A 72,089-nucleotide genomic window follows, 5' to 3' on the forward strand; every position below is an offset into this window, starting at 1 on the left:
GGCTAAAAGATACAGCACCGGGTTCTCTCCTGATAACAGGTAAGTAAATCGGAATTCGTAGTTCTACTAATTTTAGAGGAATATTTGTACATTTCAAAAATGGACACTTAGAATATTTTCTGCTGAAAACCACACAATGGATTCCTATGGAAGGAAATACAAGTTACTGGTAAGTACGCTTAGAATTACTTTTCAGGGTCAGTGCTGGGCTAAAAGATGCAACACTGGGTTCTCTCCTGATAACAGGTGAGTAAATCGGAATTCGTAGTTCGGCTGATTTTAGAGGAATATATGTACGTTTCAAAAATGGACAATTAGAAACTTTTCAGCTGAAAACCACACAGTGGATTCCTATGGAAGGAAATACAAGTAACTGGTAAGTATGCTTAGCATTAGTTTTCAGGGTCAGTGCTGGGCTAAAAGATGCAGCACAGGGTTCTCTCCCGATAACAGGTGAGAAAATCGGAATTCGTAGTTCGGCTGATGTTAGAGGAATATTTGTACCTTTCAAAAACGGACACTTAGAATATTTTCTGCTTGAAACCACACAATTGTTTCCTATGGAAGGAAATGCAAGTTATTGGTAAATACGCTTAGAATTACTTTCCAGGGTCAGTGCAGGGCTAAAAGATACAGCACTGGGTTCTCTCCTGATAACAGGTAAGTAAATTGGAATTCGTAGTTCGACTAATTTTAGAGGAATATTTGTACATTTCAAAAATGGACACTTAGAATATTTTCTGCTGAAAACCACACAATGGTTTCCTATGGAAGGAAACACAAGTTTCTGGTAAGTACGCTTAGATTTACTTTTCAGGGTCAGTGCTGGGCTAAAAGATGCAGCACTGGGTTCTCTCCTGATAACAGGTGAGTAAATCGGAATTCGTAGTTCGACTAATTTTAGAGGAATATTTGTACATTTCAAAAATGGACAATTAGAAACTTTTCAGCTAAAAACCACACAATGGATTCCTATGGAAGGAAATACAAGTAAAGGTAAGTATGCTTAGAATAACTTTTCAGGGTCAATGCTTGGCTAAAAGATGCAGCACTGAGATCTCTCCTGATAATAAGTGACTAAATCGGAATTCATAGTTCGGCTGATTTTAGAGGAATATTTGAACATTTCAAAAATGGAAACTTAGAAACTTTTCAGCTGAAAACCACACAATGGATTCCAATGGAATGAAGTACAAGTTACTGGTAAGTACGCTTAGAATTACTTTTCAGAGTCAGAGCTGGGCTAAAAGATGCAGCTCTGGGTTCTCTCCTGATAACAGGTGAGTTAATAGGAATTCGTAGGTCGGCTGATTTTAGAGGAATATTTGTACGTTTCAAAAATGGACACTCACAAACGTTTCTGGTGAAAACCACACAATGGATGCCTATAGAAGGAAATACAAGTTACTGGTAAGTACACTTAGAATTACTATCCAGGGTCAATGCTGGGCTAAAAGATGCAACACTGGGTTCTCTCCTGATAACAGGTGAGTAAATAGGAATTCGTAGTTCGACTAATTTTAGAGGAATATTTGTACATTTCAAAAATGGACACTTGGAAACTTTTCTGGTGAAAACCACACAATGGATTCTTATGGAAGGAAAGACAAGTTACAGGTAAGTACGCTTAGAATTACTTTCCAGGGTCAGTGCTGGGCTAAAAGATACAGCACTGGGTTCTCTCCTGATAACAGGTAAGTAAATCGGAATTCGTAGTTCGACTAATTTTAGAGTAATATTTGTACATTTAAAAAATGGACACTTAGAATATTTTCTGCTGAAAATCACACAAGGGTTTCCTATGGAAGGGTACACAAGTTACTGGTAAGTACGCTTAGAATTACTATTCAGGGTCAGTTCTGGGCTAAAAGATGCAGCACTGGGTTCTCTCCTGATAACAGGTGAGTAAATCGGAATTCGTAGTTCGACTAATTTTAGAGGAATATTTGTACATTTCAAGAACGGACACTTAAAATATTTTCTGCTGAAAACCACACAATGGTTTCCTATGGAAGGAAATACAAGTTACTGGTAAGTACGCTTAGAATTACTTTTCAGGGTCAGTGCTGTGCTAAAAGATGCAGCACTGGGTTCTCTCCTGATAACAGGTGAGTAAATCGGAATTCGTAGTTCGGCTTATTTAAGAGGAATAATTGTATGTTTCAAAAATGGACAATTAGAAACTTTTCAGCTGAAAACCACACAATGGATTCCTATGGAAGGAAATACAAGTAAAGGTAAGTATGCTTAGAATAACTTTTCAGCGTCAATGCTTGGCTAAAAGATGCAGCACTGGGATCTCTCCTGATAATAGGTGAGTAAATCGAAATTCGTAATTCGGCTGATTTTAGAGGAATATTTGTACGTTTCAAAAATGGACACTTAGAAACTTTTCAGCTGAAAACCACACAATGGATTCCAATTGAATGAAGTACAAGTTACTGGTAAGTACGCTTACAATTACTTTTTAGTGTCAGTGCTGGGCTAAAAGATGCAGCTCTGGGTTCTCTCCTGATAACAGGTGAGTTAATCGGAATTCGCAGTTCGGCTGATTTTAGAGGAATATTTGTATGTTTCAAAAATGGACACTCACAAACGTTTCTGGTGAAAACGACACAATGGCTGCTTATGGAAGGAAATACAAGTTACTGGTAAGTACACTTAGAATTACTTTCCAGGGTCAGTGCTGGGCTAAAAGATGCAACACTGGGTTCTCTCCTAATAACAGGTGAGTAAATCGGAATTTGTAGTTCGGCTTATTTTAGAGGAATATTTGTACATTTCAAAAATGGACAATTAGAAACTTTTCAGCTGAAAACCACACAATGGATTCCTATGGAAGGAAATACAAGTTACTGGTAAGTACGCTTAGATTTACTTTCCAGGGTCAGTGCTGGGCTAAAAGATGCAACACTGTGTTCTCTCCTGATAACAGGTGAGTAAATCGGAAATCATAGATCGGCTTATTTTAGAGGAATATTTGTACATTTCAAAAATGAACAATTAGAAACTTTTCAGCAGAAAACCACACAATGGATTCCTATGGAAGGAAATACAAGTAAAGGTAAGTATGCTTAGAATAACTTTTCAGGGTCAATGCTTGGCTAAAAGATGCAGCACTGGGATCTCTCCTGATAATAGGTGAGTAAATCGGAATTCGTAGTTCGGCTAATTTTAGAGGAATATTTGTACGTTTCAAAAATGGAAACTTAGAAACTTTTCAGCTGAAAACCACACAATGGATTCCAATGGAATGAAGTACAAGTTACTGGTAAGTACGCTTAGAATTACTTTTCAGGGTCAGTGCTGGGCTAAAAGATGCAGCTCTGGGTTCTCTCCTGATAACAGGTGAGTAAATCGTAATTCGTAGTTCGACTAATTTTAGAGGAATATTTGTACATTTCAAAAATGGACACTTAAAATATTTTCTGCTGAAAACCACAGAATGGTTTCCTATGGAAGGAAATACAAGTTACTGGTAAGTACGCTTAGAATTACTTTTCAGGGTCAGTGCTGTGCTAAAAGATGCAGCACTGGGTTCTCTCCTGATAACAGGTGAGTAAATCGGAATTCGTAATTCGGCTTATTTTAGAGGAATATTTGTATGTTTCAAAAATGGACAATTAGAACCTTTTCAGCTAAAAACCACACAATGGATTCCTATGGAAGATAATGCAAGTAAAAGTAAGTATGCTTAGAATAACTTTTGAGGGTCAATGCTTGGCTAAAAGATGCAGCACTGGGATCTCTCCTGATAATAGGTGAGTAAATCGGAATTAGTAGTTCAGCTGATTTTAGAGGAATATTTGTACGTTTCAAAAATGGACACTCACAAACGTTTCTGGCGAAAACCACACAATGGATGCCTATGGAAGAAAAAACAAGTTACTGGTAAGTACACTTAGAATTACTTTCCAGGGTCAGTGCTGGGCTAAAAGATGCAACACTGGGTTCTCTCCTGATAACAGGTGAGTAAATCGGAATTCGTAGTTCGGCTGATTTTAGAGGAATATTTGTACGTTTCAAAAATGGACACTTAGAAACTTTTTTGCTGAAAACCACACAATGGATTCCTATGGAAGGAAATACAAGTTACTGGTAAGTACACTTAGAATTACTTTCCAGGGTCAGTGCTGGGCTAAAAGATGCAACACTGGGTTCTCTCCTTATAACAGGTGAGTAAATCGGAATTCGTAGTTCGGCTGATTTTAGAGGAATATTTGTACGTTTCAAAAATGGACACTCACAAACGTTTCTGGTGAAAACCACACAATGGATGCCTATAGAAGGAAATACAAGTTACTGGTAAGTATACTTAGAATTACTTTCTAGGGTCAGTGCTGGGCTAAAAGATGCAACACTGGGTTCTCTCCCGATAACAGGTGAGTATATCAGAATTCGTAATTTGGCTGATTTAAGAGGAATATTTTTACGTTTCAAAAATGGACACTTGGAAACTTTTCTGGTGAAAACCACACAATGGATTCTTATGGAAGGAAAGACAAGTTACTGGTAAGTATGCTTAGAATTACTTTTCAGGGTCAGTGCTGTGCTAAAAGAATCAGCACTGGGTTCTCTCCTGATAACAGGTGAGTAAATCAGAATTCGTAGTTCGACTAATTTTAGAGGAATATTTGTACATTTCAAAAATGGACACTTGGAAACTTTTCTGGTGAGAACCACACAATGGATTCTTATGGAAGGATAGACAAGTTACTGGTAAGTATGCTTAGAATTACTTTCCAGGGTCAGTGCTGGGCTAAAAGATACAGCACTGGGTTCTCTCCTGATAACAGGTGAGTAAATCGGAATTCGTGGTTCGACTAATTTTAGAGGAATATTTGTACATTTCAAAAATGGACACTTAGAATTTTTTCTGCTGAAAACCACACAATGGTTTCCTGTGGAAGGAAATACAAGTTACTGGTAAGTACACTTAGAATTACTTTTCAGGGTCAGTGCTGTGCTAAAAGATGCAGCACTGGGTTATCTCCTGATAACAGGTGAGTAAATCGGAATTCGTAGTTCCGCTTATTTTAGAGGAATATTTGTATGTTTCAAAAATGGACAATTAGAAACTTTTCAGCTGAAAACCACACAATGGATTCCTATGGGAGATAATACAAGTAAAGGTAAGTATGCTTAGAATAACTTTTCAGGGTCAATGCTTGGCTAAAAGATGCAGCACTGGGATCTCTCCTGATGGTAGGTGAGTAAATCGGAATTCGTAGTTCGGCTGATTTTAGAGGAATATTTGTACGTTTCAAAAATGGAAACTTAGAAACTTTTCAGCTGAAAACCACACAATGGATTCCAATGGAATGAAGTACAAGTTACTGGTAAGTACGCTTACAATTACTTTTTAGGGTCAGTGCTGGGCTAAAAGATGCTGCTCTGGGTTCTCTCCTGATAACAGGTGAGTTAATTGGAATTAGTAGTTCGGCTGATTTTAGAGGAATATTTGTACGTTTCAAAAATGGACACTCACAAACGTTTCTGGTGAAAACCACACAATGGATGCCTATGGAAGGAAATACAAGTTACTGGTAAGTACACTTAGAATTACTTTCCAGGGTCAGTGCTGGGCTAAAAGATGCAACACTGAGTTCTCCCCTGATAACAGGTGAGTAAATCGGAATTCGTAGTTCGGCTGATTTTAGAGGAATATTTGTACGTTTCAAAAATGGACACTTAGAAACTTTTTTCTGAAAACCACACAATGGATTCCTATGGAAGGAAATACAAGTTACTGGTAAGTACGCTTAGAATTACTTTCCAGGGTCAGTGCTGGGCTAAAAGATGCAACACTGGGTTCTCTCCAGATAACAGGTGAGTAAATCGGAATTCGCAGTTCGGCTTATTTTAGAGGAATATTTGTACATTTAAAAAATGGACAATTAGAAACTTCTCAGCTGAAAACCACACAATGGATTAATATGGAAGGAAATACAAGTTACTTGTAAGTATGCTTAGAATAACTTTTCAGGGTCAGTGCTTGGCTAAAAGATGCAGCACTGGGATCTCTCCTGATAACAGGTGAGTAAATCGGAATTCGTAGTTCGGCTTATTTCAGAGGAATATTTGTATGTTTCAAAAATGGACAATTAGAAACTTTTCAGCTGAAAACCACACAATGCATTCCTATGGAAGGAAATACAAGTTACTGGTAAGTACGCTTAGAATTACTTTTCAGGGTCAGTGCTGTGCTAAAAGATGCAGCACTGGGTTCTCTCCTGATAACAGGTGAGTAAATCGGAATTCGTAGTTCGGCTGATTTTAGAGGAATATTTGTACATTTCAAAAATGGACACTCACAAGCGTTTCTGGTGAAAACCACACAATGGATGCCTATGGAAGGAAATACAAGTTACTGGTAAGTATACTTAGAACTACTTTCCAGGGTCAGTGCTGGGCTAAAAGATGCAGCACTGGGTTCTCTCCTGATAACAGGTGAGTAAATCGGAATTCGCAGTTCGGCTGATTTTAGAGGAATATTTGTACCTTTCAAAAACGGACACTTAGCATATTTTCTGCTGAAAACCACACAATTGTTTCCTATGGAAGGAAATACAAGTATAGGTAAGCATGATTAGAATTACTTTTCAGGGTGAGTGCTGGGTTAAAAGATGCAGCACTGGGTTCCCTCCTGATAACAGGTGAGTAAATCGGAATTCGTAGTTCGGCTGATTTTAGAGGAATATTTGTACGTTTCAAAAATGGACACTTAGAATCTTTTCTGGTGAGAAACACACAATGTATTCCTATGGAAGGAAATACAAGTTACTGGTAAGTACGCTTAGAATTACTTTTCAGGGTAAGTGCTGGGCTAAAAGATGCAGCACTGGGTTCTCTCCTGATAATAGGTGAGTAAATCAGAATTCGTAGTTCGGCTGATTTAAGAGGAATATTTGTACGTTTACAAAATGGACAATCAGAAACTTTTAAGCTGAAACCCACACAATGGATTCCAATGGAATGAAGTACAAGTTACTGGTAAGTACGCTTAGAATTACTTTTCAGGGTCAGTGCTGGGATAAAAGATGCAGCTCTGGGTTCTCTCCTGATAACAGGTGAGTTAATCGGAATTCGTAGTTCGGCTGATTTTAGAGGAATATTTGTACGTTTCAAAAATGGACACTCACAAACGTTTCTGGTGAAAACCACACAATGGATGCCTATGGAAGGAAATACAAGTTACTGGTAAGTACACTTAGAATTACTTTCCAGGGTCAGTGCTGGGCTAAAAGATGCAACACTGGGTTCTCTCCTGATAACAGGTGAGTAAATGGGAATTCGTAGTTCGGCTTATTTTAGAGGAATATTTGTATGTTTCTAAAATGGACAATTAGAAACTTTTCAGCTGAAAACCACACAATGGATTCCTATGGAAGGAAATACAAGTAAAGGTAAGTATGCTTAGAATAACTTTTCAGGGTCAGTGCTGGGCTAAAAGATGCAGCACTGGGATCTCTCCTGATAATAGGTGAGTAATTCGGAATTCGTAGTTTGGCTGATTTTAGATGAATATTTGTACGTTTCAAAAATGGACACTTAGAAACTTTTCAGCTGAAAACCACACAATGGATTCCAATGGAATGAAGTACAAGTTACTGGTAAGTACGATTAGAATTACTTTTCAGGGTCAGTGCTGGGCTAAAAGATGCAGCTCTGGGTTCACTCCTGATAACAGGTGAGTTAATCGGAATTCGTAGTTCGGCTGATTTTAGAGGAATATTTGTACGTTTCAAAAATGGACACTCACAAACGTTTCTGGTGAAAACCACACAATGGATGCCTATGGAAGGAAAAACAAGTTACTAGTAAGTACACTTAGAATTACTATCCAGGGTCAGTGCTGGGCTAAAAGATGCAACACTGGGTTCTCTCCTGATAACAGGTGAGTAAATCGGAATTCGTAGTTCGACTAATTTTAGAGGAATATTTGTACATTTCAAAAATGGACACTTAGAATATTTTCTGCTGAAAACCACACAATGGTTTCCTATGGAAGGAAACACAAGTTACTATTAAGTACGCTTAGAATTACTTTTCAGGGTCAGTGCTGGGCTAAAAGATGCAGCACTGGGTTCTCTCCTGATAACAGGTGAGTAAATCAGAATTTGTAGTTCGACTAATTTTAGAGGAATATTTGTACATTTCAAAAATGGATACTTAGAATATTTTCTGCTGAAAACCACACAATGGTTTCCTATGGAAGGAAATACAAGTTACTGGTAAGTACGCTTAGAATTACTTTTCAGGGTCAGTGCTGTGCTAAAAGATGCAGCTCTGGGTTCTCTCCTGATAATAGGTGAGTAAATCGGAATTCGTAGTTCGGCTTATTTTAGAGGAATATTTGTATGTTTCAAAAATTGACAATTAGAAACTTTTGAGCTGAAAACCACACAATGGATTCCTATGGAAGGAAATACAAGTAAAGGTAAGTATGCTTCGAATTACTTTTCAGGGTCAGTGCTGGGTAAGATGCAGCACTGGGTTCTCTCCTGATAACAGGTGAGTAAATCGGAATTCGTAGTTCGGCTAATTTTAGAGGAATATTTGTACGTTTCAAAAATGGACAATTAGAAACTTTTCAGCTGAAAACCACACAATGGATTAATATGGAAGGAAATACAAGTTACTGGTATGTATGCTTAGAATAACTTTTCAGGGTCAGTGCTTGGCTAAAAGACGCAGCACTGGGATCTCTCCTGAAAACAGGTGAGTAAATCGGAATTCGTAGTTCGGCTGATTTTAGAGGAATATTTGTACGTTTCAAAAATGGAAACTTAGAAACTTTTCAGCTGAAAACCACACAATGTATTCCTATGGAATGAAATATAAGTTACTGGTAAGTACGCTTAGAATTACTTTTAAGGGTCAGTGCTGGGCTAAAAGATGCAGCTCTGGGTTCTCTTCTGATAACAGGTGAGTAAATCAGAATTCGTAGTTCGGCTGATTTTAGAGGAATATTTGTATGTTTCAAAAATGGACACTTCCAAACGTTTCTGGTGAAAACCACACAATAAATGCCTATGGAAGTAAATACAAGTTACTGGTAACTACGCTTAGAATTACTTTTCAGGGTCAGTGCTGTGCTAAAAGATGCAGCACTGGGTTCTCTCCTGATAACAGATGAGTAAATCGGAATTCGTAGTTCGGCTTATTTTAGAGGAATATTTGTACATTTCAAAAATGGACAATTAGAAACTTTTCAGCTGAAAACCACACAATGGATTCCTATGGAAGGAAATACAAGTTACTGGTAAGTACGCTTAGATTTACTTTCCAGGGTCAGTGCTGGGCTAAAAGATGCAACACTGTGTTCTCTCCTGATAACAGGTGAGTAAATCGGAAATCATAGATCGGCTTATTTTAGAGGAATATTTGTACGTTTCAAAAATGGACACTCACAAACGTTTCTGGTGAAAACCACACAATGGATGCCTATAGAAGGAAATACAAGTTACTGGTAAGTACGCTTAGAATTACTTTTCAGGGTCAGTGCTGTGCTAAAAGATGCAGCACTGGGTTCTCTCCTGATAATAGGTGAGTAAATCGGAATTCGTAATTCGGCCGATTTTAGAGGAATATTTGTACGTTTCAAAAATGGACACTTAGAAACTTTTCAGCTGAAAACCACACAATGGATTCCAATTGAATGAAGTACAAGTTACTGGTAAGTACGCTTACAATTACTTTTTAGTGTCAGTGCTGGGCTAAAAGATGCAGCTCTGGGTTCTCTCCTGATAACAGGTGAGTTAATCGGAATTCGCAGTTCGGCTGATTTTTGGGGAATATTTGTATGTTTCAAAAATGGACACTCACAAACGTTTCTGGTGAAAACGACACAATGGCTGCTTATGGAAGGAAATACAAGTTACTGGTAAGTACACTTAGAATTACTTTCCAGGGTCAGTGCTGGGCTAAAAGATGCAACACTGGGTTCTCTCCTAATAACAGGTGAGTAAATCGGAATTTGTAGTTCGGCTTATTTTAGAGGAATATTTGTACATTTCAAAAATGGACAATTAGAAACTTTTCATCTGAAAACCACACAATGGATTCCTATGGAAGGAAATACAAGTTACTGGTAAGTACGCTTAGATTTACTTTCCAGGGTCAGTGCTGGGCTAAAAGATGCAACACTGTGTTCTCTCCTGATAACAGGTGAGTAAATCGGAAATCATAGATCGGCTTATTTTAGAGGAATATTTGTACGTTTCAAAAATGGACACTCACAAACGTTTCTGGTGAAAACCACACAATGGATGCCTATGGAAGGAAATACAAGTTACTGGTAAGTACACTTAGAATTACTATCCAGGGTCAGTGCTGGGCTAAAATATGCAACACTGGGTTCTCTCCTGATAACAGGTGAGTAAATCGGAATTCGTAGTTCGACTAATTTTAGAGGAATATTTGTACATTTCAAAAATGGGCACTTGGAAACTTGTCTGGTGAAAACCACACAATGGATTCTTATGGAAGGAAAGACAAGTTACTGGTAAGTATGATTAGAATTACTTTCCAGGGTCAGTGCTGGGCTAAAAGATACAGCACTGGGTTCTCTCCTGATAACAGGTAAGTAAATCGGAATTCTTAGTTCGACTAATTTTAGGGGAATATTTGTACATTTCAAAAATGAACAATTAGAAACTTTTCAGCAGAAAACCACAGAATGGATTCCTATGGAAGGAAATACAAGTAAAGGTAAGTATGCTTAGAATAACTTTTCAGGGTCAATGCTTGGCTAACAGATGCAGCACTGGGATCTCTCCTGATAATAGGTGAGTAAATCGGAATTCGTAGTTCGGCTGATTTTAGAGGAATATTTGTATGTTTCAAAAATGGAAACTTAGAAACTTTTCAGCTGAAAACCACACAATGGATTCCAATGGAATGAAGTACAAGTTACTGGTAAGTACGCTTAGAATTACTTTTCAGGGTCAGTGCTGGGCTAAAAGATGCAGCACTGGGTTCTCTCCTGATAACAGGTGAGTAAATCGGAATTCGTAGTTCGACTAATTTTAGAGGAATATTTGTACATTTCAAAAATGGACACTTAAAATATTTTCTGCTGAAAACCACAGAATGGTTTCCTATGGAAGGAAATACAAGTTACTGGTAAGTACGCTTAGAATTACTTTTCAGGGTCAGTGCTGTGCTAAAAGATGCAGCACTGGGTTCTCTCCTGATAACAGGTGAGTAAATCGGAATTCGTAATTCGGCCTATTTTAGAGGAATATTTGTATGTTTCAAAAATGGACAATTAGAACCTTTTCAGCTAAAAACCACACAATGGATTCCTATGGAAGATAATGCAAGTAAAAGTAAGTATGCTTAGAATAACTTTTGAGGGTCAATGCTTGGCTAAAAGATGCAGCACTGGGATCTCTCCTGATAATAGGTGAGTAAATCGGAATTAGTAGTTCAGCTGATTTTAGAGGAATATTTGTACGTTTCAAAAATGGACACTCACAAATGTTTCTGGCGAAAACCACACAATGGATGCCTATGGAAGAAAAAACAAGTTACTGGTAAGTACACTTAGAATTACTTTCCAGGGTCAGTGCTGGGCTAAAAGATGCAACACTGGGTTCTCTCCTGATAACAGGTGAGTAAATCGGAATTCGTAGTTCGGCTGATTTTAGAGGAATATTTGTACGTTTCAAAAATGGACACTTAGAAACTTTTTTGCTGAAAACCACACAATGGATTCCTATGGAAGGAAATACAAGTTACTGGTAAGTACACTTAGAATTACTTTCCAGGGTCAGTGCTGGGCTAAAAGATGCAACACTGGGTTCTCTCCTTATAACAGGTGAGTAAATCGGAATTCGTAGTTCGGCTGATTTTAGAGGAATATTTGTACGTTTCAAAAATGGACACTCACAAACGTTTCTGGTGAAAACCACACAATGGATGCCTATAGAAGGAAATACAAGTTACTGGTAAGTACACTTAGAATTACTATCCAGGGTCAGTGCTGGGCTAAAATATGCAACACTGGGTTCTCTCCTGATAACAGGTGAGTAAATCGGAATTCGTAGTTCGACTAATTTTAGAGGAATATTTGTACATTTCAAAAATGGGCACTTGGAAACTTGTCTGGTGAAAACCACACAATGGATTCTTATGGAAGGAAAGACAAGTTACTGGTAAGTATGATTAGAATTACTTTCCAGGGTCAGTGCTGGGCTAAAAGATACAGCACTGGGTTCTCTCCTGATAACAGGTAAGTAAATCGGAATTCTTAGTTCGACTAATTTTAGGGGAATATTTGTACATTTCAAAAATGAACAATTAGAAACTTTTCAGCAGAAAACCACAGAATGGATTCCTATGGAAGGAAATACAAGTAAAGGTAAGTATGCTTAGAATAACTTTTCAGGGTCAATGCTTGGCTAAAAGATGCAGCACTGGGATCTCTCCTGATAATAGGTGAGTAAATCGGAATTCGTAGTTCGGCTGATTTTAGAGGAATATTTGTATGTTTCAAAAATGGAAACTTAGAAACTTTTCAGCTGAAAACCACACAATGGATTCCAATGGAATGAAGTACAAGTTACTGGTAAGTACGCTTAGAATTACTTTTCAGGGTCAGTGCTGGGCTAAAAGATGCAGCACTGGGTTCTCTCCTGATAACAGGTGAGTAAATCGGAATTCGTAGTTCGACTAATTTTAGAGGAATATTTGTACATTTCAAAAATGGACACTTAAAATATTTTCTGCTGAAAACCACAGAATGGTTTCCTATGGAAGGAAATACAAGTTACTGGTAAGTACGCTTAGAATTACTTTTCAGGGTCAGTGCTGTGCTAAAAGATGCAGCACTGGGTTCTCTCCTGATAACAGGTGAGTAAATCGGAATTCGTAATTCGGCCTATTTTAGAGGAATATTTGTATGTTTCAAAAATGGACAATTAGAACCTTTTCAGCTAAAAACCACACAATGGATTCCTATGGAAGATAATGCAAGTAAAAGTAAGTATGCTTAGAATAACTTTTGAGGGTCAATGCTTGGCTAAAAGATGCAGCACTGGGATCTCTCCTGATAATAGGTGAGTAAATCGGAATTAGTAGTTCAGCTGATTTTAGAGGAATATTTGTACGTTTCAAAAATGGACACTCACAAATGTTTCTGGCGAAAACCACACAATGGATGCCTATGGAAGAAAAAACAAGTTACTGGTAAGTACACTTAGAATTACTTTCCAGGGTCAGTGCTGGGCTAAAAGATGCAACACTGGGTTCTCTCCTGATAACAGGTGAGTAAATCGGAATTCGTAGTTCGGCTGATTTTAGAGGAATATTTGTACGTTTCAAAAATGGACACTTAGAAACTTTTTTGCTGAAAACCACACAATGGATTCCTATGGAAGGAAATACAAGTTACTGGTAAGTACACTTAGAATTACTTTCCAGGGTCAGTGCTGGGCTAAAAGATGCAACACTGGGTTCTCTCCTTATAACAGGTGAGTAAATCGGAATTCGTAGTTCGGCTGATTTTAGAGGAATATTTGTACGTTTCAAAAATGGACACTCACAAACGTTTCTGGTGAAAACCACACAATGGATGCCTATAGAAGGAAATACAAGTTACTGGTAAGTATACTTAGAATTACTTTCTAGGGTCAGTGCTGGGCTAAAAGATGCAACACTGGGTTCTCTCCCGATAACAGGTGAGTATATCAGAATTCGTAATTTGGCTGATTTAAGAGGAATATTTTTACGTTTCAAAAATGGACACTTGGAAACTTTTCTGGTGAAAACCACACAATGGATTCTTATGGAAGGAAAGACAAGTTACTGGTAAGTACGCTTAGAATTACTTTTCAGGGTCAGTGCTGTGCTAAAAGAATCAGCACTGGGTTCTCTCCTGATAACAGGTGAGTAAATCAGAATTCGTAGTTCGACTAATTTTAGAGGAATATTTTTACATTTCAAAAATGGACACTTGGAAACTTTTCTGGTGAGAACCACACAATGGATTCTTATGGAAGGATAGACAAGTTACTGGTAAGTATGCTTAGAATTACTTTCCAGGGTCAGTGCTGGGCTAAAAGATACAGCACTGGGTTCTCTCCTGATAACAGGTGAGTAAATCGGAATTCGTGGTTCGACTAATTTTAGAGGAATATTTGTACATTTCAAAAATGGACACTTAGAATTTTTTCTGCTGAAAACCACACAATGGTTTCCTGTGGAAGGAAATACAAGTTACTGGTAAGTACGCTTAGAATTACTTTTCAGGGTCAGTGCTGTGCTAAAAGATGTAGCACTGGGTTATCTCCTGATAACAGGTGATTAAATCGGAATTCGTAGTTCAGCTTATTTTAGAGGAATATTTGTATGTTTCAAAAATGGAAACTTAGAAACTTTTCAGCTGAAAACCACACAATGGATTCCAATGGAATGAAGTACAAGTTACTGGTAAGTACGCTTAGAATTACTTTTCAGGGTCAGTGCTGTGCTAAAAGATGCAGCACAGGGTTCTCTCCCGATAACAGGTGAGTAAATCGGAATTCGTAGTTCGGCTGATTTTAGAGGAATATTTGTACCTTTCAAAAACGGACACTTAGCATATTTTCTGCTGAAAACCACACAATTGTTTCCTATGGAAGGAAATACAAGTATAGGTAAGCATGATTAGAATTACTTTTCAGGGTGAGTGCTGGGTTAAAAGATGCAGCACTGGGTTCCCTCCTGATAACAGGTGAGTAAATCGGAATTCGTAGTTCGGCTGATTTTAGAGGAATATTTGTACGTTTCAAAAATGGACACTTAGAATCTTTTCTGGTGAAAAACACACAATGTATTCCTATGGAAGGAAATACAAGTTACTGGTAAGTACGCTTAGAATTACTTTTCAGGGTAAGTGCTGGGCTAAAAGATGCAGCACTGGGTTCTCTCCTGATAATAGGTGAGTAAATCAGAATTCGTAGTTCGGCTGATTTAAGAGGAATATTTGTACGTTTACAAAATGGACAATCAGAAACTTTTAAGCTGAAACCCACACAATGGATTCCAATGGAATGAAGTACAAGTTACTGGTAAGTACGCTTAGAATTACTTTTCAGGGTCAGTGCTGGGATAAAAGATGCAGCTCTGGGTTCTCTCCTGATAACAGGTGAGTTAATCGGAATTCGTAGTTCGGCTGATTTTAGAGGAATATTTGTACGTTTCAAAAATGGACACTCACAAACGTTTCTGGTGAAAACCACACAATGGATGCCTATGGAAGGAAATACAAGTTACTGGTAAGTACACTTAGAATTACTTTCCAGGGTAAGTGCTGGGCTAAAAGATGCAACACTGGGTTCTCTCCTGATAACAGGTGAGTAAATGGGAATTCGTAGTTCGGCTTATTTTAGAGGAATATTTGTATGTTTCAAAAATGGACAATTAGAAACTTTTCAGCTGAAAACCACACAATGGATTCCTATGGAAGGAAATACAAGTAAAGGTAAGTATGCTTAGAATAACTTTTCAGGGTCAGTGCTGGGTAAGATGCAGCACTGGGTTCTCTCCTGATAACAGGTGAGTAAATCGGAATTCGTAGTTCGGCTAATTTTAGAGGAATATTTGTACGTTTCAAAAATGGACAATTAGAAACTTTTCAGCTGAAAACCACACAATGGATTAATATGGAAGGAAATACAAGTTACTGGTATGTATGCTTAGAATAACTTTTCAGGGTCAGTGCTTGGCTAAAAGACGCAGCACTGGGATCTCTCCTGAAAACAGGTGAGTAAATCGGAATTCGTAGTTCGGCTGATTTTAGAGGAATATTTGTATGTTTCAAAAATGGAAACTTAGAAACTTTTCAGCTGAAAACCACACAATGTATTCCTATGGAATGAAATATAAGTTACTGGTAAGTACGCTTAGAATTACTTTTCAGGGTCAGTGCTGAGCTAAAAGATGCAGCACTGGTTTCTCTCCTGATAACAGGTGAGTAAATCGGAATTCATAGTTCGGCTGATTTTAGAGGAATATTTGTTTGTTTAAAAAATTGACAATTATAAACTTTTCTGGTGAGAAACACACAATGCATTCCTATGGAAGGAAATACAAGTTACTGGCAAGTACGCTTAGAATTACTTTTCAGGGTAAGTGCTGGGATACAAGATGCAGCACTGGGTTATTTAATGATAACAGGTGAATAAATTGGGATTCGTAGTTCAGCTGATTTTAGAGGAAGATTTTTACGTTTTAAAAATGGACACTTGGAAACTTTTCTGGTGAAAACCACACAATGGATTCCTAAGGATGTAAATACAAGTTAATGGTAAGTACGCTTAGAATTACATTTTAGGGTTAGTGCTGGGCTAAAAGATGCAGCACTGGGTTCTCTCCTGATAAAAGGTGAGTAAATCAGAATTCGTAGTTCAGCTGATTTTAGAGGAATATTTGTATGTTTCAAAAATGGACACTTAGAAACGTTTCTGGTGAAAACCACACAATGGATTAATATGGAAGGAAATACAAGTTACTGGTAAGTATGCTTAGAATATCTTTTCAGGGTCAGTGCTTGGCTAAAAGATGCAGCACTGGGAACTCTCCTGATAACAGGTGAGTAAATCGGAATTTGTAGTTTGGCTGATTTTAGAGGAATATTTGTACGTTTCAAAAATGGAAACTTAGAAACTTTTCAGCTGAAACCCACACAATGTATTCCTATAGAATGAAATACAAGTTACTGGTAAGTATGCTTAGAATTACTTTTCAGGGTCAGTGCTGGCCTAAAAGATGCAACACTGGGTTCTCTCCTGATAACAGGTGAGTAAATCGAAATTCGTAGTTCGGCTGATGTTAGAGGAATATTTGTACGTTTCAAAAATGGACACTTAGAAACTTTTTTGCTGAAAACCACACAATGGATTCCTATGGAAGGAAATCCAAGTTACTGGTAAGTACGCTTAGAATTACTTTCCAGGGTCAGTGCTGTGCTAAAAGATGCAACACTGAGTTCTCTCCTGATAACAGGTGAGTAAATCGGAATTCGTAGTTCGGCTTATTTTAAAGGAATATTTATATGTTTCAAAAATGGACAATTAGAAACTTTTCAGCTGAAAACCACACAATGGATTAATATGGAAGGAAATACAAGTTACTGGTATGTATGCTTAGAATAACTTTTCAGCGTCAGTGCTTGGCTAAAAGATGCAGCACTGGGATCTCTCCTGAAAACAGGTGAGTAAATCGGAATTCGTAGTTCGGCTGATTTTAGTGGAATATTTGTACGTTTCAAAAATGGACACTTAACTTTTTTGCTGAAAACCACACAATGGATTCCTATGGAAGGAAATACAAGTTACTGGTAAGTATGCTTAGAATTACTTTCCAGGGTCAGTGCTCTGCTAAAAGATGCAACACTGGGTTCTCTCCTGATAACAGGTGAGTAAATCGGAATTCGTAGTTCGTCTTATTTTAGAGGAATATTTGTACGTTTCAAAAATAGACAATTAGAAACTTTTCAGCTGAAAACCACACAATGGATTAATATGGAAGGAAAAACAAGTTACTGGTAAGTATGCTTAGAATAACTTTTCAGGGTCAGTGCTTGGCTAAAAGATGCAGCACTGGCATCTCTCCCAAAAACAGGTGAGTAAATTGGAATTCGTAGTTCGGCTGATTTTAGAGGAATATTTGTACGTTTCAAAAATGGACACAGAAACTTTTCTGCTGAGCACCACAAAATGGATTCCTATGGAAGGAAATACAAGTTTCTGGTAAGTACGCTTAGAATTACTTTCCAGGGTCAGTGCTGGGCTAAAAGATGCAGCACTGGGTTCTCTCCTGATAACAGGTGAGTAAATCGGAATTCATAGTTTGACTAATTTTAGAGGAATATTTGTACATATCAAAAATGGACACTTTAGAATATTTTCTGCTGAAAACCACACAATTGTTTCCTATGGAATGAAGTACAAGTTACTGGTAGTACGCTCAGAATTACTTTTCAGGGTCAGTGCTGGGCTAAAGGATGCTGCACTGGGTTCTCTCCTGATAACAGGTGAGTAAATCGGAATTCGTAGTTCGGCTGAATTTAGAGGAATATTTGTACGTTTCAAAACTGAAAACTTAGAAACTTTTTTACTGAAAACCACACAATGGATTCCTATGGAAGGAAATACAAGTTACTGGTAAGTATGGTTAGAATTAGTTTTCAGGGTCAGTGCTGGGCTAAAAGATGCAGCACAGGGTTCTCTCCCGATAACAGGTGAGTAAATCGGAATTCGTAGTTCGGCTGATTTTAGAGGAATATTTGTACCTTTCAAAAACTGACACTTAGAATATTTTCTGCTGAAAACCACACAATGGTTTCCTATGGAAGGAAATACAAGTTACTGGTAAGTATGCGTAGAAATACTTTTCAGGGTTATTGCTGTGCTAAAAGATGCAGCACTGGGTTCTCTCCTGATACCAGGTGAGTAAATCGGAATTCGTAGTTCGGCTTATTGTAGAGGAATAATTGTATGTTTCAAAAATGGACAATTAGAAACTTTTCAGCTGAAAACCACACAATGGATTCCTATGGAAGGAAATACAAGTTACTGGTAAGTATGCTTAGAATTACTTTTCAGGGTCAGTGCTGGCCTAAAAGATGCAACACTGGGTTCTCTCCTGATAACAGGTGAGTAAATCGGAATTCGTAGTTCGGCTGATGTTAGAGGAATATTTGTACGTTTCAAAAATGGACACTTAGAAACTTTTTTGCTGAAAACCACAAAATGGATTCCTATGGAAGGAAATCCAAGTTACTGGTAAGTACGCTTAGAATTACTTTCCAGGGTCAGTGCTGTGCTAAAAGATGCAACACTGAGTTCTCTCCTGATAACAGGTGAGTAAATCGGAATTCGTAGTTCGGCTTATTTTAAAGGAATATTTATATGTTTCAAAAATAGACAATTAGAAACTTTTCAGCTGAAAACCACACAATGAATTAATATGGAAGGAAAAACAAGTTACTGGTAAGTATGCTTAGAATAACTTTTCAGGGTCAGTGCTTGGCTAAAAGATGCAGCACTGGCATCTCTCCCAAAAACAGGTGAGTAAATTGGAATTCGTAGTTCGGCTGATTTTAGAGGAATATTTGTACGTTTCAAAAATGGACACATAGAAACTTTTCTGCTGAAAACCACAAAATGGATTCCTATGGAAGGAAATACAAGTTTCTGGTAAGTACGCTTAGAATTACTTTCCAGGGTCAGTGCTGGGCTAAAAGATACAGCACTGGGTTCTCTCCTGATAACAGGTGAGTAAATCGGAATTCATAGTTTGACTAATTTTAGAGGAATATTTGTACATATCAAAAATGGACACTTTAGAATATTTTCTGCTGAAAACCACACAATTGTTTCCTATGGAATGAAGTACAAGTTACTGGTAGTACGCTCAGAATTACTTTTCAGGGTCAGTGCTGGGCTAAAAGATGCTGCACTGGGTTCTCTCCTGATAACAGGTGAGTAAATCGGAATTCGTAGTTTGGCTGAATTTAGAGGAATATTTGTACTTTTCAAAAATGGACACTTGGAAACTTTTTTGCTGAAAACCACACAATGGATTCCTATGGAATGAAATACAAGTTACTGGTAAGTACGCTTAGAATCACTTTTCAGGGTCAGTGCTGGGCTAAAAGATGCAGCTCTGGGTTCTCTCCTGATAACAGGTGAGTAAATCGGAATTCGTAGTTCGGCTGATTTTAGAGGAATATTTGTACGTTTCAAAAATGGACACTTAGAAACTTTTTTGCTGAAAACCACACAATGGAATCCTATGTAATGAAATACAAGTTACTGGTAAGTACGCTTAGAATTACTTTCCAGGGGGGGCGTGGTCTGGCCACGCAAGAAGATGGCCGCTTAGAACCGGAGCTCCGGCTGTGGGGAGCCCCGGACCGGCAGCTGCAGCTCTTCGGTGTCACAGAGATGATTTATAAACTGCTTCTGTGACAGCGGAGAGAGAGCGGATAAGACAGTGTTATTATTTTTTTTCAAATGAAGGCACCTGCAGCTTGTCACAGCCCTTGTAAATAATTTCTCCAATGCTGACAGGAAATTCACCTCATGGACTACGGAGCAGCTAACGTGTGGAAAGACTGGAAGGTGAGGCAGTGGCTTCTCTTCCCTTAGGAAGAGCTCTTTCAGCTGAACTTAAATTAAAGCTACTATAATTCACGCGCTGTGTGTGGGGCTTCCTCGTGAAGCCCGGGAACTGTGCTAATGAGGTGATTTACTCAGCTCAAGGGTTCACGTCAGCTGAGGAAAATCTGGAGAGCTTCTGCTTAAATTGCAACATTGTATGCCAGTGACTTGTATTTGACCCTTTTGTGCAGTGAAGGGTTTCAATTGAAGACAGGAATTCTCTGGCAGCTTTTACCATAATTTATTAACAGTGGAGACTTTCAGAGTAAAAAGATAGTTTCTTCCATTCTATATAATGGTGGAAGTCTACAGTTTAAAAATAAATAGACTGTTTATTGATGATTTAACACCTCATAAAACACAGAGGCTATGTTGATGAGGTAATTTATGTGAACCACTTATAACAACATTTGACTTTCTGCTCTACAACACTGGCCCTTCAGTCATTTGCAACAGCAATATTGTAAAGAAAGGTTATTGACCGCTGACTTCCTCAGACAGAAATTACCTCTTTGAAAACACCTGCCTGCTACCCTGAACACCTGGTATGTCCCATCTCTGAAATTAAAGGTGATCCTTTTACACTTGTTGGAAACAGCTGAGCTTGCACCTCTTCTAAATGTATTACATAGCATTGCCATTTTCGCTACTAACTGCAACACTTCGTTTCTTGACAGAAGGCAGCTGTCTGGATTTGTGCCTCTTGGAATACAGGTACAGTGTTGCACTAAAAAGTTATAATTATTCTGCCCAAGCCCAGCTTCATTTGAACGATTGGCAGAACGTGGTCCTGTCTGATGTATTTATGGACAGGCAACCTGTTATGGTGTTCTGGCAGTTAATGGAAGCAAACTACATTGGGAGTGCCTTTGAAATGCATGGAACTCAATAGAACTGTTTAATAAAGCGCGTCTTTTTCCTGTCGGACAGCATGTTTCATGATTCGGACCATGAGGTGAGCTGGAACCTCATTATTTCCCGGTTCTGAGGTGTTTCCTGCATGCCGCTCGGCGGTACCAGCTCTGGCTCCTGCGCAATTACCCGCCATTTTCTCCGCCGGCTGCGTCTCCTCACGGCGGCCGGCTGAAGAGCCTCGCATTTGCTTTTATGGAGTCTGCTGCCCTGAAGTTGGACATTTACAATGGAGGTCGCTAACAGGACTTGCTAACTCTGGAGATGTCTTACAGTGCCACAACTGTGTTTCCTCCCACACATTTGTTATTTCATTCTACTTCTGCATGACCTTGCTTGCTTTCGCTTCGACTCAGCATTGCTTCGCCTTGTGGTGACCTCAGCCTGTCTTTCGTGTTTGCCTGTCTTCCTTGGTCTCAGGTTTCCTGTATTTTCATCATTAACCTATTGCTTTCGTTCAACTGACTCTTAGACTCTTCATGGGCAAACTCCGGAATTTAAAGCTGGCTACTTCTTCTCAATTACCTGTGGACTCAGATTCGGATTCTCCTCCTCAGGACATGGAAGACTCCATGGCACTAAAATCAGATTTAATACGAGGAGCCATCCCAAAAGCACGCAACAAAGGAAAACTGGCGTCCTCTCTAGCTTCCTCTAAGCGCCTGAAGAAGGATCCACCATCCCCAGGGAGTAACTCCTCATCCTGTTCCATGGATCTCATTTTGGAAGAACTTTGTGCGTTCAAACCCTTTATGGAAGCTACCACAAAGAACATGCAGGCTATGCAGGAAAAATGGTCGTCTCTGGAGTCCCGTGTTCAAACTTTGGAAACGTCCACAGACTCTTTGCAATCCTCTTGTTCCCATATTCCGTCAATGGAGGCGGTGATACTTCTACTTAAACGTCAGACGGAGGATTTGGAAAATAGGAATCGTAGGAAAAATCTACGCCTATATGGTCTTCCAGAACTTACAGAAGGGTCAAACCCCACCGTCTTCTTCCAATCCTTTCTTGCCAAGATCTTAGATGCTCCGGCCTTAACTTCCATTAACATCCTAAGGGCTCATCGCCTTGGACCGAAGGTCGCTAGTAAGCCTAGAAGTGTCATTATGTTATTCCTGCAATTCACTGACCTCCTACAGGTCCTTTCAGCTGCCTAGCTCAAGAAGCAAATTATGTGGGAAGGTCATCGCCTCTATCTTTCAGAAGATGTCTCCAAGGCCACTGCAGATCGAAGGAAGAAGTTCTTGGACATGCGACCTCAACTACGGGCCCTGAATGCTAGATATGGACTACTACATCCTTGTCTCTTCAAGGTCACATATAAAGATAGAACAACCACATATGAAGACCCTGCAGCCTTGCAGGCGTTTCTCCAACGGCAAGGCCCAGATGTTATGGATGTATCCAGACCTGGTTGACAAGACCTGCTACTTCTTCTTGGAACTCGTTGTGTTATGATTCTGTTGTCTCTCCATTATCGCTGATGTTGTGAATCCCCTACTGTCTCTTCTTCCGATAGTCATTTCACTCTCATGTGTCCCCTATGTAGTTCAATTGTTTCCTGTTCCCCTGTGACACGTCTTTCCCTTCAATTGTATATCTCTCTTGTTTCTACAGACATCTCCTTCCTCCCTCCTACCCTGATGTGCTATGCTACTTTCTATATGCTGCATTTTTGGATCCATTGTAGTTGAGGTTTGATATCTGCTCTGGATGTTGTCATCATCGTTGTCTCCCGGTGCCATCACCCCATCCTCGTTCTTGAGTTTTTCGTTCTGTAAGTATGTTTTTCAGTCGTTCGTTTCGAACGTGTACTGTCTTCTTGTTCGTTTTTGTTTATGTCCTTTTTCCTACACTTGATCTCTTACCTTTTGCTCTTTCCTCTTTCTTTTCACTTTCTTTCACCTCCCATCTCCCCTTCTTTGCTCCTTCCTTTCCTTGGATTCAGTATTATATTCATAGTGGTTCCTTCCTTTTTTTCCTTTCCTTTTCTTCTTCTTTGCTTTCTCTCCTTCTGCCCTCTCTCCTTCATCAATTCGTTACAATTCTCTCAGATTTCTCAAGTTATTTTTTCTGCAGTAATAAGCATGTTGCTGTTAGCTGTTTTTCTTTGCTGTTCCATTCCGTGTTACATCGTGGAACGTTAAGGGTTTAAACAATCCCATTAAAAGGCAAAGGGTTTTATCACATTTAGCGAGACTTAAGTCTGATGTTGCCCTCCTCCAGGAGACTCATCTCTCTGAAACGGAGGCTCTAAAACTCAAGCGTTGTTTGGTGGGTCATGTGTTTTGCTCCCCCACAGTTTCCAAGAAAAATGGTGTTGTGATTTCATTACATAAAAAGTTAAATGTTTCCTCAATTTCTCACGAATCGATGTTGATGGTCGATGGGTTATTGCTACACTGCTTATAGATAATATTCCTATCACTCTTTTTAATGTGTATGCCCCAACTGGGATTGACAGATTATTTTGACCCTCTATTTCAACTAAGCTGTCCTCCCTTTCTGGAGATTACATACTTCTAGGGGGAGATTGTAACCAAGTTGTTGATCCCTTCCTCGATCGTCATACCAATGTTAAATTTGTCCCCTCTAGGATGCACTCTCAATTTGTTAACACCTTTCAAAATAATGCCTTGGTGGATATCTGGAGATTGTGTAATCCTGATCTTAGAGAATACAGTTTTTACTCCCCTCCACATCAATCACAATCCCGCATTGATCATATCTTCCTTAGTAAATCCCTATGCCAGCACGCTATACGCTCTGACATTGGTTCCATCCTAATCTCGGACCATGCTCCGGTTCATGTGGACATTGACCTACTTCCTTTTTCCCCTCACTCTGGCAGATGGCGTTTCAACAATGCTTTGCTTTTGGAACCTACTTTTTGTTCTGAATTTACTGCCTTTGCCACTGAATTTTTCCTTTTCAATCATACCCCTGATTCCTCTTTTGTTACTGTTTGGGATTCTTTTAAAGCAGCCTCTAGGGGTTTTATTATTAATTTTGTAGCCCGACGAAAGAAACTTCGAGAAGCCAAATCCGAACGCATTTTAGCTAATATTAAGACTTTAGAGCTTGATTATCATGCATCTAAATCTGAGATTTCTCTTAAAAAGCTTAATGATGCAAAAATGTCCTTCGATAAGTTTACAACTGATGCTGCCTCTAACCTTTTGCTAAAATGTAATTCCAGGTATTATGGGGGTAAGAACAAAATGGGGAAACTTTTGGCCAATTACTTAAAGATAAGAAAGGAGCGTACAAAGATTGAGTCCATTATGACTTCCACTGGGAACTCTTGCTTTAAAGATAAAGACATTCTTTCTGAGTTTGTTACATTTTATGACAATCTTTATACCCCAAACACATCCCGGAGACTATGGATCTTCTTTCATATTTTCATTCGCTTCCTTCCCCCCCGGCTTCTCAAGTTGATTTTATTGCCCTAAAACGGGACATTTCGCTTTCTGAAATCTCCCATGCTGTTTCTAAATTGCGGCACGGTAAGTGTCCAGGCCCTGATGGTTTCACTATTGAATTTTACAGCCACTTCGCCTCTCTACTTCCCCATAAACTATTATTATTATTCCGATCCTTCCTTGCAGCGGGTTCTTCCAGCGGCTCCTTCCAACAGGCTTTAATCTGTTTAATTCCCAAAGAAGATAAGGACCACTCGTTATGCAAAAATTACAGACCAATTTCACTGGTCAATACGGATTATAACATTCTGACTAAAATTTTGGCATTGCGCATGGATCCCCTTTTACCCGATCTCATTGGCCCTGAACAATCAGGCTTTGTCAAGGGCCGTCTCTCATCTGACAATTCCCGTGTTTTTCTTAATATACTTAGCAAGGCTTCCTCTTTGTCACTTCCCTTCGCGGCTATTTCTTTAGACGGGGAGAAAGCCTTTGACAGGATTGGATGGGATTTTATGTTTCAGGCCTTGGGCTGGATCGGCTTTTCTTCCAAATTCATCTCTATTATTTCTTTACTCTATTCTAATCCCCAGGCTTCCATTTTTGTCAACGGGATGACCTCGGATTATTTCTCGTTACACAGGGGAGTGCGACAAGGCTGTCCTCTATCCCCCCTACTTTTTGTTTTAGCCTTGGAACCCTTTCTTACAAAAATTCATCTAGACAACAGTATTTCTGGTTTTAAATTTGGTTCGCGTCAGGTTAAACTCTCGGTCTATGCTGATGATATTCTTTTTTATTGCTCTGATCCTGTTTCCTCTATTCCCTCTTTTCTCCAGCAGGTGTCTTCCTTCTCCGTGGTCTCTGGTTATCGCCTAAATGCTAATAAGTGCGAGATTCTACCTTTAAACCCTATTTGTCAAAAGCATCTTTTTTCCCAAACGAGTTTCTCCTGGCAACCATCTAGGATCAAATATCTGGGTGTTTGGTTCGCTCCTCTCTTGTCTGATACGCTCAAATTTAATTTTGATTATGTCTTCAAGAAAATGGACACGGCTATTCAACGTTGGAACCCGCTCTTTCTGTCTTGGTGGGGTCGGCTCAATTCTATAAAAATGATATTATCCCCTCTTCTTCTTTATACCATTTCCATGCTTCCAGTACACATTCCAGTTTCCTTCTTTAAACAGATTGATTCCTTGTTGCTGAAATTCTTATGGAATGACAAGCGGTCTCGGATAGCTTTGGCTTCATTGCGCAAGGATAAGGCTCAGTCTGGTGTGCGCTTTCCGGATTTCAGAGAATATCATCGAGCTTTCTCTTTGAAACAATCGACCCGCTGGTTCTCTTCTGATCTTCCGCACTATCCACCCATCTGGTTAAGTATGGAATCTTCCTTTCTATCCCCCTTTACCTTTCGCGAGTTCTTATCTTTCACGTCTTCTTTAGTTTGCTTTCGTACGCCTATTATTTCTCATTCCCGCACTCTCCTTCTCCCTTACATAATATCATCTTATCCCTCCCTCCTTTCCATTCACGAACAACCGATATGGCACAACTCTCTTTTCAAAATTCGTAATCGCACCATCTTTTGGAAGACATGGCATTCTCGAGGATTGTTTTGGATCTCTCAATTAATTTCCCAAGATACCCCTCTCTCATTCCAGGAACTTCAATCCTCTTTCTGACTGCCCTCTTCTGCTCGATCGCAATACAATGCCCTTCTGCCAGTCCTGATCTTATATCTTCGCTGTTTGGCGCCATCTACCGATATTCCTTTGGACCGCAAAGCTACTTCTTTATTATTGGAGACGTCTCCCTCAGCCTCTGCTATTTATAACTCTTTCTGGTACTCCACTGACAGACTAAAATCTAAAATCGAGAATGCATGGGAATTGGATCTTTCTCAGGGTTGGCCAATACCTTTTTGGGACAAAATATGGGCTAAGCTTCATAAAGCCTCTAGAGCTGCTAATACTACCCAAACCTTATATTTCATTTATAACAGAACTTTATGTACTCCACATGCTTTATCCCGTTTTTCACCTGACACATCCCCTATTTGTTGGTCCTGTTCCTGTCCCATTGCAGATCTCAAACACATGTTGTTTGAATGCCCTCCTATCTCCAAGTTCTGGAACCTAGTTTGGACGCAAGTACAAAAGATATTCCAACTTCAAATTCCCTTTTCCCCTTCGCAAGTTTTTCTAGGTTCCCTATCACCGACACTCCCGCAATCTCCTTCCCGTTATCTACTACTTGACCTTCTAGTTGCTGTGGCTTTCCATACCATTACTTCTAATTGGAAACAGGCTGCAAATGTCTCCTACCAATCTTGGTGGAATGCAGTTTGCTTCCATCATCGCCTCGATACTAATTACGTATCTCCCGTTTCCCTAGCAATTAAACGCAACCTGATTTGGCTCCCTTTGGTATCCTATCTCTCCTCCTTTGCTCCAGTGCACGCCTCTCCAGATCCTAACACAGTTGAGGTGCGTAAGACACCATGATTTTCTTGTTTCTTTAATGCCTTTTTTGTTATGATATTACGTTCTACTATACTATATGGTATTTTTCATTCCTATACGTAGGCTCTGTTCATGTAAGCTTCATGCTTGTTATATTTGCTTTTAATGAGTTTCTATTGAATTGCTTATTTTTTGTATACGTTTATCATGATGATTATACCCCGTTCCCCTCCCCTCTCCTTCCCTTCTTTATTTCTTCAATAAACTCAAACTTAAAAAAAAAAAAAAAGAATTACTTTCCAGGGTCAGTGCTGGGCTAAAAGATGCAACACTGGGTTCTCTCCTGATAACAGGTGAGTAAATCGGAATTCGTAGTTCTGCTTATTTTAGAGGAATATTTGTACGTTTCAAAAATGGACAATTAGAAACTTTTCAGCTGAAAACCACACAATGGATTAATATGGAAGGAAATACAAGTTACTGGTAAGTATGCTTAGAATAACTTTTCAGGGTCAGTGCTTGGCTAAAAGATGCAGCACTGGGATCTCTCCTGAAAACAGGTGAGTAAATGGGAATTCGTAGTTCGGCTGATTTTAGAGGAATATTTGTACGTTTCAAAAATGGAAACTTAGAAACTTTTCGGCTGAAAACCACACAATGTATTCCTATGGAATGAAATACAAGTTACTGGTAAGTACGCTTAGAATTACTTTTCAGGGTCAGTGCTGGGCTAAAAGATGCAGCTCTGGGTTCTCTCCTGATAACAGGTGATTATATCGGAATTCATAGTTCGGCTGATTTTAGAGTAATATTTGTACGTTTCAAAAATGGACACTTACAAACGTTTCTGGTGAAAACCACACAATGGATGCCTATGGAAGGAAATACAAGTAAAGGTAAGTATGCTTAGAATTACTTTTCAGGGTGAGTGCTGGGCTAAAAGATGCAGCACTGGGTTCTCTCCTGATAACAGGTGAGTAAATCGGGATTCGTAGTTCAGCTGATTTTAGAGGAATATTTTACGTTTCAAAAATGGACACTTAGAATCTTTTCTGGTGAGAAACACACAATGCATTCCTATGGAAGGAAATACAAGTTACTGGTAAGTACTCTTAGAATTACTTTTCAGGGTCAGTGCTAGGCTAAAAGATGCAGCTCTGGGTTCTCTCCTGATAACAGGTGAGTAAATCGGAATTCGTAGTTCGGCTGATTTTAGAGTAATATTTGTACTTTTCAAAAATGGACAATTAGATACTTTTCAGCTGAAAACACACAATGGATTCCTATGGAAGGAAATACAAGTAAAGGTAAGTATGCTTAGAATAACTTTTCAGGGTCAGTGCTTGGCTAAAAGATGCAGCACTGGGATCTCTCCTGATAACAGGTGAGTAAATCGGAATTCGTAGTGCGGATGATTTTAGAGGAATATTTGTACGTTTCAAAAATGGACAATTAGAAACTTTTCAGCTGAAAATCACACAGTGGATTGTTATGGAAGGAAATACAAGTTACTGGTAAGTATGCTTAGAAATAGTTTTCAGGGTCAGTGCCGGGCTAAAAGATACAGCATAGGGTTCTCTCCCGATAACAGGTGAGTAAATCGGAATTCGCAGTTTGGCTGATTTTAGAGGAATATTTGTACCTTTCAAAAACGGACACTTAGAATATTTTCTGCTGAAAACCACACAATTGTTTCCTATGGAAGGAAATACAAGTTACTGGAAAGTACGCTTAGAATTACTTTTCAGGGTCAGTGCTGTGCTAAAAGATGCAGCACTGGGTTCTCTCCTGATACCAGGTGAGTAAATCGGAATTCGTAGTTCGGCTGATTTTAGAGGAATATTTGTACGTTTCAAAAACTGGACACTTAGAATCTTTTCTGGTGAGAAACACACAATGCATTCCTATGGAAGGAAATACAAGTTACTGGTAAGAACACTTAGAATTACTTTCCATGGTCAGTGCTGGGCTAAAAGATGCAACACTGGGTTCTCTCCTGATAACAGGTGAATAAATCGGAATTTGTAGTTCGATTAATTTTAGAGGAATATTTTTACATTTCAAAAATTGACACTTAGAATATTTTCTGCTGAAAACCACACAATGGTTAACTATGGAAGGAAATACAAGTTACTGGTAAGTACGCTTACAATTACTTTTTAGGGTCAGTGCTGGGCTAAAAGATGCAGCTCTGGGTTCTCTCCTGATAACAGGTGAGTAAATCGGAATTCGTAGTTCGACTAATTTTAGAGGAATATTTGTACATTTCAAAAATGGACACTTGGAAACTTTTCTGGTGAAAACCACACAATGGATTCTTATGGAAGTAAAGACAAGTTACTGGTAAGTACGCTTAGAATTACTTTCCAGGGTCAGTGTTGGGCTAAAAGATACAGCACTGGGTTCTCTCCTGATAACAGGTGAGTAAATCGGAATTCGTAGTTTGACTAATTTTAGAGGAATATTTCTACGTTTCAAAAATGGACACTTACAAACGTTTCAGCTGAAAACCACACAATGGATTCCAATGGAATGAAGTACAAGTTACTGGTAAGTACGCTTACAATTACTTTTTAGGGTCAGTGCTGGGCTAAAAGATGCAGCTCTGGGTTCTCTCTTGATAACAGGTAAGTTAATCGGAATTCGTAGTTCGGCTGATTTTAGAGGAATATTTGTACGTTTCAAAAACTGGACACTTAGAATCTTTTCTGGTGAGAAACACACAATGCATTCCTATGGAAGGAAATACAAGTTACTGGTAACTACGCTTAGAATTACTTTTCAGGGTAAGTGCTGGGCTAAAAGATGCAGCACTGGGTTCTCTCCTGATAATAGGTGAGTAAATCAGAATTCGAAGTTCGGCTGATTTAAGAGGAATATTTGTACGTTTACAAAATGGACAATTAGAAACTTTTCAGCTGAAAACCACACAATGGATTCCAATGGAATGAAGTACAAGTTACTGGTAAGTACGCTTAGAATTACTTTTCAGGGTCAGTGCCTGGCTAAAAGATGCAGGTCTGGGTTCTCTCCTGATAACAGGTGAGTTAATCGGAATTCGTTGTTCGGCTGATTTTAGAGGAATATTTGTACGTTTCAAAAATGGACACTCACAAACGTTTCTGGTGAAAACCACACAATGGATGCCTATGGAAGGAAATACAAGTTACTGGTAAGAACACTTAGAATTACTTTCCATGGTCAGTGCTGGGCTAAAAGATGCAACACTGGGTTCTCTCCTGATAACAGGTGAATAAATCGGAATTTGTAGTTCGATTAATTTTAGAGGAATATTTTTACATTTCAAAAATGGACACTTAGAATATTTTCTGCTGAAAACCACACAATGGTTAACTATGGAAGGAAATACAAGTTACTGGTAAGTACGCTTACAATTACTTTTTAGGGTCAGTGCTGGGCTAAAAGATGCAGCTCTGGGTTCTCTCCTGATAACAGGTGAGTTAATCGGAATTCGTAGTTCGGCTGATTTTAAAGGAATATTTGTATGTTTCAAAAATGGACAATTAGAAACTTTTCAGCTGAAAACCACACAATGGATTCCTATGGAAGATAATACAAGTAAAGGTAAGTATGCTTAGAATAACTTTCCAGGTCAGTGCTTGGCTAAAAGATGCAGCACTGGGATCTCTCCTGATAACAGGTGAGTTAATCGAAATTCGTAGTTCGGCTGATTTTAGAGGAATATTTGTACGTTTCAAAAATGGACTCTCGCAAACGTTTCTGGTGAAAACCACACAATGGATGCCTATGGAAGGAAATACAAGTTACTGGTAAGTGCACTTAGAATTACTATCCAGGGTCAGTGCTGGGCTAAAAGATGCAACACTGGGTTCTCTCCTGATAACAGGTGAGTAAATCGGAATTCGTAGTTCGACTAATTTTAGAGGAATATTTGTACATTTCAAAAATGGACACTTGGAAACTTTTCTGGTGAAAACCACACAATGGATTCTTATGGAAGGAAAGACAAGTTACTGGTAAGTACGCTTAGAATTACTTTCCAGGGTCAGTGTTGGGCTAAAAGATACAGCACTGGGTTCTCTCCTGATAACAGGTGAGTAAATCGGAATTCGTAGTTCGACTAATTTTAGAGGAATATTTGTACGTTTCAAAAATGGACACTTACAAACGTTTCAGCTGAAAACCACACAATGGATTCCAATGGAATGAAGTACAAGTTACTGGTAAGTACGCTTACAATTACTTTTTAGGGTCAGTGCTGGGCTAAAAGATGCAGCTCTGGGTTCTCTCCTGATAATTGGTGAGTAATTCGGAATTTGTAGTTCGGCTGATTTTAGAGGACTATTTGTACGTTTCAAAAATGGACACTCACAAACGTTTCTGGTGAAAACCACACAATGGCTGCCTATGGAAGGAAATACAAGTTACTGGTAAGTACGCTTACAATTACATTTTAGGGTTAGTGCTTGGCAAAAAATGCACCACTGGGATCTCTCCTGATAATAGGTGAGTAATTCGGAATTCGTAGTTCGGCTGATTTTAGATGAATATTTGTACTTTTCAAAAATGGACACTTAGAAACTTTTCAGCTGAAAACCACACAATGGATTCCAATGGAATGAAGTACAAGTTACTGGTAAGTACGCTTCAGGGTCAGTGCTGGGCTAAAAGATGCAGCTCTGGGTTCTCTCTTGATAACAAGTGAGTTAATCGGAATTCGTAGTTCGGCTGATTTTAGAGGAATATTTGTTCGTTTCAAAAATGGACCCTCACAAATGTTTCTGCTGAAAACCACACAATGGTTTCCTATGGAAGGAAACACAAGTTACTGGTAAGTACGCTTAGAATTACTTTTCAGGGTCAGTGCTGGGGTAAAAGATGCAGCACTGGGTTCTCTCCTGATAACAGGTGAGTAAATCGGAATTCGTAGTTCGCCTAATTTTAAAGGAATATTTGTACATTTCAAAAATGGGCACTTAGAATATTTTCTGCTGAAAACCACACAATGGTTTCCTATGGAAGGAAATACAAGTTACTGGTAAGAACGCTTAGAATTACTTTTCAGAGTCAGTGCTGTGCTAAAAGATGCAGCACTGGGTTCTCTCCTGATAACATGTGAGTAAATCGGAATTCGTAGTTTGGCTTATTTTAGAGGAATATTTGTATGTTTCAAAAATGGACAATTAGAAACTTTTCAGCTGAAAACCACACAATGGATTCCTATGGAAGGAAATACAAGTAAAGATAAGTATGCTTAGAATAACTTTTCAGGGTCAATGCTTGGCTAAAAGATGCAGCACTGGTATCTCTCCTGATAACAGGTGAGTAAATCGGAATTCGTAGTTTGGCTGATTTTAGAGGAATATTTGTATGTTTCAAAAATGGACACTTAGAAACTTTTCAGCTGAAAACCACACAATGGATTCCAATGGAATGAAGTACAAGTTACTGGTAAGTACGCTTACAATTACTTTTTAGGGTCAGTGCTGGGCTAAAAGATGCAGCTCTGGGTTCTCTCCTGATAACAGGTGAGTTAATCAGAATTCGTAGTTCGGCTAATTTTAGAGGAATATTTGTAAGTTTCAAAAATGGACACTCACAAACGTTTCTGGTGAAAACCACACAATGGCTGCCTGTGGAAGGAAATACAAGTTACTGGTAAGTACACTTAGAATTACTTTCCAGGGTCAGTGCTGGGCTAAAAGATGCAACACTGGGTTCTCTCCTGATAACAGGTGAGTAAATCGGAATTCGTAGTTCGGCTGATTTTAGAGGAATATTTGTACGTTTCAAAAATGGACACTTAGAAACTTTTTTGCTGAAAACCACACAATGGATTCATATGGAAGGAAATGCAAGTTACTGGTAAGTACACTTAGAATTACTTTCCAGGGTCAGTGCTGGGCTAAAAGATGCAACACTGGGTTCTCTCCTGATAACAGGTGAGTAAATCGGAATTCGTAGTTCGGCTTATTTTAGAGGAATATTTGTACGATTCAAAAATGGACAATTAGAAATTTTTCAGCTGAAAACCACACAATGGATTAATATGGAAGGAAAAACAAGTTACTGGTAAGTATGCTTAGAAAAACTTTTCAGGGTCAGTGCTGTGCTAAAAGATGCAGCACTGGGTTCTCTCCTGATAACAGGTGAGTAAATCGGAATTCGTAGTTCGGCTTATTTTAGAGGAATATTTGTACGTTTCAAAAATGGACACTTGGAAACTTTTCAGCTGAAAACCACACAATGGATTCCTATGGAATGAAGTACACGTTACTGGTAAGTACGCTTAGAATTACTTTTCAGGGTCAGTGCTGGGCTAAAAGATGCAGCTCTGGGTTCTCTCCTGATAACAGGTGACTAAATCGGAATTCGTAGTTCGGCTGATTTTAGAGGAATATTTGTACCTTTCAAAAATGGACACTTACAAACATTTCTGGTGAAAACCACACAATGTATGCCTATGGAAGGAAATACAAGTTACTGGTAAGTACGATTAGAATTACTTTTTAGGGTCAATGCTGGGCTAAAAGATGCAACACTGGGTTCTCTCCTGATAACAGGTGAGTAAATCAGAATTCGTAGTTCGGCTGATTTTAGAGGAATATTTGTACGTTTCAAAAATGGACACTTAGAAACTTCTCAGCTGAAAACCACACCTTGGATTTCTATGGAAGGAAATACAAGTAACTGGTAAGTATGCTTAGAATTAGTTTTCAGGGTCGCTGCAGGGCTAAAAGATGCAGCACAGGGTTCTCTCCCGATAACAGGTGAGTAAATCGGAATTCGTAGTTCGGCTGATTTTAGAGGAATATTTGTACCTTTCAAAAACGGACACTTAGAATATTTTCTGCTGAAAACCACACAATTGTCTCCTATGGAAGGAAATACAAGTTACTGGTAAGTACGCTTAGAATTACTTTTCAGGGTCAGTGCTGTGCTAAAAGATGACGCACTGGGTTCTCTCCTGATACCAGGTGAGTAAATTGGAATTCATAGTTCGGCTTATTTTAGAGGAATAATTGTATGTTTCAAAAATGGACAATTAGAAACTTTTCAGCTGAAAACCACACAATGGATTCCTAAGGAAGGAAATACAAGTAAAGGTAAGTATGCTTAGAATAACTTTTGAGGGTCAGTGCTTGGCTAAAAGATGCAGCACTGGGATCTCTCCTGATAATAGGTGAGTAATTTGGAATTCGTAGTTTGGCTGATTTTAGATGAATATTTGTACGTTTCAAAAATGGACACTTAGAAACTTTTCAGCTGAAAACCACACAATGGATTCCAATGGAATGAAGTACAAGTTACTGGTAAGTACGCTTAGAATTACTTTTCATGGTCAGTGCTGGGCTAAAAGATGCAACACTGGGTTCTATCCTGATAACAGGTGAGTAAATCGGAATTCGTAATTTGGCAGATTTAAGAGGAATATTTTTACGTTTCAAAAATGGACGCTTGGAAACTTTTCTGGTGAAAACCACACAATGGATTCTTTTGGAAGGAAAAACAAGTTACTGGTAAGTACGCTTAGAATTACTTTCCAGGGTCTGTGCTGGGCTAAAAGATACAGCACTGGGTTCTCTCCTGATAAGAGGTGAGTAAATCGGAATTCGTAGTTCGGTTGATTTTAGAGGAATATTTGTACATTTCAAAAATGGACACTCACAAACGTTTCTGCTGAAAACCACACAATGGATGCCTATGGAAGGAAATACAAGTTACTGGTAAGTACACTCAGAATTACTTTCCAGGGTCAGTGCTGGGCTAAAAGATGCAACACTGGGTTCTCTCCTGATAACAGTTGAGTAAATCGGAATTCGTAGTTCGGCTGATTTTAGAGGAATATTTGTACATTTCAAAAATGGACACTTAGAAACTTTTTTGCTGAAAACCACACAATGGATTCCTATGGAAGGAAATACAAGTTACTGGTAAGAAGGCTTAGAATTACTTTCCAGGGTCAGTTCTGGGCTAAAAGATACAACACTGGGTTCTCTCCTGATAACAGGTGAGTAAATCGGAATTCGTAGAACGGCTTATTTTAGAGGAATATTTATACGTTTAAAAAATGGACAATTAGAAACTTTTCAGCTGAAAACCACACAATGGATTAACATGGAAGGAAATACAAGTTACTGGTAGGTATGCTTAGAATAACTTTTCAGGGTCAGTGCTTGGCTAAAAGATGCAGCACTGGGATCTCTCCTGAAAACAGGTGAATAAATTGGAATTCGTAGTTCGGCTGATTTTAGAGGAATATTTGTACGTTTCAAAAATGGACACTTACAAACGTTTCTGGTGAAAACCACACAATGGATTCCTATGGAAGGAAATACAAGTAAAGGTAAGTATGCTTAGAATAACTTTTCAGGGTCAGTGCTTGGCTAAAAGATGCAGCACAGGGTTCTCTACCGATAACAGGTGAGTAAATCGGAATTTGAAGTTCGGCTGATTTTAGAGGAATATTTGTACCTTTCAAAAACGGACACTTAGAATATTTTCTGCTGAAAACCACACAATTGTTTCCTATGGAAGGAAATACAAGTTACTGGTATGTACGCTTAGAATTACTTTTTAGGGTCAGTGCTGTGCTAAAATATGCAGCACTGGTTTCTCTCCTGATACCAGGTGAGTAAATCGGAATTCGTAGTTCGGCTTATTTTAGAGGAATAATTGTATGTTTCAAATATGGACAATTAGAAACTTGTCAGCTGAAAACCACACAATGGATTCCTATGGAAGGAAATACAAGTAGAGGTAAGTATGCTTAGAATTACTTTTCAGGGTGAGTGCTGGGATAAAAGATGCATCACTGGGTTCTCTCCTGATAACAGGTGAGTAAATCGGAATTCGTAGTTCAGCTGATTTTAGAGGAATATTTGTACATTGCAAAAATGGACAATTTGAAACTTTTCAGCTGAAAACCACACGAATGGATTAATATGGAAGGAAATATAAGTTACTGGTAAGTATGCTTAGAATAGCTTTTCAGGGTCAGTGCTTGGCTAAATGATGCAGCACTGGGATCTCTCCTGAAAACAGTTGAGTAAATCGGAATTCGTAGTTCGGCTGATTTTAGAGGAATATTTGTACATTTCAAAAATGGACACTTACAAACGTTTCTGGTGAAAACCACACAATGGACGGCTATGGAAGAAAATACAAGTTACTGGTAAGTACGCTTAGAATTACTTTCCAGGGTCAGTGCTGGGCTAAAAGATGCAGCCCTGGGTTCTCTCACGATAAAAGGTGAGTAAATCGAAATTCGTAGTTCGGCTGATTTTAGAGGTATATTTGTACGTTTTTCTAAAATGGACAATTAGAAACTTTTCAGCTGAAAACCACACAGTGGATTCCTATGGAAGGAAATACAAATTACTGGTAAGTATGCTTAGAATTAGTTTTCAGGATCAGTGCTTGGCTAAAAGATGCAGCTCTGGGTTCTCTCCCGATAACAGGTGAGTATATCAGAATTCATAATTTGGCTGATTTAAGAGGAATATTTTTACGTTTCAAAAATGGACACTTGGAAACTTTTCTGGTGAAAACCACTCAATGGATTCTTATGGAAGGAAAGACAAGTTACTGATAAGTACGCTTAGAATTACTTTCCAGGGTCAGTGCTGGGCTAAAAGATACAGCACTGGGTTCTCTCCTGGTAACAGGTGAGTAAATCGGAATTCGTAGTTCGACTAATTTTAGAGGAATATTTGTACATTTCAAAAATGGATACTTAGAATATTTTCTGCTGTTAACCACACAATGGTTTCCTATGGAAGAAAATACAAGTTACTGGTAAGTACGCTTAGAATTACTTTTCAGGGTCAGTGCTGTGCTAAAAGATGCAGCACTGGGTTCTCTCCTGATAACAGGTGAGTTAATCGGAATTAGTAGTTCGGCTGATTTTAGAGGAATATTTGTACGTTTCAAAAATGGACACTCACAAACGTTTCTGCTGAAAACCACACAATGGATTCCTATGGAAGGAAATATAAGTTACTGGTAAGTATGCTTAGAAATACTTTTCAGGGTCAGTGCTGGGCTAAAAGATGCAGCTCTGGGTTCTCTCCTGATAACAGGTGAGTAAATCGGAATTCGTAGTTCGGCTGATTTTATAGGAATATTTGTACGTTTCAAAAATGGACACTTATAAACGTTTCTGGTGAAAACCACACAATGGATGCATATGGAAGAAATACAAGTTACTGGTAAGTATGCTTAGAATAGCTTTTCAGGGTCAGTACTTGGCTAAAAGATGCAGCACAGGGATCTCTCCTGAAAACAGGTGAGTAAATCGGAATTCGGAGTTCGGCTGATTTTAGAGGAATATTTGTACGTTTCAAAAATGGACACTTACAAACGTTTCTGGTGATAACCACACAATGGATTCCTATGGAAGGAAATACAAGTTACTGGTAAGTACGCTTAGAATTACTTTTCAGGGTCAGTGCTGTGCTAAAAGATGCAGCACTGGGTTCTCTCCTGATACCAGGTGAGTGAATCGGAATTTGTAGTTCGGCTTATATTAGAGGAATATTTGTATGTTTCAAAAATGGACAATTAGAAACTTTTCAGCTGAAAACCACACAATGGATTCCTATGGAAGGAAATACAAGTAGAGGTAAGTATGCTTAGAATTACTTTTCAGGGTGAGTGCTGGGATAAAAGATGCAGCACTGGGTTCTCTCCCGATAACAGGTGAGTAAATCGGAATTCGAAGTTCGGCTGATTTTAGAGGAATATTTGTACCTTTCAAAAACGGACACTTAGAATATTTTCTGCTGAAAACCCAACAATTGTTTCCTATGGAAGGAAATACAAGTTACTGGTATGTACGCTTAGAATTACTTTTCAGGGTCAGTGCTGTGCTAAAATATGCAGCACTGGGTTCTCTCCTGATACCAGGTGAGTGAATCGGAATTTGTAGTTCGGCTTATATTAGAGGAATATTTGTATGTTTCAAAAATGGACAATTAGAAACTTTTCAGCTGAAAACCACACAATGGATTCCTATGGAAGGAAATACAAGTAGAGGTAAGTATGCTTAGAATTACTTTTCAGGGTGAGTGCTGGGATAAAAGATGCAGCACTGGGTTCTCTCCTGATAACAGGTGAGTAAATCGGAATTCGTAGTTCGACTAATTTTAGAGGAATATTTGTACATTTCAAAAATGGACAATTTGAAACTTTTCAGCTGAAAACCACACAATATATTAATATGGAAGGAAATACAAGTTACTGGTAAGTAGGCTTAGAATTACTTTCCAGGGTCAGTGTTGGGCTAAAAGATGCAGCACTGGGTTCTCTCCTGATAACAGGTGAGTTAATCGGAATTAGTAGTTCGGCTGATTTTAGAGGAATATTTGTACGTTTCAAAAATGGACACTCACAAACGTTTCTGCTGAAAACCACACAATGGATTCCTATGGAAGGAAATACAAGTTACTGGTAAGTATGGTTAGAAATACTTTTCAGGGTCAGTGATGGGCTAAAAGATGCAGCACTGGGTTCTCTCCTGATAACAGGTGAGTAAATCGGAATTCGTAGTTCGGCTGATTTTATAGGAATATTTGTACGTTTCAAAAATGGACACTTATAAACGTTTCTGGTGAAAACCACACAATGGATGCATATGGAAGGAAATACAAGTTACTGGTAAGTATGCTTAGAATAGCTTTTTAGGGTCAGTGCTTGGCTAAAAGATGCAGCACGGGGATCTCTCCTGAAAACAGGTGAGTAAATCGGAATTCGTAGTTCGGCTGATTTTAGAGGAATATTTGTACGTTTCAAAAATGGACACTTACAAACGTTTCTGGTGATAACCACACAATGGATTCCTATGGAAGGAAATACAAGTTACTGGTAAGTACGCTTAGAATTACTTTTCAGGGTCAGTGCTGTGCTAAAAGATGCAGCACTGGGTTCTCTCCTGATAACAGGTGAGTAAATCGGAATTCGTAGTTCGGCTTATTTTAGAGGAATATTTGTATGTTTCAAAAATGGACAATTAGAAACTTTTCAGCTGAAAACCACACAATTTATTCCTATGGAAGGAAATACAAGTAAAGGTAAGTATGCTTAGAATAACTTTTCAGGATCAGTGCTTGGCTAAAAGATGCAGCACAGGGTTCTCTCCCGATAACAGGTGAGTAAATCGGAATTCGAAGTTCGGCTGATTTTAGAGGAATATTTGTACCTTTCAAAAACGGACACTTAGAATATTTTCTGCTGAAAACCCAACAATTGTTTCCTATGGAAGGAAATACAAGTTACTGGTATGTACGCTTAGAATTACTTTTCAGGGTCAGTACTGTACTAAAATATGCAGCACTGGGTTCTCTCCTGATACCAGGTGAGTGAATCGGAATTTGTAGTTCGGCTTATATTAGAGGAATAATTGTATGTTTCAAAAATGGACAATTAGAAACTTTTCAGCTGAAAACCACACAATGGATTCCTATGGAAGGAAATACAAGTAGAGGTAAGTATGCTTAGAATTACTTTTCAGGGTGAGTGCTGGGATAAAAGATGCAGCACTGGGTTCTCTCCTGATAACAGGTGAGTAAATCGGAATTCGTAGTTCGACTAATTTTAGAGGAATATTCGTAAATTTCAAAAATGGACAATTTGAAACTTTTCAGCTGAAAACCACACAATATATTAATATGGAAGGAAATACAAGTTACTGGTAAGTATGCTTAGAATAACTTTTCAGGGTCAGTGCTTGGCTAAAAGATGCAGCACTGGGATTTCTCCAGAAAACAGGTGAGTAAATCGGAATTCGTAGTTCGGCTGATTTTAGAGGAATATTTGTATGTTTCAAAAATGGAAACTTAGAAACTTTTGAGCTGAAAACCACACAATGTATTCCTATGGAATGAAATACAAGTTACTGGTAAGTACGCTTAGAATTACTATTCAGGGTCAGTGCTGGGCTAAAAGATGCAGCTCTGGGTTCTCTCCTGATAACAGGTGAGTAAATCGGAATTCGTAGTTCGGCTGATTTTAGAGGAATATTTGTACGTTTCAAAAATGGACACTTAGAAACTTTTTTGCTGAAAACCACACAATAGATTCCTAAGGAAGGAAATAAAAGTTAGTGGTAAGTACACTTAGAATTACTTTTCAGGGTCAGTGCTGGTCTAAAAGGTGCAGCACTCGGTTCTCTCCTGATAACAGGTGAGTAAATCGGAATTCGTAGTTCGGCTGTTTTTAGAGGAATATTTGTACGTTTCAAAAATGGACACTTAGAAACTTTTCTGCTGAAAAACACACAATGGATTTCAATGGAAGTAAATACAAGTTACTGGTAAGTACGCTTCAAATTATTTTTCAGGGTCAGTGCTGGGCTAAAAGATGCAGCACTGGTTTCTCTCTTGATAGCAGGTGAATAAATCGGAATTCGTAGTTTGGCTGATTTTAGAGGAATATTTGTACGTTTCAAAAATGGACACTTTGAAACTTTTTTGCTGAAAACAACACAATGGATTTCTATGGAAGGAAATACAAGTTACTGGTAAGTACGCTTAGAATTACTTTTCAGGGTCAGTGCTGGGCTAAAAGATGCAACACTGGGTTCTCTCCCGATAACAGGTGAGTAAATCGGAATTCGTAGTTTGTCTGATTTTAGAGGAATATTTGTACGTTTCAAAAATGGACACTTGGAAACTTTCTGCTGAAAACCACACAATGGATTCTTATGGAAGGAAAGACAAGTTACTGGTAAGTATGCTTAGAATTACTTTTCAGGGTCAGTGCTAGGCTAAAAGATGCAGCACTGGGTTCTCTCCTGATAACAGGTGAGTAAATTGGAATTCATAGTTCGGCTGATTTTAGAGGAATATTTGTACGTTTCAAAAATGGACACTTAGAAACGTTTCTGGTGAAAACCACACAATGGATGCCTATGGAAGGAAATACAAGATACTGGTAAGTACGCTTAGAATTAGTTTTCAGGGTCAGTGATGCGCTAAAAGATGCAGCACTGGGTTCTCTAGAGATAAAAGGTGAGTATATCGGAATTCATAGTTCGGCTGATTTTAGAAGAATATTTGTACGTTTCAAAAATGGACACTTAGAAACTTTTTTGCTGAAAACCACACAATAGATTACTATGGAAGAAAATACAAGGTACTGGTAAGTACGCTTCGAATTGCTTTCCAGGGTCAGTGTTGGGCTAAAAGATGCAGCCCTGGGTTCTCTCCTGATAACAGGTGAGTAAATTGGAATTCGTAGTTCAGTTCATTTTAGAGGAATATTTGTACCTTTCAAAAATGGACACTTACAAACATTTCTGGTGAAAACCACACAATGTATGCCTATGGAAGGAAATACAAGTTACTGGTAAGTACGATTAGAATTACTTTTTAGGGTCAATGCTGGGCTAAAAGATGCAACACTGGGTTCTCTCCTGATAACAGGTGAGTAAATCAGAATTCGTAGTTCGGCTGATTTTAGAGGAATATTTGTACGTTTCAAAAATGGACACTTAGAAACTTCTCAGCTGAAAACCACACCTTGGATTTCTATGGAAGGAAATACAAGTAACTGGTAAGTATGCTTAGAATTAGTTTTCAGGGTCGCTGCAGGGCTAAAAGATGCAGCACAGGGTTCTCTCCCGATAACAGGTGAGTAAATCGGAATTCGTAGTTCGGCTGATTTTAGAGGAATATTTGTACCTTTCAAAAACGGACACTTAGAATATTTTCTGCTGAAAACCACACAATTGTCTCCTATGGAAGGAAATACAAGTTACTGGTAAGTACGCTTAGAATTACTTTTCAGGGTCAGTGCTGTGCTAAAAGATGACGCACTGGGTTCTCTCCTGATACCAGGTGAGTAAATTGGAATTCATAGTTCGGCTTATTTTAGAGGAATAATTGTATGTTTCAAAAATGGACAATTAGAAACTTTTCAGCTGAAAACCACACAATGGATTCCTAAGGAAGGAAATACAAGTAAAGGTAAGTATGCTTAGAATAACTTTTGAGGGTCAGTGCTTGGCTAAAAGATGCAGCACTGGGATCTCTCCTGATAATAGGTGAGTAATTCGGAATTCGTAGTTTGGCTGATTTTAGATGAATATTTGTACGTTTCAAAAATGGACACTTAGAAACTTTTCAGCTGAAAACCACACAATGGATTCCAATGGAATGAAGTACAAGTTACTGGTAAGTACGCTTAGAATTACTTTTCATGGTCAGTGCTGGGCTAAAAGATGCAACACTGGGTTCTATCCTGATAACAGGTGAGTAAATCGGAATTCGTAGTTCGGCTTATTTTAGAGGAATATTTGTACGTTTCAAAAATGGACACTTGGAAACTTTTCAGCTGAAAACCAGACAGTGGATTCCTATGGAAGGAAATACAAGTTACTGGTAAGTATGCTTAGAATTAGTTTTCAGGGTCAGTGCTGGGCTAAAAGATGCAGCACTGGGTTCTCTCCCGATAACAGGTGAGTATATCAGAATTCGTAATTTGGCAGATTTAAGAGGAATATTTTTACGTTTCAAAAATGGACGCTTGGAAACTTTTCTGGTGAAAACCACACAATGGATTCTTTTGGAAGGAAAAACAAGTTACTGGTAAGTACGCTTAGAATTACTTTCCAGGGTCTGTGCTGGGCTAAAAGATACAGCACTGGGTTCTCTCCTGATAAGAGGTGAGTAAATCGGAATTCGTAGTTCGGTTGATTTTAGAGGAATATTTGTACATTTCAAAAATGGACACTCACAAACGTTTCTGCTGAAAACCACACAATGGATGCCTATGGAAGGAAATACAAGTTACTGGTAAGTACACTCAGAATTACTTTCCAGGGTCAGTGCTGGGCTAAAAGATGCAACACTGGGTTCTCTCCTGATAACAGTTGAGTAAATCGGAATTCGTAGTTCGGCTGATTTTAGAGGAATATTTGTACATTTCAAAAATGGACACTTAGAAACTTTTTTGCTGAAAACCACACAATGGATTCCTATGGAAGGAAATACAAGTTACTGGTAAGAAGGCTTAGAATTACTTTCCAGGGTCAGTTCTGGGCTAAAAGATACAACACTGGGTTCTCTCCTGATAACAGGTGAGTAAATCGGAATTCGTAGAACGGCTTATTTTAGAGGAATATTTATACGTTTAAAAAATGGACAATTAGAAACTTTTCAGCTGAAAACCACACAATGGATTAACATGGAAGGAAATACAAGTTACTGGTAGGTATGCTTAGAATAACTTTTCAGGGTCAGTGCTTGGCTAAAAGATGCAGCACTGGGATCTCTCCTGAAAACAGGTGAGTAAATTGGAATTCGTAGTTCGGCTGATTTTAGAGGAATATTTGTACGTTTCAAAAATGGACACTTACAAACGTTTCTGGTGAAAACCACACAATGGATTCCTATGGAAGGAAATACAAGTAAAGGTAAGTATGCTTAGAATAACTTTTCAGGGTCAGTGCTTGGCTAAAAGATGCAGCACAGGGTTCTCTACCGATAACAGGTGAGTAAATCGGAATTTGAAGTTCGGCTGATTTTAGAGGAATATTTGTACCTTTCAAAAACGGACACTTAGAATATTTTCTGCTGAAAACCACACAATTGTTTCCTATGGAAGGAAATACAAGTTACTGGTATGTACGCTTAGAATTACTTTTTAGGGTCAGTGCTGTGCTAAAATATGCAGCACTGGTTTCTCTCCTGATACCAGGTGAGTAAATCGGAATTCGTAGTTCGGCTTATTTTAGAGGAATAATTGTATGTTTCAAAAATGGACAATTAGAAACTTGTCAGCTGAAAACCACACAATGGATTCCTATGGAAGGAAATACAAGTAGAGGTAAGTATGCTTAGAATTACTTTTCAGGGTGAGTGCTGGGATAAAAGATGCATCACTGGGTTCTCTCCTGATAACAGGTGAGTAAATCGGAATTCGTAGTTCAGCTGATTTTAGAGGAATATTTGTACATTGCAAAAATGGACAATTTGAAACTTTTCAGCTGAAAACCACACAATGGATTAATATGGAAGGAAATATAAGTTACTGGTAAGTATGCTTAGAATAGCTTTTCAGGGTCAGTGCTTGGCTAAATGATGCAGCACTGGGATCTCTCCTGAAAACAGTTGAGTAAATCGGAATTCCTAGTTCGGCTGATTTTAGAGGAATATTTGTACATTTCAAAAATGGACACTTACAAACGTTTCTGGTGAAAACCACACAATGGACGGCTATGGAAGAAAATACAAGTTACTGGTAAGTACGCTTAGAATTACTTTCCAGGGTCAGTGCTGGGCTAAAAGATGCAGCCCTGGGTTCTCTCACGATAAAAGGTGAGTAAATCGAAATTCGTAGTTCGGCTGATTTTAGAGGTATATTTGTACGTTTTTCTAAAATGGACAATTAGAAACTTTTCAGCTGAAAACCACACAGTGGATTCCTATGGAAGGAAATACAAATTACTGGTAAGTATGCTTAGAATTAGTTTTCAGGATCAGTGCTTGGCTAAAAGATGCAGCTCTGGGTTCTCTCCCGATAACAGGTGAGTATATCAGAATTCATAATTTGGCTGATTTAAGAGGAATATTTTTACGTTTCAAAAATGGACACTTGGAAACTTTTCTGGTGAAAACCACTCAATGGATTCTTATGGAAGGAAAGACAAGTTACTGATAAGTACGCTTAGAATTACTTTCCAGGGTCAGTGCTGGGCTAAAAGATACAGCACTGGGTTCTCTCCTGGTAACAGGTGAGTAAATCGGAATTCGTAGTTCGACTAATTTTAGAGGAATATTTGTACATTTCAAAAATGGATACTTAGAATATTTTCTGCTGTTAACCACACAATGGTTTCCTATGGAAGAAAATACAAGTTACTGGTAAGTACGCTTAGAATTACTTTTCAGGGTCAGTGCTGTGCTAAAAGATGCAGCACTGGGTTCTCTCCTGATAACAGGTGAGTTAATCGGAATTAGTAGTTCGGCTGATTTTAGAGGAATATTTGTACGTTTCAAAAATGGACACTCACAAACGTTTCTGCTGAAAACCACACAATGGATTCCTATGGAAGGAAATATAAGTTACTGGTAAGTATGCTTAGAAATACTTTTCAGGGTCAGTGCTGGGCTAAAAGATGCAGCTCTGGGTTCTCTCCTGATAACAGGTGAGTAAATCGGAATTCGTAGTTCGGCTGATTTTATAGGAATATTTGTACGTTTCAAAAATGGACACTTATAAACGTTTCTGGTGAAAACCACACAATGGATGCATATGGAAGAAATACAAGTTACTGGTAAGTATGCTTAGAATAGCTTTTCAGGGTCAGTACTTGGCTAAAAGATGCAGCACAGGGATCTCTCCTGAAAACAGGTGAGTAAATCGGAATTCGGAGTTCGGCTGATTTTAGAGGAATATTTGTACGTTTCAAAAATGGACACTTACAAACATTTCTGGTGATAACCACACAATGGATTCCTATGGAAGGAAATACAAGTTACTGGTAAGTACGCTTAGAATTACTTTTCAGGGTCAGTGCTGTGCTAAAAGATGCAGCACTGGGTTCTCTCCTGATACCAGGTGAGTGAATCGGAATTTGTAGTTCGGCTTATATTAGAGGAATATTTGTATGTTTCAAAAATGGACAATTAGAAACTTTTCAGCTGAAAACCACACAATGGATTCCTATGGAAGGAAATACAAGTAGAGGTAAGTATGCTTAGAATTACTTTTCAGGGTGAGTGCTGGGATAAAAGATGCAGCACTGGGTTCTCTCCCGATAACAGGTGAGTAAATCGGAATTCGAAGTTCGGCTGATTTTAGAGGAATATTTGTACCTTTCAAAAACGGACACTTAGAATATTTTCTGCTGAAAACCCAACAATTGTTTCCTATGGAAGGAAATACAAGTTACTGGTATGTACGCTTAGAATTACTTTTCAGGGTCAGTGCTGTGCTAAAATATGCAGCACTAGGTTCTCTCCTGATACCAGGTGAGTGAATCGGAATTTGTAGTTCGGCTTATATTAGAGGAATATTTGTATGTTTCAAAAATGGACAATTAGAAACTTTTCAGCTGAAAACCACACAATGGATTCCTATGGAAGGAAATACAAGTAGAGGTAAGTATGCTTAGAATTACTTTTCAGGGTGAGTGCTGGGATAAAAGATGCAGCACTGGGTTCTCTCCTGATAACAGGTGAGTAAATCGGAATTCGTAGTTCGACTAATTTTAGAGGAATATTTGTACATTTCAAAAATGGACAATTTGAAACTTTTCAGCTGAAAACCACACAATATATTAATATGGAAGGAAATACAAGTTACTGGTAAGTAGGCTTAGAATTACTTTCCAGGGTCAGTGTTGGGCTAAAAGATGCAGCACTGGGTTCTCTCCTGATAACAGGTGAGTTAATCGGAATTAGTAGTTCGGCTGATTTTAGAGGAATATTTGTACGTTTCAAAAATGGACACTCACAAACGTTTCTGCTGAAAACCACACAATGGATTCCTATGGAAGGAAATACAAGTTACTGGTAAGTATGGTTAGAAATACTTTTCAGGGTCAGTGATGGGCTAAAAGATGCAGCACTGGGTTCTCTCCTGATAACAGGTGAGTAAATCGGAATTCGTAGTTCGGCTGATTTTATAGGAATATTTGTACGTTTCAAAAATGGACACTTATAAACGTTTCTGGTGAAAACCACACAATGGATGGATATGGAAGGAAATACAAGTTACTGGTAAGTATGCTTAGAATAGCTTTTTAGGGTCAGTGCTTGGCTAAAAGATGCAGCACGGGGATCTCTCCTGATAACAGGTGAGTAAATCGGAATTCGTAGTTCGACTAATTTTAGAGGAATATTCGTAAATTTCAAAAATGGACAATTTGAAACTTTTCAGCTGAAAACCACACAATATATTAATATGGAAGGAAATACAAGTTACTGGTAAGTATGCTTAGAATAACTTTTCAGGGTCAGTGCTTGGCTAAAAGATGCAGCACTGGGATTTCTCCAGAAAACAGGTGAGTAAATCGGAATTCGTAGTTCGGCTGATTTTAGAGGAATATTTGTATGTTTCAAAAATGGAAACTTAGAAACTTTTGAGCTGAAAACCACACAATGTATTCCTATGGAATGAAATACAAGTTACTGGTAAGTACGCTTAGAATAAGTATTCAGGGTCAGTGCTGGGCTAAAAGATGCAGCTCTGGGTTCTCTCCTGATAACAGGTGAGTAAATCGGAATTCGTAGTTCGGCTGATTTTAGAGGAATATTTGTACGTTTCAAAAATGGACACTTAGAAACTTTTTTGCTGAAAACCACACAATAGATTCCTAAGGAAGGAAATAAAAGTTAGTGGTAAGTACACTTAGAATTACTTTTCAGGGTCAGTGCTGGTCTAAAAGGTGCAGCACTCGGTTCTCTCCTGATAACAGGTGAGTAAATCGGAATTCGTAGTTCGGCTGTTTTTAGAGGAATATTTGTACGTTTCAAAAATGGACACTTAGAAACTTTTCTGCTGAAAAACACACAATGGATTTCAATGGAAGTAAATACAAGTTACTGGTAAGTACGCTTCAAATTATTTTTCAGGGTCAGTGCTGGGCTAAAAGATGCAGCACTGGTTTCTCTCTTGATAGCAGGTGAATAAATCGGAATTCGTAGTTTGGCTGATTTTAGAGGAATATTTGTACGTTTCAAAAATGGACACTTTGAAACTTTTTTGCTGAAAACAACACAATGGATTTCTATGGAAGGAAATACAAGTTACTGGTAAGTACGCTTAGAATTACTTTTCAGGGTCAGTGCTGGGCTAAAAGATGCAACACTGGGTTCTCTCCCGATAACAGGTGAGTAAATCGGAATTCGTAGTTTGTCTGATTTTAGAGGAATATTTGTACGTTTCAAAAATGGACACTTGGAAACTTTCTGCTGAAAACCACACAATGGATTCTTATGGAAGGAAAGACAAGTTACTGGTAAGTATGCTTAGAATTACTTTTCAGGGTCAGTGCTAGGCTAAAAGATGCAGCACTGGGTTCTCTCCTGATAACAGGTGAGTAAATTGGAATTCATAGTTCGGCTGATTTTAGAGGAATATTTGTACGTTTCAAAAATGGACACTTAGAAACGTTTCTGGTGAAAACCACACAATGGATGCCTATGGAAGGAAATACAAGATACTGGTAAGTACGCTTAGAATTAGTTTTCAGGGTCAGTGATGCGCTAAAAGATGCAGCACTGGGTTCTCTAGAGATAAAAGGTGAGTATATCGGAATTCATAGTTCGGCTGATTTTAGAAGAATATTTGTACGTTTCAAAAATGGACACTTAGAAACTTTTTTGCTGAAAACCACACAATAGATTACTATGGAAGAAAATACAAGGTACTGGTAAGTACGCTTCGAATTGCTTTCCAGGGTCAGTGTTGGGCTAAAAGATGCAGCCCTGGGTTCTCTCCTGATAACAGGTGAGTAAATTGGAATTCGTAGTTCAGTTCATTTTAGAGGAATATTTGTACGTTTCAAAAATGGACACTTGGAAACTTCTCTGGTGAAAACCACACAATGGATTCCTATGAAAGGATTCACAAGTTACTGGTAAGTACGCTTAGAATTACTTTTCAGGGTCAGTGCTGGGCTAAAAGATGCAGCACTGGGTTCTCTCCTGATAACAGGTGAGTAAATCGAAATTCAGAGTTCGGCTGATTTTAGAGGAATATTTGTACGTTTCAAAAATGGACACTTAGAAACTTAATTGCTGAAAACCATACAATGGATAACTATGGAAGGAACATACAAGTTACTGTTAAGTACACTTAGAATTAGTTTTGAGGGACAGTGCTGGGCTGAAAGAGGCAGCACTGGGTTCTCTCCTGATAACAGGTGAGTATATCGGAATTCGTAGTTCGGCTGATTTAAGAGGAATATTTGTACGTTTCAAAAATGGACACTTGGAAACTTTTCTGGTGAAAACCACACAATGGATTCTTATGGAAGGAAAGACAAGTTACTGGTAAGTACGCTTAGAATTACTTTTCAGGGTCAGTGCTGGGCTAAAAGATGCAGCACTGGGTTCTCTCCTGATAACAGGTGATTAAATCGGAATTTGTAGTTCGGCTGATTTTAGTGGAATATTTGTACTTTTCAAAAATGGACACTTAGAAACTTTTCTGCTGAAACCACACAATGGATTCCTAGGGAAGGAAATATATGTTACTTGTAAGTACGCTTAGAATTACTTTTCAGGGTCAGTGCTGGGCTAAAAGATGCAGCACTGGGTTCTCTCCTGATAACAGGTGAGTAAATCGCAATTCGTAGTTCGGCTGATTTTACAGGAATATTTTTACATTTCCAAAATGGACACTTAGAAATTTTTCTACTGAAAACCACACAATGGATTCCTAAGGAAGGAAAGACAAGTTACTGGTAAGTACGCTTAGAATTACTTTTCAGGGTCAGTGCTGGGCTAAAAGATGCAGCACTGGGTTCTCTCCTGATAACAGGTGATTAAATCGGAATTTGTAGATCGGCTGATTTTAGTGGAATATTTGTACTTTTCAAAAATGGACACTTGGAAACTTTTCTGCTGAAAACCACACAATGGATTACTATGGAAGGAAATACAAGGTACTGGTAAGTACGCTTCGAATTGCTTTCCAGGGTCAGTGATTGGCTAAAAGATGCAGCCCTGGGTTCTCTCCTGATAACAGGTGAGTAAATTGGAATTCGCATTTCGACTGGTTTTGGGGGAATATTTGTACGTTTCAAAAATGGACACTTAGAAACTTTTCTGCTGAAAAACACACAATGGATTTCTATGGAAGGAAACACAAGTTACTGGTAAGTACGCTTAGAATTACTTTTCAGGGTCAGTGCTGGGCTAAAAGATGCAACACTGGGTTCTCTCCTGATAACAGGTGAGTAAATCAGAATTCGTAGTTTGGCTGATTTTAGAGGAATATTTGTACGTTTCAAAAATGGACACTTAGAAACTTTTCTGGTGAAAACCACACAATGGATTCCTATGAAAGGATTTTCAAGTTACTGGTAAGTACGCTTAGAATTACTTTTCAGGGTCAGTGCTGGGTTAAAAGATGTAGCACTTTGTTCTCTCCTGATAACAGGTGAGTATATATCGGAATTCGTAGTTCGGCTGATTTAAGAGGAATATTTGTACGTTTCAAAATTGGACACTTGGAAACTTTTCTGCTGAAACCACACAATGGATTCCTATGGAAAGAAATACACGTTACTTGTAAGTACGCTTATAATTACTTTTCAGGGTCAGTGCTGGGCTAAAAGATGCAGCACTGGGTTCTCTCCTGATAGCAGGTGAGTAAATCTGAATCCGTAGTTTGGCTGATTTTAGAGGAATATTTGTACGTTTTAAAAATGGACACTTGGAAACTTTTCTGGTGAAAACCACACAATGGATTCTTATGGAAGGAAATACAAGTTACTGGTAAGTATGCTTAGAATTACTTTTCAGAGTCAGTGCTACGCTAAAAGATACAGCACTGGGTTCTCTCCTGATAACAGGTGATTAAATCGTAATTCGTAGTTCGGCTGATTTTAGAGGAATATTTGTACTTTTCAAAAATGGACACTTAGAAACTTTTCTGCTGAAACCACACAATGGATTCCTATGGAAGGAAATACACGTTACTTGTAAGTACGCTTAGAATTACTTTTCAGGGTCAGTGGTGGGCTAAAAGATGCAGCACTGGGTTCTCTCCTGATAACAGGTGAGTAAATCGAAATTCAGAGTTCGGCTGATTTTAGAGGAATATTTGTACGTTTCAAAAATGGACACTTAGAAACTTAACTGCTGAAAACCACACAATGGATTCTTATGGGAAGAAGTACAAGTTACAGGTAAGTACCCTCAGAATTACTTTTCAGGTTCATTGCTAGGCTAAAAGATGCAGAAATGGGTTCTCTCCTGATAACAGGTGAGTAAATAGCAATTCGTAGTTCGGATGATTTTACAGGAATATTTTTACATTTCCAAAATGGACACTTAGAAATTTTTCTACTGAATAACCACACAATGGATTCCTAAGGAAGGAAATACAAGTTACTGGTAAGTACGCTTAGAATTACTTTTCAGGGTCAGTTCTGGGCTAAAAGATGCAGCACTGTGTTCTCTCCTGATAACAGGTGAGTAAATCGGAATTCGTAGTTCGGCTGATTTTAGAGGAATATTTGTACGTTTCAAAAATGGACACTTGGAAACTTTTCTGGTGAAAACCACACAATGGATTCCTATGAAAGGATTCACAAGTTACTGGTAAGTACGCTTAGAATTACTTTTCAGGGTCAGTGCTGGGCTAAGATGATGCAGTTATTCTCTAGTGATAACAGGTGAGTATATCGTAATTCGTAGTTCAGCTGATTTAAGAGGAATGTTTTTATGTTTAAAAAAGGGATACTTGGAAACTTTCTGCTGAAAACCACACAATGGATTCTTATGGGAAGAAGTACAAGTTACAGGTAAGTACCCTCAGAATTACTTTTCAGGTTCATTGCTAGGCTAAAAGATGCAGAAATGGGTTCTCTCCTGATAACAGGTGAGTAAATAGCAATTCGTAGTTCGGATGATTTTACAGGAATATTTTTACATTTCCAAAATGGACACTTAGAAATTTTTCTACTGAATAACCACACAATGGATTCCTAAGGAAGGAAATACAAGTTACTGGTAAGTACGCTTAGAATTACTTTTCAGGGTCAGTGCTGGGCTAAAAGATGCAGCACTGGGTTCTCTCCTGATAACAGGTGAGTAAATCGGAATTCGTAGTTCAGTTGATTTTAGAGGACTATTTGTACGTTTCAAAAATGGACACTTGGAAACTTTTCTGGTGAAAACCATACAATGGATTCCTATGAAAGGATTCACAAGTTACTGGTAAGTATGCGTAGAATTACTTTTCAGGGTCAGTGCTGGGCTAAAAGATGCAGCACTGGGTTCTCTCCTGATAACGGGTGAGTAAATCGAAATTCAGTGTTCGGCTGATTTTAGAGGAATATTTGTACGTTTCAAAAATGGACACTTAGAAACTTAACTGCTGAAAACCATACAATGGATTACTATGGAAGGAAATACAAGTTACTGGTAAGTACACTTAGAATTAGTTTTCTGGGTCAGTGCTGGGCTAAAAGAGGCAGCACTGGGTTCTCTCCTGATAACAGGTGAGTATATCGGAATTCGTAGTTCGGCTGATTTAAGAGGAATATTTGTACGTTTCAAAAATGGACACTTGGAAACTTTTCTGGTGAAAACCACACAATGGATTCTTATGGAAGGAAAGACAAGTTACTGGTAAGTACGCTTAGAATTACTTTTCAGGGTCAGTGCTGGGCTAAAAGATGCAGCACTGGGTTCTCTCCTGATAACAGGTGATTAAATCGGAATTTGTAGATCGGCTGATTTTAGTGGAATATTTGTACTTTTCAAAAATGGACACTTGGAAACTTTTCTGCTGAAAACCACACAATGGATTACTATGGAAGGAAATACAAGGTACTGGTAAGTACGCTTCGAATTGCTTTCCAGGGTCAGTGATTGGCTAAAAGATGCAGCCCTGGGTTCTCTCCTGATAACAGGTGAGTAAATTGGAATTCGCATTTCGACTGGTTTTGGGGGAATATTTGTACGTTTCAAAAATGGACACTTAGAAACTTTTCTGCTGAAAAACACACAATGGATTTCTATGGAAGGAAACACAAGTTACTGGTAAGTACGCTTAGAATTACTTTTCAGGGTCAGTGCTGGGCTAAAAGATGCAACACTGGGTTCTCTCCTGATAACAGGTGAGTAAATCAGAATTCGTAGTTTGGCTGATTTTAGAGGAATATTTGTACGTTTCAAAAATGGACACTTAGAAACTTTTCTGGTGAAAACCACACAATGGATTCCTATGAAAGGATTTTCAAGTTACTGGTAAGTACGCTTAGAATTACTTTTCAGGGTCAGTGCTGGGTTAAAAGATGTAGCACTTTGTTCTCTCCTGATAACAGGTGAGTATATATCGGAATTCGTAGTTCGGCTGATTTAAGAGGAATATTTGTACGTTTCAAAATTGGACACTTGGAAACTTTTCTGGTGAAAACCACACTATGGATTCTTATGGAAGGAAAGACACGTTACTGGTAAGTACGCATAGAATTACTTTTCAGGGTCAGTGCTGGGCTAAAAGATGCAGCACTGGGTTCTCTCCTGATAACAGGTGATTAAATCGGAATTCGTAGTTCGGCTGATTTTAGAGGAATATTTGTACTTTTCAAAAATGGACACTTAGAAACTTTTCTGCTGAAACCACACAATGGATTCCTATGGAAAGAAATACACGTTACTTGTAAGTACGCTTATAATTACTTTTCAGGGTCAGTGCTGGGCTAAAAGATGCAGCACTGGGTTCTCTCCTGATAGCAGGTGAGTAAATCTGAATTCGTAGTTTGGCTGATTTTAGAGGAATATTTGTACGTTTCAAAAATGGACACTTGGAAACTTTTCTGGTGAAAACCACACAATGGATTCTTATGGAAGGAAATACAAGTTACTGGTAAGTATGCTTAGAATTACTTTTCAGAGTCAGTGCTACGCTAAAAGATACAGCACTGGGTTCTCTCCTGATAACAGGTGATTAAATCGTAATTCGTAGTTCGGCTGATTTTAGAGGAATATTTGTACTTTTCAAAAATGGACACTTAGAAACTTTTCTGCTGAAACCACACAATGGATTCCTATGGAAGGAAATACACGTTACTTGTAAGTACGCTTAGAATTACTTTTCAGGGTTAGTGGTGGGCTAAAAGATGCAGCACTGGGTTCTCTCCTGATAACAGGTGAGTAAATCGAAATTCAGAGTTCGGCTGATTTTAGAGGAATATTTGTACGTTTCAAAAATGGACACTTAGAAACTTAACTGCTGAAAACCACACAATGGATTCTTATGGGAAGAAGTACAAGTTACAGGTAAGTACCCTCAGAATTACTTTTCAGGTTCATTGCTAGGCTAAAAGATGCAGAAATGGGTTCTCTCCTGATAACAGGTGAGTAAATAGCAATTCGTAGTTCGGATGATTTTACAGGAATATTTTTACATTTCCAAAATGGACACTTAGAAATTTTTCTACTGAATAACCACACAATGGATTCCTAAGGAAGGAAATACAAGTTACTGGTAAGTACGCTTAGAATTACTTTTCAGGGTCAGTTCTGGGCTAAAAGATGCAGCACTGTGTTCTCTCCTGATAACAGGTGAGTAAATCGGAATTCGTAGTTCGGCTGATTTTAGAGGAATATTTGTACGTTTCAAAAATGGACACTTGGAAACTTTTCTGGTGAAAACCACACAATGGATTCCTATGAAAGGATTCACAAGTTACTGGTAAGTACGCTTAGAATTACTTTTCAGGGTCAGTGCTGGGCTAAGATGATGCAGTTATTCTCTAGTGATAACAGGTGAGTATATCGTAATTCGTAGTTCAGCTGATTTAAGAGGAATGTTTTTATGTTTAAAAAAGGGATACTTGGAAACTTTCTGCTGAAAACCACACAATGGATTCTTATGGAAGGAAAGACAAGTTACTGGTAAGTATGCTTAGAATTACTTTTCAGGGTCAGTGCTAGGCTAAAAGATACAGCACTGGGTTCTCTCCTGATAACAGGTGAGTAAATGGGAATTCATAGTTCGGCTGATTTTAGAGGAATATTTGTACGTTTCAAAAATGGACACTTAGAAACGTTTCTGGTGAAAACCACACAATGGATGCCTATCGAAGGAAATACAAGATACTGGTAAGTCCGCTTAGAATTAGTTTTCAGGGTCAGTGATGCACTAAAAGATGCAGCACTGGGCTCTCTAGAGATAAAAGGTGAGTATATCGGAATTCGTAGTTCGGCTGATTTTAGAGGAATATTTTTACGTTTCAAAAATGGACACTTAGAAACTTTTCTGCTGAAAACCACACAATGGATTTCTATGGAAGGAAATACAAGGTACTGGTAAGTACTGTTCGAATTGCTTTCCAGGGTCAGTGCTGGGCTAAAAGATGCAGCCCTGGGTTCTCTCCTGATAACAGCTGAGTAAATTGGAATTCGTATTTCGTCTGGTTTTGGAGGAATATTTGTACGTTTCAAAAATGGACACTTAGAAACTTTTCTGCTGAAAAACACACAATGGATTTCTATGGAAGGAAATACAAGTTACTGGTAAGTACGCTTAGAATTACTTTTCAGGGTCAGTGCTGGGCTAAAAGATGCAACACTGGGTTCTCTCCTGATAACAGGTGAGTAAATCGGAATTCGTGGTTTGGCTGATTTTAGAGGAATATTTGTACGTTTCAAAAATGGACACTTGGAAACTTTTCTTGTGAAAACCACACAATGGATTCCTATGAAAGGATTTTCAAGTTACTGGTAAGTACGCTTAGAATTACTTTTCAGGGTCAGTGCTGGGCTAAAAGATGCAACACTGGGTTCTCTCCTGATAACAGGTGAGTAAATCGGAATTCGTAGTGTGGCTGATTTTAGAGGAATATTTGTACGTTTCAAAAATGGACACTTAAAAACTTTTCTGGTGAAAACCACACAATGGATTCCTATGAAAGGATTTTCAAGTTACTGGTAAGTACGCTTAGAATTACTTTTCAGGGTCAGTGCTGGGTTAAAAGATGTAGCACTGGGTTCTCTCCTGATAACAGGAAAGTAAATCGGAATTCGTAGTTCGGCTGATTTTAGAGGAATATTTGTACTTTTCAAAAATGGACACTTAAAAACTTTTCTGGTGAAAACCACACAATGGATTCCTATGAAAGGATTCACAAGTTACTGGTAAGTACGCTTAGAATTACTTTTCAGGGTCAGTGCTGGGCTAAAAGATGCAGCACTGGGTTCTCTCCTGATAACAGGTGAGTAAATCGAAATTCAGAGTTCGGCTGATTTTAGAGGAATATTTGTACGTTTCAAAAATTGACACTTAGACACTTAACTGCTGAAAACCATACAATGGATTAACATGGAAGGAAATACAAGTTACTGGTGAGTACACTTAGAATTAGTTTTCTGGGTCAGTGCTGGGCTAAAAGAGGCAGCACTGGGTTCTCTCCTGATAACAGGTGAGTATATCGGAATTCGTAGTTCGGCTGATTTAAGAGGAATATTTGTACGTTTCAAAAATGGACACTTGGAAACTTTTCTGGTGAAAACCACACAATGGATTCTAATGGAAGGAAAGACAAGTTACTGGTAAGTACGCTTAGAATTACTTTTCAGGGTCAGTGATGGGCTAAAAGATTCAGCCCTGGGTTCTCTTCTGATAACAGGTGAGTAAATCGGAATTCGTAGTTCGGCTGATTTTACAGGAATATTTGTACGTTTCAAAAATGGACACTTGGAAACTTTTCTGGTGAAAACCACACAATGGATTCCTATGAAAGGATTCACAAGTTACTTGTAAGTACGCTTAGAATTACTTTTCAGGGTCAGTGGTGGGCTAAAAGATGCAGCACTGGGTTCTCTCCTGATAACAGGTGAGTAAATTGGAATTCGTATTTCGACTGGTTTTGGAGGAATATTTGTACGTTTCAAAAATGGACACTTAGAAACTTTTCTGCTGAAACACACACAATGGATTTCTATGGAAGGAAACACAAGTTACTGGTAAGTACGCTTAGAATTACTTTTCAGGGTCAGTGCTGGGCTAAAAGATGCAACACTGGGTTCTCTCCTGATAACAGGTGAGTAAATCAGAATTCGTAGTTTGGCTGATTTTAGAGGAATATTTGTACGTTTCAAAAATGGACACTTAGAAACTTTTCTGGTGAAAACCACACAATGGATTCCTATGAAAGGATTTTCAAGTTACTGGTAAGTACGCTTAGAATTACTTTTCAGGGTCAGTGGTGGGCTAAAAGATGCAGCACTGGGTTTTCTCCTGATAACAGGTGAGTAAATCGAAATTCAGAGTTCGGCTGATTTTAGAGGAATATTTGTACGTTTCAAAAATGGACACTTAGAAACTTAACTGCTGAAAACCACACAATGGATTCTTATGGGAAGAAGTACAAGTTACTGGTAAGTACGCTCAGAATTACGTTTCAGGTTCATTGCTAGGCTAAAAGATGCAGCACTGGGTTCTCTCCTGATAACAGGTGAGTAAATAGCAATTCGTAGTTCGGATGATTTTACAGGAATATTTTTACATTTCCAAAATGGACACTTAGAAATTTTTCTACTGAATAACCACACAATGGATTCCTAAGGAAGGAAATACAAGTTACTGGTAAGTACGCTTAGAATTACTTTTCAGGGTCAGTTCTGGGCTAAAAGATGCAGCACTGTGTTCTCTCCTGATAACAGGTGAGTAAATCGGAATTCGTAGTTCGGCTGATTTTAGAGGAATATTTGTACGTTTCAAAAATGGACACTTGGAAACTTTTCTGGTGAAAACCACACAATGGATTCCTATGAAAGGATTCACAAGTTACTGGTAAGTACGCTTAGAATTACTTTTCAGGGTCAGTGCTGGGCTAAGATGATGCAGTTATTCTCTAGTGATAACAGGTGAGTATATCGTAATTCGTAGTTCAGCTGATTTAAGAGGAATGTTTTTATGTTTAAAAAAGGGATACTTGGAAACTTTCTGCTGAAAACCACACAATGGATTCTTATGGAAGGAAAGACAAGTTACTGGTAAGTATGCTTAGAATTACTTTTCAGGGTCAGTGCTAGGCTAAAAGATACAGCACTGGGTTCTCTCCTGATAACAGGTGAGTAAATGGGAATTCATAGTTCGGCTGATTTTAGAGGAATATTTGTACGTTTCAAAAATGGACACTTAGAAACGTTTCTGGTGAAAACCACACAATGGATGCCTATCGAAGGAAATACAAGATAGTGGTAAGTCCGCTTAGAATTAGTTTTCAGGGTCAGTGATGCACTAAAAGATGCAGCAGTGGGCTCTCTAGAGATAAAAGGTGAGTATATCGGAATTCGTAGTTCGGCTGATTTTAGAGGAATATTTTTACGTTTCAAAAATGGACACTTAGAAACTTTTCTGCTGAAAACCACACAATGGATTTCTATGGAAGGAAATACAAGGTACTGGTAAGTACTGTTCGAATTGCTTTCCAGGGTCAGTGCTGGGCTAAAAGATGCAGCCCTGGGTTCTCTCCTGATAACAGCTGAGTAAATTGGAATTCGTATTTCGTCTGGTTTTGGAGGAATATTTGTACGTTTCAAAAATGGACACTTAGAAACTTTTCTGCTGAAAAACACACAATGGATTTCTATGGAAGGAAATACAAGTTACTGGTAAGTACGCTTAGAATTACTTTTCAGGGTCAGTGCTGGGCTAAAAGATGCAACACTGGGTTCTCTCCTGATAACAGGTGAGTAAATCGGAATTCGTGGTTTGGCTGATTTTAGAGGAATATTTGTATGTTTCAAAAATGGACACTTGGAAACTTTTCTTGTGAAAACCACACAATGGATTCCTATGAAAGGATTTTCAAGTTACTGGTAAGTACGCTTAGAATTACTTTTCAGGGTCAGTGCTGGGCTAAAAGATGCAACACTGGGTTCTCTCCTGATAACAGGTGAGTAAATCGGAATTCGTAGTTTGGCTGATTTTAGAGGAATATTTGTACGTTTCAAAAATGGACACTTAAAAACTTTTCTGGTGAAAACCACACAATGGATTCCTATGAAAGGATTTTCAAGTTACTGGTAAGTACGCTTAGAATTACTTTTCAGGGTCAGTGCTGGGTTAAAAGATGTAGCACTGGGTTCTCTCCTGATAACAGGAAAGTAAATCGGAATTCGTAGTTCGGCTGATTTTAGAGGAATATTTGTACTTTTCAAAAATGGACACTTAAAAACATTTCTGGTGAAAACCACACAATGGATTCCTATGAAAGGATTCACAAGTTACTGGTAAGTACGCTTAGAATTACTTTTCAGGGTCAGTGCTGGGCTAAAAGATGCAGCACTGGGTTCTCTCCTGATAACAGGTGAGTAAATCGAAATTCAGAGTTCGGCTGATTTTAGAGGAATATTTGTACGTTTCAAAAATTGACACTTAGACACTTAACTGCTGAAAACCATACAATGGATTAATATGGAAGGAAATACAATTTACTGGTAAGTACACTTAGAATTAGTTTTCTGGGTCAGTGCTGGGCTAAAAGAGGCAGCACTGGGTTCTCTCCTGATAACAGGTGAGTATATCGGAATTCGTAGTTCGGCTGATTTAAGAGGAATATTTGTACGTTTCAAAAATGGACACTTGGAAACTTTTCTGGTGAAAACCACACAATGGATTCTTATGGAAGGAAAGACAAGTTACTGGTAAGTACGCTTAGAATTACTTTTCAGGGTCAGTGATGGGCTAAAAGATACAGCCCTGGGTTCTCTCCTGATAACAGGTGAGTAAATCGGAATTCGTAGTTCGGCTGATTTTACAGGAATATTTGTACGTTTCAAAAATGGACACTTGGAAACTTTTCTGGTGAAAACCACACAATGGATTCCTATGAAAGGATTCACAAGTTACTTGTAAGTACGCTTAGAATTACTTTTCAGGGTCAGTGGTGGGCTAAAAGATGCAGCACTGGGTTCTCTCCTGATAACAGGTGAGTAAATTGGAATTCGTATTTCGACTGGTTTTGGAGGAATATTTGTACGTTTCAAAAATGGACACTTAGAAACTTTTCTGCTGAAACACACACAATGGATTTCTATGGAAGGAAACACAAGTTACTGGTAAGTACGCTTAGAATTACTTTTCAGGGTCAGTGCTGGGCTAAAAGATGCAACACTGGGTTCTCTCCTGATAACAGGTGAGTAAATCAGAATTCGTAGTTTGGCTGATTTTAGAGGAATATTTGTACGTTTCAAAAATGGACACTTGGAAACTTTTCTGGTGAAAACCACACAATGGATTCTTATGGAAGGAAAGACACGTTACTGGTAAGTACGCTTAGAATTACTTTTCAGGGTCAGTGCTGGGCTAAAATATGCAGCACTGGGTTCTCTCCTGATAACAGGTGATTAAATGGGAATTCGTAGTTCGGCTGATTTTAGAGGAATATTTGTACTTTTCAAAAATGGACACTTAAAAACTTTTCTGGTGAAAACTACACAATGGATTCCTATGAAAGGATTTTCAAGTTACTGGTAAGTACATTTAGAATTACTTTTCAGGGTCAGTGCTGGGTTAAAAGATGTAGCACTGGGTTCTCTCCTGATAACAGGTGAGTATATATCGGAATTCGTAGTTCGGCTGATTTAAGAGGTATATATGTACATTTCAAAAATGGACACTTGGAAACTTTTCTGGTGAAAACCACACAATGGATTCTTATGGAAGGAAATACAAGTTACTGGTAAGTATGCTTAGAATTACTTTTCAGAGTCAGTGCTAGGCTAAAAGATACAGCACTGGGTTCTCTCCTGATAACAGGTGAGTAAATCGGAATTCGTAGTTCGGCTGATTTTACAGGAATATTTGTACGTTTCAAAAATGGACACTTGGAAACTTTTCTGGTGAAAACCACACAATGGATTCCTATGAAAGGATTCACAAGTTACTGGTAAGTACGCATAGAATTACTTTTCAGGGTCAGTGGTGGGCTAAAAGATGCAGCACTGGGTTCTCTCCTGATAACAGGTGAGTAAATCGAAATTCAGAGTTCGGCTGATTTCAGAGGAATATTTGTACATTTCAAAAATGGACACTTAGAAACTTAACTGCTGAAAACGACAAAATGGATTCTTATGGGAAGAAGTACAAGTTACTGGTAAGTACGCTCAGAATTACTTTTCAGGTTCATTGCTAGGCTAAAAGATGCAGCACTGGGTTCTCTCCTAATAACAGGTGAGTAAATCATAATTCGTAGTTCGGCTGATTTTACAGGAATATTTTTACATTTCCAAAATGGACACTTAGAATTTTTCTACTGAATAACCACACAATGGATTCCTAAGGAAGGAAATACAAGTTACTGGTAAGTACGCTTAGAATTACTTTTCAGGGTCAGTTCTGGGCTAAAAGATGCAGCACTGTGTTCACTCCTGATAACAGGTGAGTAAATCGGAATTCGTAGTTCGGCTGAATTTAGAGGAATATTTGTACGTTTCAAAAATGGACACTTGGAAACTTTTCTGGTGAAAACCTCACAATGGATTCCTATGAAAGGATTCACAAAATACTGGTAAGTACGCTTAGAATTACTTTTCAGGGACAGTGGTGGGCTAAAAGATGCAGCACTGGGTTCTCTCCTAATAACAGGTGAGTAAATCGAAATTCAGAGTTCGGCTGATTTTAGAGGAATATTTTTACGTTTCAAAAATGGACACTTGGAAACTTTTCTGGTGAAAACCACACAATGGATTCTTATGGAAGGAAAGACAAGTTACTGGTAAGTACGCTTAGAATTACTTTTCAGGGTCAGTGATGGGCTAAAAGATACAGCCCTGGGTTCTCTCCTGATAACAGGTGAGTAAATCGGAATTCGTAGTTCGGCTGATTTTACAGGAATATTTGTTTGTTTCAAAAATGGACACTTGGAAACTTTTCTGGTGAAAACCACACAATGGATTCCTATGAAAGGATTCACAAGTTACTTGTAAGTACGCTTAGAATTACTTTTCAGGGTCAGTGGTGGGCTAAAAGATGCAGCACTGGGTTCTCTCCTGATAACAGGTGAGTAAATTGGAATTCGTATTTCGACTGGTTTTGGAGGAATATTTGTACGTTTCAAAAATGGACACTTAGGAACTTTTCTGCTGAAACACACACAATGGATTTCTATGGAAGGAAACACAAGTTACTGGTAAGTACGCTTAGAATTACTTTTCAGGGTCAGTGCTGGGCTAAAAGATGCAACACTGGGTTCTCTCCTGATAACAGGTGAGTAAATCAGAATTCGTAGTTTGGCTGATTTTAGAGGAATATTTGTACGTTTCAAAAATGGACACTTAGAAACTTTTCTAGTGAAAACCACACAATGGATTCCTATGAAAGGATTTTCAAGTTACTGGTAAGTACGCTTAGAATTACTTTTCAGGGTCAGTGGTGGGCTAAAAGATGCAGCACTGGGTTTTCTCCTGATAACAGGTGAGTAAATCGAAATTCAGAGTTCGGCTGATTTTAGAGGAATATTTGTACGTTTCAAAAATGGACACTTAGAAACTTAACTGCTGAAAACCACACAATGGATTCTTATGGGAAGAAGTACAAGTTACTGGTAAGTACGCTCAGAATTACGTTTCAGGTTCATTGCTAGGCTAAAAGATGCAGCACTGGGTTCTCTCCTGATAACAGGTGAGTAAATAGCAATTCGTAGTTCGGATGATTTTACAGGAATATTTTTACATTTCCAAAATGGACACTTAGAAATTTTTCTACTGAATAACCACACAATGGATTCCTAAGGAAGGAAATACAAGTTACTGGTAAGTACGCTTAGAATTACTTTTCAGGGTCAGTTCTGGGCTAAAAGATGCAGCACTGTGTTCTCTCCTGATAACAGGTGAGTAAATCGGAATTCGTAGTTCGGCTGATTTTAGAGGAATATTTGTACGTTTCAAAAATGGACACTTGGAAACTTTTCTGGTGAAAACCACACAATGGATTCCTATGAAAGTATTCACAAGTTACTGGTAAGTACGCTTAGAATTACTTTTCAGGGTCAGTGCTGGGCTAAGATGATGCAGTTATTCTCTAGTGATAACAGGCGAGTATATCGTAATTCGTAGTTCAGCTGATTTAAGAGGAATGTTTTTATGTTTAAAAAAGGGATACTTGGAAACTTTCTGCTGAAAACCACACAATGGATTCTTATGGAAGGAAAGACAAGTTACTGGTAAGTATGCTTAGAATTACTTTTCAGGGTCAGTGCTAGGCTAAAAGATACAGCACTGGGTTCTCTCCTGATAACAGGTGAGTAAATGGGAATTCATAGTTCGGCTGATTTTAGAGGAATATTTGTACGTTTCAAAAATGGACACTTAGAAACGTTTCTGGTGAAAACCACACAATGGATGCCTATCGAAGGAAAAACAGGATACTGGTAAGTCCGCTTAGAATTAGTTTTCAGGGTCAGTGATGCACTAAAAGATGCAGCACTGGGCTCTCTAGAGATAAAAGGTGAGTATATCGGAATTCGTAGTTCGGCTGATTTTAGAGGAATATTTTTACGTTTCAAAAATGGACACTTAGAAACTTTTCTGCTGAAAACCACACAATGGATTTCTATGGAAGGAAATACAAGGTACTGGTAAGTACTGTTTGAATTGCTTTCCAGGGTCAGTGCTGGGCTAAAAGATGCAGCCCTGGGTTCTCTCCTGATAACAGCTGAGTAAATTGGAATTCGTATTTCGTCTGGTTTTGGAGGAATATTTGTACGTTTCAAAAATGGACACTTAGAAACTTTTCTGCTGAAAAACACACAATGGATTTCTATGGAAGGAAATACAAGTTACTGGTAAGTACGCTTAGAATTACTTTTCAGGGTCAGTGCTGGGCTAAAAGATGCAACACTGGGTTCTCTCCTGATAACAGGTGAGTAAATCGGAATTCGTGGTTTGGCTGATTTTAGAGGAATATTTGTACGTTTCAAAAATGGACACTTGGAAACTTTTCTTGTGAAAACCACACAATGGATTCCTATGAAAGGATTTTCAAGTTTCTGGTAAGTATGCTTAGAATTACTTTTCAGGGTCAGTGCTGGGCTAAAAGATGCAACACTGGGTTCTCTCCTGATAACAGGTGAGTAAATCGGAATTCGTAGTTTGGCTGATTTTAGAGGAGTATTTGTACGTTTCAAAAATGGACACTTAAAAACTTTTCTGGTGAAAACCACACAATGGACTCCTATGAAAGGATTTTCAAGTTACTGGTAAGTACGCTTAGAATTACTTTTCAGGGTCAGTGCTGGGTTAAAAGATGTAGCACTGGGTTCTCTCCTGATAACAGGAAAGTAAATCGGAATTCGTAGTTCGGCTGATTTTAGAGGAATATTTGTACTTTTCAAAAATGGACACTTAAAAACATTTCTGGTGAAAACCACACAATGGATTCCTATGAAAGGATTCACAAGTTACTGGTAAGTACGCTTAGAATTACTTTTCAGGATCAGTGCTGGGCTAAAAGATGCAGCACTGGGTTCTCTCCTGATAACAGGTGAGTAAATCGAAATTCAGAGTTCGGCTGATTTTAGAGGAATATTTGTACGTTTCAAAAATTGACACTTAGACACTTAACTGCTGAAAACCATACAATGGATTAATATGGAAGGAAATACAAGTTACTGGTAAGTACACTTAGAATTAGTTTTCTGGGTCAGTGCTGGGCTAAAAGAGGCAGCACTGGGTTCTCTCCTGATAACAGGTGAGTATATCGGAATTCGTAGTTCGGCTGATTTAAGAGGAATATTTGTACGTTTCAAAAATGGACACTTGGAAACTTTTCTGGTGAAAACCACACAATGGATTCTTATGGAAGGAAAGACAAGTTACTGGTAAGTACGCTTAGAATTACTTTTCAGGGTCAGTGATGGGCTAAAAGATACAGCCCTGGGTTCTCTCCTGATAACAGGTGAGTAAATCGGAATTCGTAGTTCGGCTGATTTTACAGGAATATTTGTACGTTTCAAAAATGGACACTTGGAAACTTTTCTGGTGAAAACCACACAATGGATTCCTATGAAAGGATTCACAAGTTACTTGTAAGTACGCTTAGAATTACTTTTCAGGGTCAGTGGTGGGCTAAAAGATGCAGCACTGGGTTCTCTCCTGATAACAGGTGAGTAAATTGGAATTCGTATTTCGACTGGTTTTGGAGGAATATTTGTACGTTTCAAAAATGGACACTTAGAAACTTTTCTGCTGAAACACACACAATGGATTTCTATGGAAGGAAACACAAGTTACTGGTAAGTACGCTTAGAATTACTTTTCAGGGTCAGTGCTGGGCTAAAAGATGCAACACTGGGTTCTCTCCTGATAACAGGTGAGTAAATCAGAATTCGTAGTTTGGCTGATTTTAGAGGAATATTTGTACGTTTCAAAAATGGACACTTGGAAACTTTTCTGGTGAAAACCACACAATGGATTCTTATGGAAGGAAAGACACGTTACTGGTAAGTACGCTTAGAATTACTTTTCAGGGTCAGTGCTGGGCTTAAATATGCAGCACTGGGTTCTCTCCTGATAACAGGTGATTAAATCGGAATTCGTAGTTCGGCTGATTTTAGAGGAATATTTGTACTTTTCAAAAATGGACACTTAAAAACTTTTCTGGTGAAAACTACACAATGGATTCCTATGAAAGGATTTTCAAGTTACTGGTAAGTACATTTAGAATTACTTTTCAGGGTCAGTGCTGGGTTAAAAGATGTAGCACTGGGTTCTCTCCTGATAACAGGTGAGTATATATCGGAATTCGTAGTTCGGCTGATTTAAGAGGAATATATGTACATTTCAAAAATGGACACTTGGAAACTTTTCTGGTGAAAACCACACAATGGATTCCTATGAAAGGATTCACAAGTTACTGGTAAGTACGCATAGAATTACTTTTCAGGGTCAGTGGTGGGCTAAAAGATGCAGCACTGGGTTCTCTCCTGATAACAGGTGAGTAAATCGAAATTCAGAGTTCGGCTGATTTCAGAGGAATATTTGTACGTTTCAAAAATGGACACTTAGAAACTTAACTGCTGAAAACGACAAAATGGATTCTTATGGGAAGAAGTACAAGTTACTGGTAAGTACGCTCAGAATTACTTTTCAGGTTCATTGCTAGGCTAAAAGATGCAGCACTGGGTTCTCTCCTAATAACAGGTGAGTAAATCACAATTCGTAGTTCGGCTGATTTTACAGGAATATTTTTACATTTCCAAAATGGACACTTAGAATTTTTCTACTGAATAACCACACAATGGATTCCTAAGGAAGGAAATACAAGTTACTGGTAAGTACGCTTAGAATTACTTTTCAGGGTCAGTTCTGGGCTAAAAGATGCAGCACTGTGTTCTCTCCTGATAACAGGTGAGTAAATCGGAATTCGTAGTTCGGCTGAATTTAGAGGAATATTTGTACGTTTCAAAAATGGACACTTGGAAACTTTTCTGTTGAAAACCTCACAATGGATTCCTATGAAAGGATTCACAAAATACTGGTAAGTACGCTTAGAATTACTTTTCAGGGACAGTGGTGTGCTAAAAGATGCAGCACTGGGTTCTCTCCTAATAACAGGTGAGTAAATCGAAATTCAGAGTTCGACTGATTTTAGAGGAATATTTTTACGTTTCAAAAATGGACACTTGGAAACTTTTCTGGTGAAAACCACACAATGGATTCCTATGAAAGGATTCACAAGTTACTTGTAAGTACGCTTAGAATTACTTTTCAGGGTCAGTGGTGGGCTAAAAGATGCAGCACTGGGTTCTCTCCTGATAACAGGTGAGTAAATTGGAATTCGTATTTCGACTGGTTTTGGAGGAATATTTGTACGTTTCAAAAATGGACACTTAGAAACTTTTCTGCTGAAACACACACAATGGATTTCTATGGAAGGAAACACAAGTTACTGGTAAGTACGCTTAGAATTACTTTTCAGGGTCAGTGCTGGGCTAAAAGATGCAACACTGGGTTCTCTCCTGATAACAGGTGAGTAAATCAGAATTCGTAGTTTGGCTGATTTTAGAGGAATATTTGTACGTTTCAAAAATGGACACTTGGAAACTTTTCTGGTGAAAACCACACAATGGATTCTTATGGAAGGAAAGACACGTTACTGGTAAGTACGCTTAGAATTACTTTTCAGGGTCAGTGCTGGGCTAAAATATGCAGCACTGGGTTCTCTCCTGATAACAGGTGATTAAATCGGAATTCGTAGTTCGGCTGATTTTAGAGGAATATTTGTACTTTTCAAAAATGGACACTTAAAAACTTTTCTGGTGAAAACTACACAATGGATTCCTATGAAAGGATTTTCAAGTTACTGGTAAGTACATTTAGAATTACTTTTCAGGGTCAGTGCTGGGTTAAAAGATGTAGCACTGGGTTCTCTCCTGATAACAGGTGAGTATATATCGGAATTTGTAGTTCGGCTGATTTAAGAGGAATATATGTACATTTCAAAAATGGACACTTGGAAACTTTTCTGGTGAAAACCACACAATGGATTCTTATGGAAGGAAATACAAGTTACTGGTAAGTATGCTTAGAATTACTTTTCAGAGTCAGTGCTAGGCTAAAAGATACAGCACTGGGTTCTCTCCTGATAACAGGTGAGTAAATCGGAATTCGTAGTTCGGCTGATTTTACAGGAATATTTGTACGTTTCAAAAATGGACACTTGGAAACTTTTCTGGTGAAAACCACACAATGGATTCCTATGAAAGGATTCACAAGTTACTGGATAGTACGCATAGAATTACTTTTCAGGGTCAGTGGTGGGCTAAAGGATGCAGCACTGGGTTCTCTCCTGATAACAGGTGAGTAAATCGAAATTCACAGTTCGGCTGATTTCAGAGGAATATTTGTACGTTTCAAAAATGGACACTTAGAAACTTAACTGCTGAAAACGACAAAATGGATTCTTATGGGAAGAAGTACAAGTTACTGGTAAGTACGCTCAGAATTACTTTTCAGGTTCATTGCTAGGCTAAAAGATGCAGCACTGGGTTCTCTCCTAATAACAGGTGAGTAAATCACAATTCGTAGTTCGGCTGATTTTACAGGAATATTTTTACATTTCCAAAATGGACACTTAGAATTTTTCTACTGAATAACCACACAATGGATTCCTAAGGAAGGAAATACAAGTTACTGGTAAGTACGCTTAGAATTACTTTTCTGGGCTAAAAGATGCAGCACTGTGTTCTCTCCTGATAACAGGTGAGTAAATCGGAATTCGTAGTTCGGCTGAATTTAGAGGAATATTTGTACGTTTCAAAAATGGACACTTGGAAACTTTTCTGGTGAAAACCTCACAATGGATTCCTATGAAAGGATTCACAAGTTCCTGGTAAGTACGCTTAGAATTACTTTTCAGGGTCAGTGCTGGGCTAAGATGATGCAGGTATTCTCTAGTGATAACAGGTGAGTATATCGGAATTCGTAGTTCGGCTGATTTAAGAGGAATGTTTTTATGTTTAAAAAAGGGACACTTGGAAACTTTCTGCTGAAAACCACACAATGGATTCTTATGGAAGGAAAGACAAGTTACTGGTAAGTATGCTTAGAACTACTTTTCAGGGTCAGTGCTAGTCTAAAAGATGCAGCACTGGGTTCTCTCCTGATAACAGGTGAGTAAATGGGAATTCATAGTTCGGCTGATTTTAGAGGAATATTTGTACATTTCAAAAATGGACACTTAGAAACATTTCTGGTGAAAACCACACAATGGATTTCTATAGAAGGAAATACAAGGTACTGGTAAGTACGCTTCGAATTGCTTTCCAGGGTCAGTGATGGGCTAAAAGATGCAGCCCTGGGTTCTCTCCTGATAACAGGTGAGTAAATTGGAATTTGTATTTCGTCTGGTTTTGGAGGAATATTTGTACGTTTCAAAAATGGACACTTGGAAACTTTTTTGCTGAAAACCACACAATAGATTCCTATGGAAGGAAATACAAGGTACTGGTAAGTACGCTTCAAATTGCTTTCCAGGGTCAGTGCTGGGCTAAAAGATGCAGCCCTGGGTTCTCTCCTGATAACAGGTGAGTAAATCGGAATTCATAGTTTGGCTGATTTTAGTGGAATATTTGTACTTTTCAAAAATGGACACTTAGAAACTTTTCTGCTGAAACCACACAATGGATTCCTATGGAAGGAAATACACGTTACTTGTAAGTACGCTTAGAATTACTTTTCAGGGTCAGTGCTGGGCTAAAAGATGCAGCACTGGGTTCTCTCGTGATAGCAGGTGAGTAAATCGGAATTCGTAGTTCGGCTGATTTTAGAGGAATATTTGTACGTTTCAAAAATGGACACTTAGAAACTTTTCTGCTGAAAACCCCACAATTGATTCCTATGGAAGTTAATACAAGTTACTGGTAAGTACGCTTAGTATTCGTTTTCAGAGTCAGTGCTGGGCTAAAAGATGCAGCACTGGGTTCTCTCGTGATAACAGGTGAGTATATCGGAATTCGTAGTTTGGCTGATTTAAGAAGAATATTTTTATGTTTCAAAAATGGACACTTGGAAACTTTTCTGGTGTAAACCACACAATGGATTCTTATGGGAAGAAATACAAGTTACTGGTAAGTACGCTCAGAATTACTTTTCAGGGTCAGTGCTAGGCTAAAAGATGCAGCACTGGGTTCTCTCCTGATACCACTTGAGTAAATCGGAATTCGTAGTTCGGCTGATTTTACAGGAATATTTTTACATTTCCAAAATGGGCACTTAGACATTTTTCTACTGAAAACCACACAATGGATTCCTAAGGAAGGAAATACAATTTACTTGTAAGTACGCTTAGAATTACTTTTCAGGGTCAGTGCTGGGCTAAAAGATGCAGCACTGGGTTCTCTCCTGATAACAGGTGAGTAAATCGGAATTCGTAGTTCGGCTGATTTTAGAGGAATATTTGTACGTTTCAAAAATGGACACTTAGAAACTTAACTGCTGAAAACCACAAAATGGATTCCTATGGAAGGAAATACAAGTTACTGGTAAGTACGCTTAGAATTACTTTCCAGGTTCAGTGCTGGGCTAAAAGATGCAGCACTGGGTTCTCTCCTAATAACAAGTGAGTAAATCGGAATTCGTAGTTCGGCTGATTTTAGAGGAATATTTGTACGTTTCAAAAATGGACACTTGGAAACTTTTCTGGTGACAACCACTCAATGGATTCCTATGAAAGTATTCACAAGTTACTGGTAAGTACGCTTAGAATTATATTTCAGGGTCAGTGCCGGGCTAAAAGATGCAGCACTGGGTTCTCTCCTGATAACAGGTGAGTAAATTGACATTCGAAGTTCGGCTGATTTTAGAGGAATATTTGTACGTTTCAAAAATGGACACTTAGAAACTTTTCTGCTGAAAATCACACAATGGTTTCCTATGGAAGGAAATACAAGTTACTGGTAAGTACGCTTAGAATTACTTTTCTGGGTCAGTGCTGGCCTAAAAGATGTATCTCTGGGTTCTCTCCTGATAACAGTGGAGTAAATCGGAATTCGTAGTTTGGCTGATTTTAGAGGAATATTTGTACGTTTCAAAAATGGACACTTAGAAACTTTTCTGCTGAAAACCCCACAATGGATTCCTATGGAAGGAAATACAAGTTACTGGTAAGTACGCTTAGTATTCGTTTTCAGGGTCAGTGCTGTGCTAAAAGATGCGTTACAACAAACAAATGATGGACGGAATGCTGACAATGCAGACATTCTCCCCCAGTCAAGAGATCTGGGTTAAATCCATCGTTCTTTTGCCCACTACGCCACCCCAGTTCAGACATGGCCATATGCAAATCAGTCTTGACCCTGTGCCTCATGGGAACAGTCCAGCCCGAACTGCCAAGCCATGTCTTCCCTGGACTGGAATCAAGCATCCTAGGACCGGTTTCTGGCTATCAGCCGTCATCAGCCAGGATAGCTTGACTCCAGTGGCGTAGTGAGCACGGGTCCCACGTCTGGGAATACCCATCCCACTTAGGGCGAAAAGCGTTACAACAAACAAATGATGGACGGAATGCTGACAATGCAGACATTCTCCCCCAGTCAAGAGATCTGGGTTAAATCCATCGTTCTTTTGCCCACTACGCCACCCCAGTTCAGACATGGCCATATGCAAATCAGTCTTGACCCTGTGCCTCATGGGAACAGTCCAGCCCGAACTGCCAAGCCATGTCTTCCCTGGACCGGAATCAAGCATCCTAGGACCGGTTTCTGGCTATCAGCCGTCATCAGCCAGGATAGCTTGACTCCAGTGGCGTAGTGAGCACGGGTCCCACGTCTGGGAATACCCATCCCACTTAGGGCGAAAAGCGTTACAACAACCAAATGATGGACGGAATGCTGACAATGCAGACATTCTCCCCCAGTCAAGAGATCTGGGTTAAATCCATCGTTCTTTTGCCCACTACGCCACCCCAGTTCAGACATGGCCATATGCAAATCAGTCTTGACCCTGTGCCTCATGGGAACAGTCCAGCCCGAACTGCCAAGCCATGTCTTCCCTGGACCGGAATCAAGCATCCTAGGACCGGTTTCTGGCTATCAGCCGTCATCAGCCAGGATAGCTTGACTCCAGTGGCGTAGTGAGCACGGGTCCCACGTCTGGGAATACCCATCCCACTTAGGGCGAAAAGCGTTACAACAAACAAATGATGGACGGAATGCTGACAATGCAGACATTCTCCCCCAGTCAAGAGATCTGGGTTGAATCCATCGTTCTTTTGCCCACTACGCCACCCCAGTTCAGACATGGCCATATGCAAATCAGACTTGACCCTGTGCCTCATGGGAACAGTCCAGCCCGAACTGCCAAGCCATGTCTGCCCTGGACCGGAATCAAGCATCCTAGGACCGGTTTCTGGCTATCAGCCGTCATCAGCCAGGATAGCTTGACTCCAGTGGCGTAGTGAGCACGGGTCCCACGTCTGGGAATACCCATCCCACTTAGGGCGAAAAGCGTTACAACAAACAAATGATGGACGGAATGCTGACAATGCAGACATTCTCCCCCAGTCAAGAGATCTGGGTTAAATCCATCGTTCTTTTGCCCACTACGCCACCCCAGTTCAGACATGGCCATATGCAAATCAGTCTTGACCCTGTGCCTCATGGGAACAGTCCAGCCCGAACTGCCAAGCCATGTCTTCCCTGGACCGGAATCAAGCATCCTAGGACCGGTTTCTGGCTATCAGCCGTCATCAGCCAGGATAGCTTGACTCCAGTGGCGTAGTGAGCACGGGTCCCACGTCTGGGAATACCCATCCCACTTAGGGCGAAAAGCATTACAACAAACAAATGATGGACGGAATGCTGACAATGCAGACATTCTCCCCCAGTCAAGAGATCTGGGTTAAATCCATCGTTCTTTTGCCCACTACGCCACCCCAGTTCAGACATGGCCATATGCAAATCAGTCTTGACCCTGTGCCTCATGGGAACGGTCCAGCCCGAACTGCCAAGC

Source organism: Triturus cristatus, chromosome 1_1 (genome assembly GCF_964204655.1).
Source record: "Triturus cristatus chromosome 1_1, aTriCri1.1, whole genome shotgun sequence".
NCBI lineage: Eukaryota > Metazoa > Chordata > Amphibia > Caudata > Salamandridae > Triturus > Triturus cristatus.